The 54,921-nt window shown below is 40.3% G+C and overlaps 2 protein-coding genes across 3 annotated transcripts; both read left to right on the top strand.

Moving 5' to 3' along the window:
* The first annotated feature begins 7,398 nt into the window (after nt 1–7,398).
* Nucleotides 7,399–31,134, top strand: slc51a (solute carrier family 51 subunit alpha). 2 transcript variants are annotated; one of them, XM_037533880.1, is made up of 9 exons: nt 7,399–7,417; nt 7,595–7,740; nt 16,828–16,979; nt 17,090–17,163; nt 20,379–20,537; nt 24,268–24,379; nt 26,100–26,246; nt 26,354–26,459; nt 30,587–31,134. In XM_037533880.1, exons 2-9 carry the CDS (start codon nt 7,668–7,670, stop codon nt 30,736–30,738), a joined length of 975 nt encoding a protein of 324 aa, XP_037389777.1. In that variant the 5' UTR covers nt 7,399–7,417; nt 7,595–7,667; the 3' UTR covers nt 30,739–31,134. The 2 variants fall into 2 exon arrangements, with proteins under 2 accessions (XP_037389777.1, XP_017571844.1); XM_017716355.2 differs by lacking the exon at nt 7,399–7,417 and having other exon boundaries at nt 7,447–7,740.
* A 1,549-nt stretch (nt 31,135–32,683) lies between these two features.
* pdk3a (pyruvate dehydrogenase kinase, isozyme 3a) lies at nt 32,684–53,260 on the top strand. Its single transcript, XM_037534106.1, has 11 exons — nt 32,684–33,120; nt 37,930–38,071; nt 40,844–40,915; nt 41,865–42,049; nt 42,132–42,221; nt 42,316–42,393; nt 43,571–43,647; nt 45,139–45,240; nt 45,350–45,457; nt 45,571–45,684; nt 49,752–53,260. The coding sequence occupies exons 1-11, from the start codon at nt 33,018–33,020 to the stop codon at nt 49,893–49,895; spliced, it is 1,215 nt and encodes a 404-aa protein (XP_037390003.1). The 5' UTR covers nt 32,684–33,017; the 3' UTR covers nt 49,896–53,260.
* The last annotated feature ends 1,661 nt before the right edge of the window (nt 53,261–54,921 follow it).

Below are 54,921 nucleotides of genomic sequence, written 5' to 3'. Positions count from 1 at the left end.
GACGTCACTAACACTAACTTTACTGAAATTCCATACTTTGACAACAGACCATTTAAATGTAATTTCACTCGGAAAGTATTTCCTGTTTGGGGCTTTAAACGATCACATGAAAAAAAAAATCCCTTTTTATATGTCCTGAGCTGCTTATCTTTTTTTTTTTTTTTTTATCGTTTTTTTTTTTTTTTTTTTTTTTTTTTTAAACTTGTTTTTGTTTTTCTGTGTTTCTGTTCTTCATATTAACCTTAATATTAAATCAGTAGGCGACCTTGGTCACATAAGGCCGCTGTGCATTGCCAAATAAAGGGCTGAATATCAGAGCTCTTACTATGGAGTGTTTACAGTAAGTACGTAATACCTCTTTGCGCTCACAGTGTAGCCAGTGCCACCAAGGAAACCAAATGAAACTGCTTTCTGTGATGATTTTTTTTTTTTTAAGCTTTAGCCTATGAATTACAGTATCACAACTAGCCAGCAGGTGGCACTGTCTTCTTTTAGTGCTGCTGCTATGGTGCAGATGCTCAAAGGATTGGCTTTTTCAGTGCCAAGCTCCTCATGGACCTGGCTTGTAACTCACTAACATACAGCTGAAGATTCTCCACAAGGGGGCACTGTAAATAACTTCAGGTGCTTCATAAGAGTGATGCTCCACATCAAAGCAGTGTGTCCTTGTTTGTAAAGCAATGGTTTACTGAAAATCTATTTTTCCCCCTGACTGCAAACTGGGTCAGACAGTCAAGACAATCAGTGAAGTGAAGTGTTTTGCACTGGAGCTTCATGTCTTGGTTGATTGACTACGTCTATCCTTTAAAGGAAGGTATAAAAAGGTCCATTGAAAATCAAATTTACAGTTTTCCCACTTGCTCCATGTGTAGTTGATCAGTAAAGACGTGTTTGCTGTCTTAATATTGCTTATGAAATTTAGCACGGATGCTAACGAACACTAGAACTCACCTCTACAACTCTCTACCTGCTCAAACCACATCCAGGCCTTCTTTAAGATTTATTTATTCTTTGTGCTGACTTGTGAATTTGCTTTAGGACACTGTGATGCCCTGGACGGTGTAGGCTGAAGGAGTACAGAGGAGGTGGTGTCAGTGGGCATTTTGTTTGTTTCTGTGTCTTGAGCTTCAAGTTCAGCTCTCTCTGTCTGTCTCTCTCTCTGTCTCTCTCTGTCTGTCTCTCTCTCTCTCTCTCTCTCTCTCTCTCTCTCTCTCTCTCTCTCTCTCTCTCTCTCTCTCTCTCTCTCTCTCTCTCTCTCTCTCTCTCTCTCTGTCTGTCTGTCTGTCTGTCTGTCTGTCTGTCTGTCTGTCTGTCTGTCTGTCTGTCTCTCTCTCTCTCTCTCTCTCTCTCTCTCTCTCTCTCTCTCTCTCTCTCTCTCTCTCTCTCTCTCTCTCTCTCTCTCTCTCTCTCTCTCTCTCTCTCTCTCTCTCTCTCTTTCTCTCTCTCTCTTTCTCTCTCTCTCTCTCTCTCTCTGTCTGTCTGTCTGTCTGTCTGTCTGTCTGTCTGTCTGTCTGTCTGTCTCTCTCTCTCTCTCTCTCTCTCTCTCTCTCTCTCTCTCTCTCTCTCTCTCTCTCTCTCTGTCTGTCTGTCTGTCTGTCTGTCTGTCTGTCTCTCTCTCTGTCTGTCTGTCTGTCTGTCTGTCTGTCTCTCTCTCTGTCTGTCTGTCTCTCTTTCTGTCAGCCTCCCCCCAGCAGACAGCACTTCACCACAACCCCACTGCCACACACATGGTATAACTTCACTGTGAGCTGAATGCAGCAGGTCACTGTAAAAAAAAAAAAAAAAAATGCCAGTTCCTGATTCTGGAAGAATGTGACTCCACTTCACATCCCTGCGTGCGATGTAGGCATCTGGACTCTACATTGCTTTTGCTACTTCTGTTGTTTCTCTTTGTAAACAGGTGTCCAGATGCTGGCGTGACATGCACACACAAAGAATTTGGCACAGTACCCATTGCCTGTAATGGTTGTGTACAGCGTTCAGCTTCATAGTGAAGTTCTGTTTGGTCTTATAGTAAGTACAGTAAGTCATACTGTGTCTTAAACCACATTGACAAGTCTGGTTTGAGTGGGTTGAGAGAAGCTTTGGGATGCATTAATGAAATTTACTTCGTGTTTGTTAGCAGCGTTGGCCTTGTAGCTTCAGCGCTAAACTAAAGAAGCAAACTTTGGAGACCGGTCATCCTGGCTGATTGACTACAACAAAGTGGAAAATTGTTTGGATTTGTTTTTTTGTGCAACCAGACCTCAGAGGGGTTCTTTAAGGGTTCTTTAATGTATGGCAACAGTTATATGTAGGTTCTTTACAGTTGTAGAATATTCTTCATGATGGAGTACAATTTGTAGTTTTTTTTAAACATTTGTTCAGTATCGACTCAAAAAGGGAGCATATGAATAGGAATCAGAATTAATCACAGCATCTAAAATGTCTGAAGAGCTCCAAAAAGCTCCAGTTGCAAGTTAAATAACCTTTTTTGGCACTGTTGCTAAGAGTAGGCAAATTGGAGAAAATGATATTCATTTGACTTTTTTGTGAATCATTCCTTTAAAGCAGGAAAGTTTGTATTGGGGGGCCAAAGTGCAATGTTTGTGGTGGGCCAAAGGCCAAAAAAAACAAAACAATGTACAGATAAGGTTGGCAGATTTGAAAAAGTGTTGAAAAAGGTATTTTATATCATTACACTGTTTTGTTGCTGAAATACTTTGAAAATACGGTTTTTAAGAAAAATAAGAATATAATTTGTCATATATAGTATGGCATTTTATTTGTCCTCTCATTGGGTGAGAGGGTGGGGTTTCAACCTTCTGGTGGGCCTAATCAAATGCCACACTTTGGGCAGCCCTGCTTTAATGTCTGATGTATCTTTTTGAACGTGGCTCACCATCTGGTCAGGTTTTTTAACATATAAAGTGCTGTTGAGCAGATATTATCGGGTTTTTTGTTACCCAGAGTGCATTTTTTAAAAATACGTTTCAGAATGTTCAGTAGTATTTGTCTGTGCGCTATTGAAACGTGGTCGGTGCTGGTGAGGTATGGTGTGTACTGCTGTATGTGAAGAAGTGATTGGTGTACAGCTTTTATTTGTTCACATCAGTACGATATTCTCTCAGTTGTGAACCAACTTTTTGCACACATTACAGTGATTTTGAAGTGGCAGTTCAAACTAGGGATGCACTGATAGGGGAACTGTGGGCCGATATCCAGTATCTTTTATGTATCTGCGTATGCCAGTACATCAGCATTTATAAAATGGAGAAATTGGAAAGTGGTCTACCTGGATAAGCATTACAGTGAAATATAACGTTTATATTTTTAAGGCTACAAATGCGATAAAATGAATAAAATGCAGATATTTTAGTACAGAAGCCCAGAATCGCCTGTACATTCTGCTTTTGCAGAGATCAATACGTATCAGTTTAAAATATCGGTTAAATCTAAGCATCTGTCAGATGACGATATACACTATATATCCAAAGAATTGTGGACACCCCTTTTTATTAGTGAATTCACCCACTGCTGACATAAGAGTTCAAATGCACCCACAGCTAGTATAACCTCTATAGAAATGCATTGACAGTAGAATAGGATGCCCTGGAGTAGCCACACAAGAGTTTGTCACAGTGTGCCAAGTGGCTAGAGGGGTATGAAGCCACACAGCGTTGAGCTGTGGAGTAGTGGAACTGTGTTCTTTAGGGCAATGGAGCACCAACCAATGCCTTTGTGATCCAAAGCTAATCATCCAAAATCTTTGCCTGATTTCAATAGTGCTCCCACTACTGAATGCAATCAAATCCTTACAGCAGTGTTCCAGAGTTTAGTGTAAAGCTGTCTTTGAAGAGTAGAGAGTTACAAAAGCAATACACTTGATGTTGGAAGAAACATTGGATGAGAAGGTGTCCACAAACTTTTGGCCATATAGTTTTTTTTTGGTACTTACTTGGTTATTAATATGATTCAGATTATCACTGTGCATCCCCAGTTCAAACAAAGGCGTACATGGAGCTGCTGACTGATGGAAGTGTTCGTTCGGTTTCAAGACTTTGATGCATGTGCTCAGACTGCGTGGTGGTAATATGTGTGGAAGGTTCCACAGTGATGAAGCAAAGTGGTTCTCAGCTTGAGAAAATGCCTTGCTTTTATCCAGTGGTGGAATTGAGCCTTTTTGCTTTTCTTCCTCTTCCTATGCCATGAATGATATTGAGCTGGTAATCTGTGACTTTTACTGTATTAATCATTGTTTTTGTCTTTTTTTTTTTTTTAAAGTCATTGCCATAATTGACATTTTTCTGTTTAAATCATGTGGAATGTGCAACAAATGGGATTATTTCAGGTCGTCTCTACAGCCTTGCAGATTTGTGCATTATTACATTTTACATCCACCTGTAAGCTACTATCACCAATCATTTGCTATTTAAATGTAGCGTAAACCAACATTTTCTTCCAGCATTACCTTTCACAGTCTCTTACAAGCCATAAAGAATTGATCAATGATTATTTATCGCTTTTATTTTGAAGTTTGTTTTTAAAAGAGGAAAACAATCCGACTCAAGATTTTTCCTGCATGTACAGTAGCTTCTGTTTGTTCAAGCTGGAGATGGATTTTTATTTGTTGTCACAGTCATAATTTAAAATGCATACACAGAATACCGATGATGTTAAAAACGTGACCTCACATCTATTTTTCTTGTCCGATTAATTTTAATCTCGATATTTTGTGAATGAAGTACTTGCTTATTATGTGATGAAAAATAAATGTTCTTTTGTTAAAAAAAAAGTTTCCTCATTTTAAAGTTCACCCCTTTTAGTCAGTGAATTCAGCTCCTCTAAGGTGCACCTATTGCTGACGAGCATTGAGATGAGTCCAATATGCGGTCAGGCCGATTGGATATGCTAAAGTGCCACTAGGTGCAAGTTTGTATGACTCTGTCTGAGATGGACTGGCGACCTGTCCAGGGTGTTTCCTGCCTTCTGCCCATTGACTGCTAGGATAGGCTCCAGCTCCCCCTGTGACCCAGACCCATTCTGTTCAATTCAATCCTAAACAAAGTAACTCAATGTGGCTTGGTCTGAAATGGTTTGTCGTAAAGAAGCTCAGATTACAATAGGAGTGACAGGTAGAGTCTGAAATGACCAGTGAATCCTACATGTTGACGATGGTAAAAAGGGGTTTCATTCGGGCCTATTACGCCTTGCATGCCCTGTGCAAAACTTTTCAGGCCAATAACATTTCTATAAAATTCTTCTAAAATGATACATCAAACATCGGGCAGTGTTTTAGTGCTTCATAACCATGTCGTGTGGTGATGAGGTGTGAGGTAGCTTTTAAAGACAGACTATTCAGACGTCTGGTTCCTATCAGCAGCACTGTGAACAGTTCCGGCTCAGCAAGTTTCTTGAGAATGGCACACTTCACATAAACCACTCAGAATGACTGTACAGAGCCTCGCTGGAGACATCCTGTATAAACAAAAATGTGTGGCCTTGACTTAGTACAGCATGGGAACAAGTCCTCTCATTCCCACGCCTTACTAAGTGGTGGCCACACATTATTTTTATTTATCTGGAGCGTCACCAGCAGGGCTCCGAGTGCATCTGTCTGCATCTTAGTTGTTCTCACACACACACACACACACACACACACACACACATAGTCTAAGCCGCTTATCCTTCTGGGTCGTGAGTTAACCATTCGATTATGTAGAGATACTTAAAAATTGGTGGAGTTCCCCTTTAGTACCCCTGAAGCATTAGGTGTCTGCAACTGTAACACTGTAACTGATGTCTGGATGTGTGAAGAGAGGGACAGTGAACTATTTGTTACCGTGAACTTTGTCCAGTTCACTAACATGCAGGCCATTGAACTCCTACACATATCAGAAACGAGGAATGTCAAATAATGGCCTTATTGACATGCTGTCTAGATACTATCATAGTTTTTTAGATAGTTTTATTTTTTAACGGAAATTCCCCAAAATCCTGTTTTAATGCTATGTCCAATAGGAGTTTTTTAAACAGGAAATGTCTGCATCATCCAGCATCGTGATTCTTTATTGATTGCTTTCATTCAAGGTTAATACAGGAAGAATGAAAAGGACATGATCCGTAGAAATACAGCATGACGTCATATCAGGCGCAAAACCCTGAGCTTGAGGGCACCGATTCAGGCATGGGCATGATCAGACTGCCACTGTGGCTTGGCTGAAACACTCTGTTCTAAAGGGATGCACGAGTCAGTCACACATGTCTAACTAAGAAACCGTTTTTCACTGCAGTGATGTCAGAAACGTGAAACAAGCCCGGTCAGAGTTCTTTTGGATTTCTCAGAAGAGGTGTGAGGCGAAATTTGCACAGACATGCTCTGACTGACACCACCGTTCATTATCAGCATCGAGTGCAAATGTTTGGGCGCCCCGAGCAAACGACAAGCTTTGCTGATTCTCTAAGCGAAAATAAAGAAAAGAGCCCACTTCTGTTTGATAATGCGTCAATACTTGACATACAAAAACAGAAAATGAAGCCTGTGCAAAAGTTGTGGCACATTTTAGATTTTACATTTTATTCTTTCCCATATGGTAAACTTAAATAATGTATTTTTCTTTGGACAGAGGCGAAATACAATATCATGACGCTTAAGATGTTCCCACGATACATGATATGCATTGCAATATTTCGCTTTTCTCATATTTGCTAAGTTGGAACAGGCAGTCGTGCCACATTTTTAAAAAGTACTATCAAAACAATGAATACAATGATTTTGGCTGAATCTTTCACATATTGTGCAGCACTAAATCACTTAGCTGAGCTGAAATCCAGCCTTTGTCTGATTTCACAGTCAGATTTCTAGACCTCACTTTGATCTAAGAAATCTGAGTGTGCTGTTTACATGACCATTCGAATAATCAGATAACTGCAGAAATCTGATTATGATCTGATTCCTGAGTGCATGTCAACGCACTCACTGAGAGCAGCACTCTTTCTTTGAAACATAAGAAGAGCAAGCAAACGGTACAGTGTCCACAACTTAGTAAGGCATGGGAACGAGATCCTAATGTGTGGCCGTTACTTAGTAAGATGTGGGAATGGGATAACTAAGCCTTGACCACAGCTTAATAAGGCATGATCTCGCCCCCATGCCATATTAAGTCATGGCCACGACTTAATTATCTCGTTCCCACGAGATAATTTTTATTTATATAGGATGTCACCAGCGGGGCTCAGTAGAAAACAGAAGGATCAATAGGAAGAAAGTGGGAGTGAACAAACGTCCTCAGTTCACCCGCATGACTGCTTTGTCTGATTTGCTGAGCCGGGTTTCTCTGGAGGCTGATGGAGGCCATGTGATGAGGCTGAAGAGGCCCCAGGTTAGGAGCGGGGGCAATGCGAGGGGAGCACAGAGCCCCCCAGCGGCCAGTGGGAGGTGATGGAGTTTATCTGCTTGCAAGCAAGTGATTGCTGTGTGGTTTGTGTGGTCTCCTCAGTTCAGCAGGGTTTGACACTTCAGAGCAAACGGGGGGCGTCGCCATTGGAGTGAGCTCATAGCTCGGTTCTGAGGGGGCAAAACAGAGCTGGTGCGACTTCATGCGTCTATTTTCAGGGACGTCGTGCTGGCTGAAGGTGGTTTGGTCGGTGGGTTTCTGACTTTGGCTGAAGTTTAAGGACGACTGAAGATGGACGAGACCAACAGAACCTTCGACCCGCGCTGCAGACAGGACCCCCCTTTCGCCATCGACATCATTTTGCGTGAGTTCCGTCTGATCAGACCACGTAGAAGCTGATTTTCCCTTTGAAACGGTTCGAGTTTCCCCGGTCCACCTTAAACGGGGCAGCAGTTACATTCTGGTGCCTGGTGCATTTAACGGGACGGGAAAATTCGAACAAGAAGCTGGAAGCCAATTTAAACCCCGTATCATATTCGGTGTGTAGTCCATAATAATCATCCTAAAGGGGAACTCCACCATTTTTCCAAAATTCTGGGTAGTTTGATCACAAAGAGCGGCTGGAGGTGAAGTGCTCAGTTCTAGAGGATCGAGTGGGAATCGTTCACAGTGGTGGTGATGGGAACCAGACGTCTGAAGAGCTTGATGTCTGTAAAAGCCCCCTCAGATAAGCTTATTATTGATGGGAAAAAAACAACTGCTTGATGATTTACAACCATTGGTGATAAGATTTTAGGCTGAAATGTATAATGGTTTAAAAACCATTCAGGGTATTCATGGTGGAGGGGTACATGCAGGGTGTTCTGGGGCAAAATAACCATACTTTTCCACATTTACTGCTTTTTTTTTTTTTTTTTTTACCATTTATAAACATTGCATATAAAAACTCAGAAGTCACATGTAGGTTCACTGGTGGTTTTGGATAGTAAATAAATTGGCTGTATTTGTGTTGTAGACATTGTGACCCCTGGTTCCCATCACCACCACTGTAAAGAATCAGAGTCGAGCCATTTCACATCAAACCGCTCTGAGTGACTTTCACATCTCTACCACTGAATTATGCAACAATTAAAAAAATCAGTAGAATTCCGCTTTAACACAAAGCTTTGTAAAGAGACATCCTCCTTCTCACGCTACAGTCACAGCACTGGAACTCAGTCAAAGCCTTCTTTTATTACACCCTCATAAACGGGACAGACGGTACGTTTGTTTCTGATTATGGGTCTGAGAGCTCTGATCCTTGTGTGTGTTTCTGTGTTCAGTGTTTTTATCAAGCCTTCTTGTTGAAGACTTTCTAGTTTGTCTTTGTCTTATAAAGAGTTCTGAAGTCTTTCAAAGGCCGAGACCATTTTTATAATTTATTGTTCGGCCTTTTTGAAAATCTCTTGATTTGTTGATAAAACATAAAAGATTAATACTCAGTTGGGACCACAAGTGAAAAAGCACCAGGGCTGCTATGAAATGTGTGATACTGTGGTACAAGTCTTATGTTGGAGTGAAGAAGGCTGTCTACATGCATTACCCCAGAGCCCAATTGCGGGAGAAAAATTCTGCAGATTCTGCAATGCATGCTTTCGTCAGTGATGACGTATATACACCCCTCCTAATCACTGTAATCATGGGTTTCAGCCAGACCCATTGCTAACAGGTGTATATAATCAAGCCCATAGCCGTGCAATCTCCATAGAAAGCCACTGGTAGTAGTTTGAACTACTTTACAATATATTGAACTGCTATACATATACTTCAGTCATTAATATGTAAACAAAGTCATTCAGAGTGGTTTCATGTGAAATGCTCAGTTCCAGAAAAACTGAGTCAGAATTGTCCACAGTGGTGGTGATAAGAACCAGACTGAAATATTTAATGCCCCCTCAAAGAATTTTATCATTGAAAAACAAAAAAAAAAAAACATTTTTGAAATAAGACTTTGACGTGAAGTCTTATTTCAAAAATGTTTTTTTTTTTTTTTTTTGAAATAAGACTTTGGCTCACCACCTTATCGTGGTGGAGAGGTTTGTGTGCTTGAATGATCCTAGGAGCTATGTTGTCTGGAGCAAAAGCTCCTGGTAGGGTCTCCCATGGCAAACTGGTCCTAGGTGACAGGCCAGACAAAGTGTGATCCATAATCACCCCTATGAAAACAAGAAAGCAGGACTTGTGTATCCTGCCCGGATCAGGGTTACCGGGGCCCTCCCTGGAGCCAGGCCTGGGGGAGGGGCTCGCCAGCGAGCGTCTGGTGGCCGGGCATTCACTCAGGGTGCCCTGCTGGGCCCAGCTCGAAGGAGCTACATGAGTCCCCCCTCCCATCGACCCACCACCGATGGGAGGGGCAGTAGTAGGGGTTCGGTGCATTGTGGATCGGGCAGTGTTCGAAGGTGTGGGCCTTGGCGTTCTGATCCTCGGTTGCTGAAACTGGCTTTTGGAACTTGGAACGTTACCTCACTGGCGGGGAAGGAGCCTGAGTTGGTGCGCGAGGTTGAGAGATACCGGCTAGATATAGTCGGGCTCACCTCAACACACAGCTTGGGCTCTGGGTCCAATCTCCTTGAGAGGGGCTGGACTTTATTCTTTTCTGGAGTTGCCCATGGTGAGAGGCGGCGGGCAGGTGTGGGCTTTCTCATAGCCCCTCGACTCGGTGCCTGTATGTTGGGGTTTTCCCCGGTGGACAAGAGGGTAGCTTCCCTACGCCTTCGGGTTGGGGAACGGGTCCTGACTGTTGTCTGTGCTTATGCACCGAACAGCAGTTCAGAGTACCCAGCCTTCCTAGAGTCCTTGGGAGGGGTGCTTGAAAGTGCTCCTCCTGGAGACTCGATTGTCCTACTGGGGGACTTCAACGCTTACGTGGGCAACGACAGTAAGACCTGGAGGGGTGTGATTGGGAGGAATGGCCTCTCTGATCTGAACCCGAGTGGTGTTCAGTTTTTGGACTGCTGTGCAAACCACAGTTTGTCCATCACGAACACCATGTTCAAACACAAGGATGTCCATAAGTGCACATGGCACCAGGACACCCTAGGCTGCAGTTCAATGATTGACTTTGTAGTCGTGTCATCGGATTTGCGGCCATGTGTTTTGGACACTTGGGTAAAGAGAGGAGCTGAGCTGTCAACTGATCACCACCTGGTGGTGAGTTGGATCAGGTGGTGGGGGAAGATGCCGGTCAGACCAGGCAAACCCAAACGTATAGTGAGGGTTTGCTGGGAACGTCTGGCAGAAGAACCTGTCAGATTGATCTTCAACTCACACCTCTGTCAGAACTTTGACCAGATATCGGGGGAGGTGAGGGACATTGACTCAGAATGGGCCATGTTCCGCTCCTCCATTGTTGAAGCGGCTGACTGTAGCTGTGGTCGCAAGGTAGTTGGTGCCTGTCAGGGCGGGATTCCTCGAACCCGGTGGTGGACACCCCAGGTGAGAGATGCCGTCAAACTGAAGAAGGAGTCCTACCGGGCATGGTTGGCCTGTAGGACACCAGAGGCAGCTGGCAGGTATCGACAGGCCAAGCGATCTGCGGCTTCAGTCGTTGACCTTCTCAATCCCACCAACACGTTCTCCAGTGAGGAGGCAGAGTCTGGGGACATGGGAATAGGCTTGTCAACTACTGAGGCAGAAGTCGCTAAGGTAGTTAAAAAGCTCGTTGGCGGCAGGGGTGGATGAGATCCGTCCCGAGTTCCTCGAGGCTCTGGATGTTGTCTTGGCTGACACGCTTTTTCAACATTGCGTGGACTTCGGGGGCGGTGCCACTGGATTGGCAGACTGGGGTGGTGGTGCCTCTTTTTAAAAAGGGGGACCGGAGGGTGTGTTCCAACTACAGGGGAATCACACTCCTCAGCCTCCCTGGTAAGGTCTATGCAGGGGTACTGGAGAAGAGAGTCCGGCTTATAGTCGAACCTCGGATTCAGGAGGAGCAGTGCGGGTTCCGCCCTGGTCGTGTAACACTTGACCAACTCTTTACTCTCTCCAGGATTCTGCAGGGTTCATGGGAGTTTGCCCAACATGTCCACATGTGCTTTGTGGATTTGGAGAAGGCATTCGACTGTGTTCCCCGGGGTATTCTGTGGGAGGTGCTTCGGGAGTACGGGGTACATGGCTCTTTGCTACGAGCCATTCAGGCCCTGTACAAACAAAGCAGGAGTTTGGTTCGCATGGCTGAAAGAATGAGATCGCGAATACAAGTGGCCGAAATTAGTTTCCTCCGCAGGGTGTCTGGACTCTCCCTTAGAGATAGGGTGATAAGTTCGGTCATCCGCGAGGGACTCGGAGTAGAGCCGCTGCTTCTCTACGTCGAGAGGAGCCAGTTGAGGTGGTTCGGGCATCTTGTTAGGATGCCTCCTGGACGCCTCCCTTGGGAGGTGTCACAGGCAAGTCCACCCGGGAGGAGACCCCGGGGAAGACCCAGGACACGCTGGCGTGACTATATCACCCAGCTGGCCTGGGAGCGCCTCGGAATCCCCCCCAGGGAGCTAGTGGAAGTGGCTGGGGAAAGGGAGGTCTGGGCCTCATTGCTTAGGATGCTGCCCCCGCGACCTGAACCACAGAGAAGCGGAAGATGATGGATGGATGGATGGATGGACTTTGGCCTGAAATGTGTCTTTTAAAAGCCATTCATACTTAAAATTGTTTTTAAAAAATGAAATACATGTTTAATCTAAAAGTAACTATTTGTTCTGTCACTGGGTGAGGGGGTGGGATTAAATTTTAGAGGGGCCACAAAAGTGTAATATCACAGTATATCTGGACATTTTCACACTTTTCACATCATATATGTATACACACACACACACACACACACACACATATATATGTGTGTGTATATACTAACTGTCAAACATTTGTTTGGTTTTAAAAACAAAAACTTTCCCCATTTTCCCAACCTCTTTACATCCCATAGAATAAAACAGGCTTTCTGTTACTGTGCATTTTTAAGACTGATGTATGTAAATGTCTTAAATTTCTGGTCTGGTTGGCTGCTCTATAGTGTGCCTCTGGGTGTGTGATGCTCTATAGTGTGCCTCTGGGTGTGTGCTGCTCTATAGTGTGCCTCTGGGTGTGTGCTGCTCTATAGTGTGCCTCATTATGAACGGGCAGAGCTAAACTTTAATAGGTCAAATAGGGGGATGTTTGCAAATGTGTGGGTTTCTGATCATCGCAAAACACTGACTTCAAAGCAGGCTGTTCTCGCAGCAGGTTTTCTGAGTGTAGACAGTGTGGATTGAGGAGTGGGAGGTTTGTTTCGAAATAGAACCTTGTTTACATATTATATATCAAGCTTTATTTAAAAAAGCCAGGATAATGATATTTTTTATGATATGGTCCCTTTAATGATTTTTAAAAACTAGATTAGTTTAGTAGGTTAACCCTGACAGCACTAAAAAATCTAAATGGTAGAACAAACTTTCCCTTTATGAACACTTGACTGAGGTGCCTTCACATTTCCTGAGGAAGGGCACACAGAGGGTGGATTGTGGATTGTGGATTTGTCCTGGCATGTATGACTGGGCTTTGAACTTGTTTGATCTGTGCTTCCCTGATTTCTATTGTGAACATAGCACCGTTATCTTCTCGTTGATATCTACACACATGGGTAGATGTTGCCAAATGGCCACCTGCTTTGGGGAATTTACCGCGTTTTCCTTTTGACAAACCTGACAGACATGGCGGTTATCAGATAAGTCAAATTTTGTCAGTGCGTTATCTTGAACTTTGCGGTGGGATAACCATGGTGGTGCCTCTGTCAAGCTGGTCCGCCTGGTCTTATAGATGTTGATCTGTTGGCCAAAGTTTGTTATGAAATCTATGAAATAAGGCCTTATGGAGGCATTTATTCTATTTTTTCTTGTTTTCTTTTTCTTGTTTTTTGTGCTTGTTGTTGTATCACTTAGAATTAAACAGGCCTTTTTGTTAATGTGCCTTTAAGACTCATATATATATATATATATATATATATATATATATATATATATAAATGAGCTGTGCTCTGATTCGCTGTCCTGTATTGTACCTCATTCAAAACGCTGTCTGGACTGAAACAACACCCCATATAACTTCAATATGAATGAACCGCTTAAACTGTTGTAGACTGGGTAAGTGGATGTGTGTAAATGTGTTGGTTCTCATGACATCACAGTAACACTGAATTCATTACAGCCTGTTATTTCAGCATTGTTTTCATGTATGGAGTGTATGTGCTGGGTAGTGAATGCAGTGCTTTGAAGCTTCAACATTGCTTCAAACTCCTATATCGGAAGAAAGTGAGATAAATGACAGAACAGGTGTATAAAGTCAAGCACATAGCCGTGCAAACTCAATAGAAAGATACTGGTAGTACTTTGAACTACTTTACTCTATATTTTGTTATTAAAGTGCTTTAAAAACATTGTTCAAATATTGCTTTAAACTTCTTGATTGCAAAAAAGTGAGATAAATGACATGATATGGGCTCTTTAAAAAGAATAAGGTAAAATAAGTCCTCAGGTGTTCCAGCTGTACCCATTGCTGACAGGAGTATGAAATCCAGCACATAGCCACACCTAAAGGCTATCACTGCAATAGCTCAACTGTATATGTAAAATAACCTTGATCAGATGATCTTTTGGCGGAACACCTTGGCTGGGCGGGCCAGCACGTTCCTAACAGCAATGTTCTTGCTAATTTAAATAAATACAAAGCTACACTGGCCTGTTTTTGGTACTGCATGCTAGTTAATTGTGAATAGAATTCATACTCTTATGCCAAAGTTTGCACGCCTTGGGTAAAATGTCGTGTTTAGTTGATTTTCTAAGTGAAAATAAGTTAACATGTTCTCTACAGAGGCCACAGTTCAAATTTTAATGCAAAATTACTGTTTATTTGCTGAATTTAACATATTAGAGGAACATTTTCCCCAGTTCAATATTTTTACTGGGGGAAAAATTCCCCCAATTCAAAATTTTGTCGCAGTGTGTTATGTTGCAGTGTGGTAACTGTGGTGGAGCCCCTGCCAAGCTGGTCTGCTTAGTCTTATAGATGAAGTTCTATTGGCCAAAGTTTGCTACGAATTGTATTACATAAGGCCTTATGGGGTATATTTATTCAAATTTTTTTCTTGTCAACTATTCCACTATTACTATTATAATGTGACATAATAGACCACAAATATGGCCTGTCGTGGCACATTTTGTATTTTATGTTTTTCACCCTGTGGAGGAGGTGTTAAATTATTTTCACTTGATATGAATAGGGGGGTTTAAATAAGAGTATATAGAATGTTTCTATAATTCTGCCTGCAAATTCTTTATTTCGGCCACAAGATTTATTGGTTGGCCTCCAGTGGTCAGGGCGATTTTGTCTACCCATAAGCAGTGTAGTGAAAGACTGTAGTGAACTGTCAGCACTGAAGACCCTGCGCACAGTGGCTGGTGAGAGTGTAAGCAGTGGTCTTGTTTTGTATATACCTTTGAGTAACACAAGCATTTATGGGCTGGCTCTGTTGCTGCTACAAATGGTTTTAATTGGAGACTGTGGGAGTGATTTCCTAAGAAAATTCCTCTGAATTTCCCAGCTCTGTGGTTTGCCAGTATTAAGGGATTTTGTTTCACTTTGTACAGACATTGAATAGCACAGTGATGATATAAGACATTATTAAAATTGTCTACCTCTGATTGGTTATGATACAAGTATAGATGTTTTTTTTTGGATGCGTGAACTGAAAGCTGACTAAACTGTCCTATAATCAATTAGCATAGTATTAAAAAAGTGTCACTTTGTTTATACGTACATAAATATTGCATATTGCACTGCAACTTGTTTATATACTTATGCATATGCAACTATTTACATATGTTTTTGTGTAGTCACTCGACATACCACTGCACTTCCAACTGCATAATATTCATGCCATTTTACTTGCTTATTTTTGTGCTGCACATTATATTTTATGGTTGTTTTAGTATATTTTATTATATATTGTTACGTGACTGGCCTGGAAAAGGTGGGCTTTTCTGTCAGTCATCATTAGAGGACGCGTACCACACTGGTTCGTCCTGCAAACATCACATTGAAACCCTATGTCACTGGCCCCTTTTCCCCTAGGCTTACCCGTAGGGTCGTAACAATATCATTACTTCTTCTATTTATCCATCTGTGTAATAGCATACCACAATACTTTTGCTCGTTTTGCTCTCTACTGCACTGCCTGCTGTAATGGATTGCTTTCCAGAACTGAAATACCAACAGCTACAAACATCAGAACTGCAGGCACATTTTTAGTACACTGAAAAGCTGAGACGTCAGCATTATCTCGATTGCTTTTTGGATAAAAGCCACAAAACAATTAAATAGATATTTAAGCCTAATGGTTAAGTCACTTGTCCCATCCAAAGGAGAGTAGTGTTCACGTCCAGCACAGGAAAGCGCTCATTGGGCTTCTAACGGTTTTTGCCAGATATTTAATGATGTCTGTCTGGTGCTGCATGTATGAATGATGTTGGTGTGTTCTATCATTGCAGCTCTCAACGATGTGTTCATTGTGGAAACTATATGTGGAATATGAGTATAATGATAAAAACATGACTACTCTCAGTAGACAGATGTTTAACTTTTGCTGTTTCAGTATCTTACACTTTCAGTATTTAGATGTACAGAACTTCCAACTGTTTGGATGGATGGATGGATGGATGGATGGATGGATGGATGGATGGATGGATGGATGGATGGATGCATGGATGGATGGATGCATGGATGGATGGATGGATGGATACACACTTTATTGATTAGTTGAAGAGCCTGGTGGCTCTCGGGACAAAGGGGACCTCCTGAATCTGTCGGTTGAGCAGCTCTGTGACAGCAACCTGCCAATAAACATGCTCCTCCTGTCCATGATGATGGTCTGCAGTGGGTGGCCAACATCCTCCATAACGGAGAGCAGTTTGTGTAATGTCCTTGTCTCGGCCACCTTGACCACCAAGGTTTAGTGAGGAATTAGCATTTTAATTAGTAACACTTCATTTGGATAGTCCACTTTAGATGCTTTGAAGATACTTAATTTACTTTCAAGTTACATTCAACTAAATATCTACGAAATTGACCATAATTTTCTCTAAGCCTGGCTCTAATTCTAACCCTGACCTTCATCTCAACTCAAAACTTAAACTCAACCCTCACCCTGGTGCAAATCCTAATGCTAACCCCACTGTTTAGAACGAATGATCTGTAAGGGGACTATAGTGGACTATCCAAATAAAGTGAGACCTTTTTATTTTGGTTCATGAGACTAATTTGGTACTTGCACAAAATCAGAACTAAGGTTGTATATCATAGTTTTTTTTTCCCTATTCTGTTTTTCCACATTTCAGTCAAAATTGTTCTTCCTTATTTAAAGGAGATTAAATGATTTGTTTCTCTGTTTCAGAGCTGGACATATTCGGGATCGTCCTATACTCTGTCCTGACCTTCATGGCCACGGTTTCCATGCTGATTTACCTTGAGGAGTGTGTCTACATCTACAAGAAAGTAGCCTCCAACAAGAAGAGCGCCATCATCTGGGTTAATGGAGCGGCACCGGTGAGGTTCCTTTGATCTGAAATGAAGCATTGCTGGGATAAGACAGACCTCACAGAGCGACTAATAGGCTGACTGATGATTGAGAAAGATTCTGTTTGTTTTTTTTCCAGGTTATTGGTGCAATGTCCTGTTTGGGTATGTGGATACCTAAGGCCACCATGTTCACAGATATGACCTCAGCTACGTGAGTTAAATGTGAAGGTCCTTTATAAGTATGGATAAAAAAAGACTTTGGAAGAAAAAGAAGAAAAAAAAACATGATTTATTAAAATAGATGTGCATGCTTCATCCACACTATGGCTTCTTTAACTTTCTTATTCAGTGAAAGAAGATAGCCAGAGCTGTCATGACTAATCTTTTGAAAAGAGCAATTGTACTGTCTTGATGATTCAGCATTGATGAGTTGCGTGACGGTAAAGCATAATTATTCCTACCCATTCATAGTATAAACATTCTTTGTCACGTAGCGGTTCTTACACTAAAATGAGTAAAAGTCAGAGACCACCCTTCATTTATTTTGCCTTCCAGTGAAAACAGCAGTTATTCATCTTCAGTTATACATCTTTAAAGTTCAGTCTTGGAAGTTGGTTGCATTTCCAAGTAATGCCATGCACTTTCAGCGCTAATGAGGTCTGGTCAGTCCATTGTTCTGAGACCACCAGAAGCTTCTTTGTTTGATTTATCTACTTCCTTGAGATGAAATCTTGCAGGGCTGTTTATTTGATGGGAACAGTATTGGCGGGCTACCAGGTTTTGCAGATGGTTGCTAGGAATCTCCTTTTCTGAACTCCTCTTGTTTTTCATGTAGTTTCCTTTTACCTTTCCTTCTTTATGCAAGTGGACTGTTTAATGTCTTATCTTCTCAGAAATGTTTCCTGAATTATGAGTAACTTTTCCTTAATGGTATTTAGACTGGAAATGCCTGTTTTCTGACTGTTGCTGATGACTGGGTTTTCCGAAAGCGCTGTATCACAGAGATGTTTCTTAACTGGTGGAACGAGCACCATTTAAAACACTCTCTCTAAAAGTGAAAGTCATCTAAACACAAACATGCTTTATGGGAAACTGCCTGTTTTTATCTTTCAGCAGTGAAGATGCTTTGTTTAGTAGCTTTGGAAAGTCTAAGCATGGCTTATTATTAATAATACATCTTTATATTATTAAGTCTATGCATGGCTTATTATGAATAATGAGTCTTTATATTAATGAGGCTCCAGCAACCCAGAAGGAGAAGCGGCTTAGAAGATGCACGTGTGTGTGTGTGTGTGTGTGTGTGTGTGTGTGTATTAATGAGTGTATGCATGGCTTATTATTGCTTACTTATGTTTATTTTTATTGTTTGCTTGATCAAATGTCAAAATAATCACTGAATTAATGGATTACTAATGTAACTGATAGCCAAAGCTGTGTCCTATACCTGAAAAGCAAAGTTTATTTATATGGCGCTTTTTACAACAGGTGTTGTCACAAAGCAGCTTTACAGAACAATCAGTATTACAGAGAGAAGAGAAAAGAAAAGAAAAGAAAATCCGGGTCCGAGCCCCCATGAGCAAGCCAGCGGCGACGGTGGCAAGGAAAAACTCTCTAAAAGAGGAAGAAACCTTGAGAGGAACCAAGACTCAGAAGGGGAACCCATCCTCCTGTGGTCGACACCGGATAGCAAACATTATTAGTATGAAGTATTATAGTAAAGTGGGAAAAGAAAGATCTGAGGGTGAGGACTGCACAGCGCTGTAAAGCAAGAAGCTCAGTGGTGGTCAGACCGGTCCAGAAGGCTGGTGAGCAGCGGCACCAATCAAGGCAGAAGAGGCAACAGCATCAGATGCACAGGATGGGCAGCTGATCAGCTCGGCAGAGAAAGGAAAGAGAAACCACACAGAGTCAGTTCTGTAAAGAGTGGCTGACCACAGATTACAGTAAAACAGAGCAGCAGAGACTCCAGCAGGTCTAGACCTGACAGGGAAGACTAATCACCAAATGCTTGACTGTACAAGTTAGTTTTTAGCCTAGACTTAAAGACTGAGGCTGTGTCTGATTCCCGAACATTAACAGGAAGATTATTCCAGAGCTGGGGGGCTTTGTATGAGAAGCTCTCCCCCCTGATGTAACTTTATTAATTCTAGGTACCAGTAGTAAACCAGCGCCTTGTGATCTAAGTAGGCGCGATGGTTCATAGTGGGAGAGAAGCTCACTCAGGTGCTGAGGGGCGAGTCCGTTTAGAGCTTTATAGGTCAGTAATAGAATTTTATAATCAATGTGAAATTTAACTGGTAACCAGTGCAGGGCTGATAAAACTGGGCTAGTATGGTCAAACTTTCTCTGGCTGCAGCGTTCTGGACCAGCTGAAGCTTGTTAAGGCTTTTGCTGCAGACAGCAGGGCATTACAATAATCTAGCCTTGAAGTAATAAATGCATGAACTAGCTTTTCTGCATCCTGTAGAGATAACGAATTTCTTAATTTTGCGATATTGCGGAGATGCAGGAAGGCTGTTCTAGTGATATTAGTTATATGTGCATTGAAGGACAGACCAGCGTCTATCACAACACCAAGATTTTTAACAGATAAGCTTGATGCAACTGAGAGATTGTTAAGTATTAAGTTAGACAGTTTCTAGCTAATTTTGAACCAAGAAGCAGGACCTCTGTTTTAGTTAAGTAGCAGAAAATTTCTTGACGTCCAATCTTTTATGTCTTTTACACGGTCCTCAATCTTGCCATGTTTAATTGTATCATCCCACCTTTCTGCCCACCTTTCTATTTTCATTGAACTTCTACTAGACCCTATGTGTCAACCACAAAGCTCACAAGGCAATCCAATCCGGCCCACAAAAGTATTTTAGTTTTCTGTTACTATGAGCCCGTTTCACAATGCGCTACACTACAGTCCCCAGCATGCACTGCAGCGTAGTGTGTGCTCTGACTCTCCTACCATCAACAATGATTTATGGGACAGCAGTTACACCTCAGTTCAACACTGTACACTGTATGCAATTCCACACCAGTAATATCACCAAACACACTAGCTGCATTTCAGCTGCTCTACCAAAATAAACACTTAACGTCAGCATAGCAGCTCAGAGCCCACGTATTAATGAACTTGCAACAAAGAAAGGATTCCAGGTATTTAGTTCAGAGACGCAGTTTTAAAAGACTGAGCTCCTATAGGAATCTTTACATTTTGAATATTTCAAGTATAAGTGTCATATTTCAAGGCTTATTATAAGTGCCTGTATTTTACTGTTGAAGTGTTTGTAGCAAAAAATGGTCAGTTCGGGTTACAGCTCAACGTCAATTCAAAATGAAATAAAAACGTGACTTGGTTGGGGGAAAAAAGCACTGAAAGTGCATGTCTTGGAATCAGGAGCTCTGTAAAGAACATTGTGTTGACTCAATTTTCAGGTACTTTGCGATTGTAGTGTTCAAATTCCTCATCCTGATGATTGAAGAGTGTGGCGGAGACGAAGCCTTTCTGAAGCGGTCAGCGAAGAAAACCTTCAAGATCAGCACTGGACCCTGCTGCTGCTGCTGTCCCTGTCTGCCCGTAGTGCCGGTCACCAGGTAACTAACATACTCACGGCAGGGCAGGGGACAAGAACGATGCCTCATAGTGACTGCAGTGTTCTGCATAGATACACAGAAGTCTGGACAAGTGTCCCCTGGTCAAGTGGCATTCCGTTGATGTTCTAAGTGAAAATGAGTTAACATCATCTACAGAGAACACACTTCTGCGTATGTTAATGTATAAGTATTGTTTATTTGTTGGGTTTAACATACTGGGGGGGGGGGGGTGGGATAACAAAATGTACCCTGTGCAAAAGTTATATGTTTTATGATGAATTTTTGGGACATTTATGGAACACTATTTTTTTTCCAGTAAAAATGGATAGAAATTGCAGATAAAGGCCATATGTAAAGGTGAATTCCACTAATTTTTCAACATGTGGATATTTAAGTGGTTGAGATGTAAACGAAGTCATTCAAAGTGATTGGATGTGAAATGCTAGAAATTTATAGTGAAAAGTATAGTTCACAGTGGTGAAGACAGGAACCAGAGTCCTGAAAAGTCAAATGTCTCGCGATCCCCGTCGCTTAAAATTGAGAAAGTTTGGCCTAAAAAATATACACATACACACATTTTCTAAGCCGCTTCTCCCTCAGGGTCGCGGGGTGTGCTGGAGCCTATCCTAGCTGTAGTTGGGCGGAAGGCAGGATATACCCTGGACAGGTCGCCAGTCCATCGCAGGGCTATCTTAAAATTGAAAAAGTTTAAAAAGTTTGGCTATTATTTTAAAAACTGTAATTCCCCTTTGAGTTTGTTCTCTGTTGTAGCTGTTCCCTGTTGAGGATCTGTTTACTTGTCCCCTCTTAGAAAATCAATGAAATACCATTTGACCGGGCATGTTCAGACTTTTGCACATGACTGTACACATGGATGAATTCTCAGAATTGAACCTGGCTATGCATCCTGAATTGCTCCACTGAACTACTGGCGTTCTGCCTAGTGAGGCAGGATTCCCGGTGATTGCTTATGTAATATGGACGTGTTTGTTAAAGGTAGTACTTTAAGTTATTCTGTCTGCTCTGTCTGCCACATCTATAGCATGTGGTTGAGTACCACTGACAGTGGCTTCAGCAGCTGCCCACTGGTTGCAATTGTAATTGTGTTTTGAGCCGACAGGTTCTGTGTCCTTTTCTAAGCGTGTCAACGTTATTGACTATGATCAATGATAGTCAGATATGCACATATGCCAGAGACACGGTCAAAATACACTGGAGCGTTCCTTTAAATAACTTCTTGTCACGTTACTGACCGTTGGTTCAAATATTGCCCATATCTGCTTTTGGACTTGGTGGATGTTCTCCTGGCCATTCAACTCTAGGGCCTCTTTTAAGTCTTATTGGAGAGGTCAACCAGGATGGCAACGTGGGTTCATTGTACCTTCAAAAGATTCAGGCAGAGATTTTTCTGACCTAATTTTTTGAGAGGTGGTCATTGTGCTCAGCAGTGTTTACTTTGTTTGAACTAATTGGGGTTGTGCTTTAACCATCTAAAAGCTCTTTCTATTGTGCTTCTAGTCTCCAGTGTTGAGCAAAATAGAAGGCTTTCTTCCTTTATGTGTGTGTGTGCCCGTGAGTGTGAAATCAAAAGTTAAAAATATATATATATTTTTTTTTATTCACCCCATGTTTAAATGTCTTATTTTCTTTTGAATATTTGTTAATAGTTGTTAATAAATAACAGTTAGATTACACGCAAAGAAACACAAAGAAATTACTCAGAAGAATTGGCCGAAGTATGGGTTATGTATCTCATTCACACCAGTCTGTCTTTGCGCAGTGGTGTCATCATGTACAGTAAAAACATAGAATAGTCCGTTATAGCCATGACCACGATGTGGGGCAGCACTGAAATTACTGAAAATATTTGATAGAATCGCAAATATCAGCCAATCTTTAAAATGTGTGTGTCTTAAATTATTAGTAAAGTGTTTATTTTTACATAAATGACTGCAACTGTAACAACTGCAATTTCCCCCTGGGATCAATAAAGGAATCTGAATTTTCACCTGGAAAAACTTATTAAAGGTGCACAATTAGACCTTAAAACCACTGTTGTACCTTTGAAGTACATTTACATTATTTGTACCTTGTAACATGTATCTGCACAGAACCTATTTCTAGCAGTGTAGCTGACAGCCCCTGGACTCTGGCAACATGAGAGAAAGTGTGGCAGTTGGTATATTGTCCTTGTTATGCTAAGGCTGACTCTAAAAGACTGGCCATTCCTTTATGTCCACTGCCTCGAATATAAAAGTGGACTAATTTAGATGCAGTAGTCTTGATAGCCGAGACTTTTTGGAACATCCCTGGCTTAGTGATTCAGCTAAATGGCTAACAGTAGTCACTTTTGAGGCATACCAGTGTACCTTTTGACAAAACTTACACTAAAGGATGAATTTCGGCCATGGACCGTATATAAACTGGACCCAGTCATCCCGCTGTTTCCGTTGGACCCAGTCATCCCGCTGCTTCCTGTTTGACTTCTCATGCAGCAGATAGTGGAATGCCGGAGACTCAGCAAGCGCCTTGACACAAATCTAGTGTGCAGTGCAGTAACCAAACATAAACCATCACTACCTCTCAGAACGTGCTTTTTTCATATAATAAAAACAAAACTAATGTAATTATGCATAACAGTAATAACTGCACCTGCTTTATGCCTTATTTCATTGAGCAGCTTTCACTTCAGATATTACAGTGCAGCCTGTCAAGTTGTTGCTTCATCACATCATTTTCTGTTCTGTCGTGTATAACAGTTTATTTGTGTCTCCATAAAGTGATTGACAGGTCTGTGCATCAAATGACAAATAGTCCAGTCTCTAAAGAGCGCAGGGCCATGAGGTGATGTAAATGGCTCAGGTGTGGGTTTATCTTTGGACTGAAGACAGCCTAAGGTGAAAGGAGAACTTCTACCAAGTGGTCCTCTTCTGCCTAAACAGCTCACTCCTGGGGACATGCTTTGGAAGGCAAAAGCTGGGGGTCTGATTTAAATGAGTATACCCCATGAACCGATATGTTGCCCAACACTTCTTGCATTTCTGGACAACTGCTTTGGGCCACTGTTGTTAATAGAGCTATAGACTATAAGTGAAATAAATTGAATTGAATTTGGTTGCTGTCCTTTAAAATGTGACCCCGCTATGAACATCATGCAATTCCTTGAAGTGTCCTGCTGAGTGTTGTCCAGCAGATGGTGCTGCAGTTCTTTCAAGTTTATTGGTCATGTGTGCAACATGTCAGGACATTTATGTGTATTTACTACAGAAAGTAAATAAGTAAAAATAAAATTAAGAAAGACAAAATGAAATAAATTAAATATACACAAAATATCCACAAAAAATAGAGACTATACATTTTATTTTGCAGAGGTTCTACAGGCAAAGCATTTATAGCTGTGCTCTTAAGTTGTATGCAAGGTTTTATTTTTCTCCAGTGTGTTAAACACAGCAAATAAACAGTCATTGTGTATTAAAATGTGCAGAGGTGTGTTCCCTTTAGAGGATGTGTGCTTGATTTCACTTAGAAAAACAACAAATCATGTCATTTGTAAATGCTTTTTGTTCCTACAGACATATTGCAGTGCACCTTTCCCTTTGCTCGCTGACTAATGGCCAATAATTATAACTTTGATATACTTCGCGTCTGTTGCAAGAGCATATTAAACCAATAGCAGGTGCCTCTACACATGTAGTAATTGCATTTTTGCGTATGCTGTGCTTTTTCTTAGGCGGTGTCTGTTCTTACTGAAACTTGGCTCCTTCCAGTTTGCTGTTTTGAAGGTGGTCTTGACGATCCTGTCCATCGTCCTGTGGACCAATGAAAACTATGATGCCACTAGTGTATGTAAAGACCATTTTTAGGACCTCCTATCAATGTCTGTGTATATGGATAGAATAAGCAAGCAGAATTTCTTTCCCTCACCCTTTTAATGTGCACGTGATGGCATGGACAGAAGTCAAGTTTGTTTACATGCAGCCAAATAATGAGACTTAAAAAATGAGAGAATAATCCAAAGCAAGAGTTAGTATGCACTCACAGGAAGTATGATCAGCATTTGAAGTTGAATTGAATTGAAGAATCTGATCACTTTCACAATCAGAACCTCTGTATCATGACAGTTAGTCCAGTGAGGAAGCAATGTTTTTTTTTTTCTTCAAGCTTTAAAGGACAAAATACTGTTTGATAAGTACACAATGATTAAAGCTCAGGTTCCTGGACAGAGTTTAAGCTTAGTGCTGGACTATGTTTTCCTTTCAATGGATAATTTCCATTCAGAATGCTGTACAGTCCAACTGTCATATTTAATATTTACTGTCGTATTTAATGTCAAGCTGACATTAAATTCTGAGGGTTTTTTTTTTTCAAAATTGCTGCATAATTCAATGTTTAAGATGTAAACAAGTCATTCAGAGTGGTCTGATGTGAAATGTCATTTTAGAGAAATTTACCCACTAAGATTTCATTACAGTGGTCAAAGGAACCAGGGGTCGCCATGACTACAACAGAAATATAGCCATTTTATTTACTAATCAAAACCGCCAGTGATATCTCCATTTGGATTTTGTTTTTTTAGTTTTTGACAGAATTCGAAAATACCTGTTACCCTTTACGTTGTGCGTAAAATTCATGATGAATGGACTGAAAGAAATGACCTAAAGCTACTTGGGAAAAAGTCTGGTTCCATTGACTTACATTAAAAGTAAAGTAGGTTTAAAGTGTAAAAACACACACACATATTTGTGTGTCTATAAAACCTCATATTTCTAAAATTGGAACTTTACAATAGGAAAAAAATAACATTTATAACTTGTAATACAAATTAATGTAACAATATTTGGTTCCAAGTCATTTTGGACTATTTCTAGTCCATTCATCCTGAAATTCTACCTCAGTGCAAAGAATAACTTGTGGTTAAAACTTGTAAAAATGGCTAAAAATTGGGTTTTGTGTGTTACAGTGACAATGTGTAACAGTTTTCTTTGAGGCTATTTTGTGTTACATTGTCCTGCATGTACCTCTCCAATATGAAATGATTTGTAAAAAACGCGTTTTAGTCCAAAATTTTGTGGTAAGCCTATCATAAAACAACGTCTCAGACATCAGTCAGTGTATTCACAGCCATGGCTTAAAAACGTTTCTGTGAGGGAAGCAGGAAAACCTCAGACATCTGGTTCCTATCAGTACCACTGTGAACAGATCTGGCTCGGGAGGTTTCTCTAGAACAAAGCACTTCACACCAAACCAGTCTGAGTAAACATGTTTACATCTTAACAAATGGATGATGCAGACTTTTGAAAAATGGTGAGATTTCCACTTCGAGAGACATTAAAACCAAAAGACAGCTCTAAAAATGAATCTCTTTGTTATTGTAACAGTTCACACAAAATGCTACGTAGGGTTTGTTTAAATTACAAGTTACATATATTACCAACAGATGTCAGAGTTTAAGGTACTGATAATCAGCTGGCACAGAGTCTGCAGTCAGAATTTCTTCTGTATGATTGGTGAAATTCTCTGCTTGTAAGCATGACCTGTGACAAGCCTGTCGCTCTGCTCTAGGCTGAAATCAATGATGCTGCCATCTGGATAAATTGTGGAATGGGGGTCTTCACCACGATCGCTCTCTGGCCTGTTGGCATTATGTTCTTACATACACGCGAAACGTTGCGCAGAGTGAAGATTGTTCCTAAGTTTGCTATGGTTCAAGTAAGTATCAAGTATGTATCATAAAGCTTTATGTCTTTTGAACCAATTTAATGAAAGTCCATAAAATGTTTTTGTTTGCACTTTACCCATGATGCCCACCCCACCAGTTGGTGCTGATTCTCAGTCAGCTGCAGACTGCCATCATTAATACGCTGGCCATGAATGGAACCATCGCCTGTTCCCCACCGTACTCCTCCAGGGCCCGAGGTTTCTGTGAGTGACCATTACGTTGCTTCACAACACTAGAAACACTTGAGTCTCACCCACTTTATACTGTTACAGGGTACCTATCAGGCTGACAGGGGTTCCCCTCTCATGCAAACTGAACATTAAAGGAACGGAACTGCATTTTTCAGCTTAATCTCAATGTTACATCTGTGCCGTGCTGTTGATAACCATGTGCAATAATTTCAGTGCTTTCTCTGCGCATAGAAAACTCTGAATACTGTTGACTTGAAACTCTCACATAGTAGCAGCCACTGAGCAGCTGAGGTGCAAAATTCTCTTATATTCTCTTTTAGTCTATCAACACAGGCTTTAGGATGAAACATGAAAAATGTTCTTACAGTTCTTAGCATTTTTATCCAATTTTCAAACATTGAAGCAACACAGATAGAGTATCACTCACTTTCATTTTCCTTCTCAACTCCATGAGACCACCAGTGGTTTCAAAACGCACTTCGTCATATTCTTCATAACTTTCATATTTCATAAGCTCCATTCAGAAGCTGGGCGTCGTATGAGGCTGTAACGTCTTCTTTTCAGTCAAATAGTTGGTGTCATTTTAAACCCTTATAATAAAATAGCTGAACTCACAGTTTTTTTCTACTGAAAGTCGACCCATTTTTCCACAAATCTGGGCGATAAACTATAAACAGACGGCGTCTCTTCAGTGATCTGCTCTGTAAAAGTAATTTTTATAAAATAACAAAGATTTTTGGCTTTCAGCAGTAAATTGTAAGCATATAGCAACATATGTTAATTTGAGGGGAACTTTCATAATAAATAAATAAATAAAAATTGACATTTATTTCATGCAGTTACTGTATAATTTGCCTTATGATTTGGTCACGTAAATTCAGATGGAAAAAACTAAATATCCCCTGGTCAATAAGAGGTTAAAGGGGAATTCCACCAAATTGTCAGAAAAAAAAAAATGACATAAATCATTAAAATGTAATAAAGCCTTTCAGAGTGGTTTGATGTGAAATGCTCTGTTTTAGAGAAACTTCCAAATTGTTCAGAGTGGTGGTGATAGGAACCAGACGTCTCAAGCAAACAATGCCTCTAAAAGCTACTTCCACATACAGTTATTACATGAAATGGTTAGGAACACTTTGCCAGATAATTGGGGCATAATTGTTTTACAGTGTATTTGAAATAAGATTTAGGCCTAGGAGGTATTTGAATGCATTCATAGCTCCTGTCACCATTACTGTAGTTTACAGTATTTCTTCTCAAACCACTCTCAGTGTTTACATCCCAATGATTGAATTATGAAGACATTTTGAAAATGTGTTGGAATACATGTTTGTGAGTTATTTACTACTATATTGATGTGCATTACGATACATTCTGTAGGAAAACTAGAACCAACTCTGAAAGAATGAATCATATAGATTTAGAGCTTAATTTATAGCTTAATTTACAAAACCTCTTGGCTAAAGACTGCATGGAAGTTTGTCAGGAGATCGCAGGTTTGGTCCCAGATGATGCGCAGATGATGCCACAACTATCCATGGCCAGGAATCCAAGAGAGTGTAACTGGCCTCTGGTTGGATAGGATGGCCCTTCAGTCATCACTTGCTAGGCAACATGGGTGTCTGTTAGCTAACATAGCAGAATTGTCCATTACTCTTCTCCTTCAAGCAGAAGTTTGTAGGTTGAAAAGATGTGTTGGACATCTCAGAGGAAGCATGTGCTAGCCGTCACCCTCCCAGCTTGGAAGGTTAGTTTGATGGGGGAAAAATATCTGGCAGGTGGAATTGTATTTGCCCTTTTTGTCAGGAGATCCATCCCTGATGATGCTGCAGTCGTCTGTGGATGAGAGTCCTAGAGAACTGGTCTCACTTTTTCTGGGTGGGTATTGTGGTCCCCCTTTCGTTCAGCACAATGCTAACCTATGTGGTCTTCTTTTACAACCCCAATTCCAATGAAGTTGGGACGTTGTGTAAAACATAAAAACAGAATACGATGATTTGCAAATCCTTTACAACCCATATTCAACTGAATACACTACAAAAACAACTGGGACAGTTGCCCCTGTCCCAACTTCTTTGGAACGTGTTGCAGACATCAAATTCAAAAGAAGTGAATATTTGCAAAATACAATAAAGTTTATCTGGTTGAAGATGAAAGATCTTGTCTTTGTAGTGTATTCAGTTGAATATAGTTTGAAAAGGATTTGCAAATCATCGTATCGTGTTTTTATTTATGTTTTACACAACGTCCCAACTTCATTGGAATTGGGGTTGTAGTTGATGTAACAGAATTGACAGCGTTATCCTGTGTGTTAATCCTGTATGTTAACCTAAGTATGTTGAGCGGTTCGGTAATGTTTGAAAAGATGTACAAGTGCGTCATGTGGCTCAGAGGAAGCTCGTGTTAACCTTCACCCTCCCAGCTTGGTAGCATTGTGTGACCGGGGAGACGTACATTCAGGTCCGTAAGTGTTTGGACAGAAACACAATTTTTGTAATTTTGCCACAGTGGATTGGAAATGAAGCAATCAAGATGTGATTGAAGTATAGACTTTCAGCTGTAATTCTGAGGTTTGGCAAAAAAATTGCATTAACCAAATTACAAAATTACTGTTAGTGACATATAGGAGAAACCTGTGGCCAAATCCAGGTACACTCTTTAAAAAAGTAAATAAAAATGTATTTTTTAAAAGAATGCACCTGTGAGCTTAGCAACACCAAAAGGCCTGGAAGACCACAAAAGACAACTAAAGTGCATGATTGCAGAATTCTTTCCATGTTAAAGAAAACCCCTTCACAATGTCTAGTCAATTCAAGGACGTTCTAGAGGAGGTTGGCTTATCAAGTTCAAAATCAAGAGAAGCCTTCATGAGTGTAAATACAGAGGATTTACCTCAAGATGCAAACAAATGATAATTCTCAAAAACAGGCTAGATTAGACAACATCTAAAAAAGCCTGCTGAGGTCTAGAACAACATTCTTTGGACATATGGAACCAAGATTACCTTGTACTACAATGTTGGGGAAAAGAAGAGTATGGAGAAGGAAAGGAAGGGCTTGTGATCTAAGGCATACCACATAATCTGTGAAACATGGCGGAGGTAGTGTTATGGCATGGGTATGTATGGCTGTGAAGTTTTACTGCTGATAGAAGTAGCTGGATAAATTCTGAAATGTATAGAGCTACACTTTCTGCTCAGATTCAGTCAATTCAGACAGTACTTCACAGTGTAGATGGATAATGACCTAAAATATACAGCGAAAACAAACCAAGAGCTTCTTAAGGCAAAGAAATGTTCTTTAAATGTTTGAGCCGTTCACTTGACCTCAACCCAATTGAGCGTGCTTTTCACTTACTGATGACAAAACTGAAGGCTAAAAAACCCACAAACATCAGCAGCTGAAGGCGGCTACGGTAATGGCCTGGCAGGTCTCAAGGGAGGGAACTCAGCATTTGGTGATGTCCATGGGTTCCAGACTTCAGGCAGTCAGGATTTGTATCTAATAATTAAAAATAATACTTGTATTTGCACTTATGTTAGTTTGTCACATTACTTTTGAGCCTGTGAAAATGGAGGGACTATGTAAAAAATGGCTGTTGCAGTATTTTTGTTAAACCTTTTGATTTACAGCTGAAGTCTACAGTTAAGGCGGTGGATGGTAATGACAAACTGGGGAAGCACATTTTGTGTGTGTGTGTTCTGTGTGAACTCCTACCAACAAAATTCAGCAACTGCCAGTTTGGCTTTTAGAAAAAGTGTATTTTTGAGTCAGTGTGTTTTCTTTCCCTGTCTAAGTACAGGGAAGCGCCTCACAATTACCTGACCATATTCATTAAATGGTCATACACTACAGATGTGGCAGAGAGAGTGACTGGGCTGAAAAATGCTGTGGTGTTCTTATACTGAAGGCCTAGATGATGACTAGCTCAAACTGTGCGATGCAACAGATGGGTTAAAGTCTCTAACTGCACACTAGGAATGTGGATGTACAAGGGACAGGTTTCTAAGAGAGTGGGCAGTCAGTGTAGACTTTATGTGCAGGTGCCAGTCAGTGGTGTATATGTAAACGATATACAACACAGACCAACTTGAAGTGGCCCAGCAGTCTCTCAGAATTTCCCCTCTCCCTTTTTTATAGTGATGAGTCAGCAGCTTCTGATCTTGGAGATGTTCATCATCACGCTCGTGACTCGGATGTTATACCGACGTGAATATGAGCCCATACCAGACGTGGACAGTGATGAGGAGAAGAAGATGATTTGCTCTGAGAGTTCATCAAACCCAGTATGAAAAGAAGCAGCTGTTGTTGTGAATGTATACAGGTGAAAAGCTTTCATGGCCAAGTCCCAGCACAAAGAACAAAAACGGTCACCAAGTGGATGCATCTGTTCTGTGCTTTTACACTGTTTTCATGTATTTATCCATGAGATTCTCTAGCATCGGTGATGCAGAGTCTTTGAATTTTATCATCTCTGTTGTGGAGTAAGTCGATTTTGATCACTTTGATAGCATGAGTATTCCTTAGTTATGCATAGTACCATGTTCAGACCATTTGTACACATTGCATAGTATTTCAAACTATTCTGAAGAAGTTTTGCTTATGCTGCAGTGTTTGATGTGTGTTATTAATTTGCATTCCGTATAAATATAATAAATCCATCCCTAATTTATAATGGGTTTATATTACTTTTGAGTGTGTTTTCTCTCTGGAGGCATGTATTCTGCAGAAAGAGTAAACTCGTTTTCTCGTAAAAAGACTGTCTTTAATATAATTTAGTTGAAATGATCATGCTTTAAATGCTACTATTTGATTCATTTGATTCATATTAATCTTTATACAGTGAGCCATGAAAAAAAATCAAACATAAGCCTATTTCTCTGATCTCGTTTAGGTAAGACAGTAAAGGGCATTAAGCAACGTTTTAAAACGTGCTGAAATACAGGTACAGGTGGCTTGGAGCATCTTCCAGGCTGCACAGTAGCGCTCTACAGAAGTCATGAACGAATCGGTTCCTTTGAAACGGTTCTTTTCAATAAACCAGTCGAACCGATTCACAAGTACAAGTTTTGTAGCATTTCCAGAATAATTACGTTTGTGTTACATTATAGGCTGAAAATATCTACCAAAACGCGAACATAAATGTTCAAAGTGTCTAACGAATTGGTTTAAGCTGCAGTAAGGATTATGTTATGTTTAAATCAAAGGCAATAACAGATTAATAAATTAATTAATACATTAAGTAATAACTTAAATATATGCAAAATCATCATTTATAGGGTATTCTATATTCCCAAACCCTAGCTCCTAAAATTACACTTGAGGAAGTAATACTTGGAAGTATTTTTGTACTTTTGTCAGATATTTCCTCTTTTTAATTTATTTTAAAGATGAAAGAGATTCATAATGAATATAATTTTTAAAAAAATATATATGAAACTTCTTTATTAAGATAAGATAGACTTTTATTATCCCACTGGGGGAAATTTACATTGTTACAGCAGAATACACAGTAAGCAGATAAAGAGCAGTAAGCAGACAAAGATGTGCATCATACAAAATACAAAATATAAGATATACTATAGAAACAAATAAATAAACAAGGCGTCTGTTAGCAGAACAATATAAAAAAAATAAAAATAGAATTGAGAAACTATACAAATTTACAGTTTACACATGCATTTGTATGGATATTGCACATATCTGAGCAGGTAATGACTGGATATGTCACAGTAATAATTACAGATATTGCACAGAACTTGCATATGTACTGCACTTGTACCAATCTATCAGCAGCAGATATTGCACATTAATTAGAGATTGGATAAGCTATAGGTTTATGTGGTGTGTTCGTGACAGAGTGATGTGTGAAGCCATAGTGTGTTTATGACGGAGAGTGTCTGAGTATTATAAGAAACAATTATATGGTGTCTAATTTGCCTCATGTCTAAAAAAAAAACTACATCATTTATCATTTCTGACGATGCTTCTCTTCCCAGTAAAGTATTGCACATTGATCCAAAGTAGTTTTGTGCAAATTGTGAAATACAGCGGTAAGACAACGCGATAATAATGATTATATATGTATATCGAACATAATTGAATCAGACGTTTGACTCCTTGAACGAGACCGTTCGAACGAATCGGTTCGTCTTATGGCGATTAAGAAATTCAACCGAACTTGACGGCCAACGAAAATATCGGTGAATGGTACTGAAGTGTGCCTTCGACCAATGGCTGTGCAGAGATGACGATTTGCACTCGCCAGCAGCCAATCAGGATTGAGCGCAGCTCGGTCGCGAAGAGCGGTTGTGAGGACGGCTGTGTACGTGATGTTTGAAGAACCTCTAACGTTCCTCTGTTTTCAGGTTCTCTCCCGTTTTCAGTGCTCGGAGTCAGAGTCGTGAGGAGGACGGCCAGAAGATGTCTCTCATTACATAGACTGTTATCGCGTTATTATTTATTTTAGCGAAGGCGCCGCACTTGGCCTTGTTCTGGTTTCATTTGCTGTCGCCTTTCAGAACCAAACGGAGCGGCTGGCCTCGAGTTGCAGCCTCCACTTCACTGCACGATGAGGTTGTCGGTGTTTCTGCTGAAGAACGCGTCTCCGAAGATCGAGTACTACTCCCGGTTTTCACCGTCGCCTCTGTCGATTAAGCAGTTTCTTGAATTCGGTAAGTGCTGTGCGCTGCTGCGGTGGAGGAATGATGCGAATGCTGCCAGCGTCTTGTTCGAACTTTCCCGTTCCACCTTAAATGATACATTCTGCAGCAGATACATTCTGGCGCATGACGCGCAGGGACGTACCTGCTGCACCGCTTAAGGTGGAACGGGGAAATTCGAACGTGAGGCTGACCTCAGTGTCGCTTTGAGCTGTGAGGCAGAGCTTGAGCGATGGTCCTCTAGCCGGTCTCCTGTTCTGAGCGGGGCGCCTCTCTCTCGGGCTTATCTCACTACAGCGTTGCTGCTTTCTTGGTAAATGTCTCGCTACCCCCGGTCTCTACGGAAGGTGAGAAGATGCAGCAAACCCCAGATAAAAACGAGCTGAAAACACAGCAGACGGAGGTGTTTCCGGAGGACACAAAAAGAGGATGAACCATTTTTTTTCAAACCTATGCAGCGACGTTCACCGGTCAGACGGCAGACTGGCCGGTCGGGTTAACCGTGAACTGGGATGTGGGGTCTTATTTACTTCTGTGAGTGCGGAGCTCCGCTGGTGACATCAACTAATCCGTGGCCACGACTTAGTGAGGTGCGGGAATGAGATGATTTAATTCGTGGCCACAATTTAGTAAAGGGAGGGAACGAGATCCCCAATGCCACAGCTTAATCATCTCGTTCCCACGCATTGATAAGGCGTGGCCACGCATTATTTTTATGTACAGAGCATGTCATCATCAGGGCTCCGTGTGTTAGTGATTTTCCATCATAGATATTCCGCCCCCTTTGAGTCTTCCAGGAACCTTTCCGCTTTTGCAGTGTTTCTGGAATTGCTTGTGTTTTCTGTCACTGCGTTTGTGAAATGCAGCTCCGATGTCCTGCTGATGAGTGTTTTCTGCCTCAGCAGCACGTTTACACACAACTCTGGACAGGACTGAGATAATTTTCTGGATTTTTATCTTGAGGTAACTAGTTAACAGTCTTGTGATCTCAAGATAATGCGCTTGTTATCTTATGATTTCAAGATAACGAATGAACTGTCCTGTGATCTCGAGATGACGAGTAAATAATCTTGAGATAACAAGTTAACTTTTGAGATGACGAGTTCATTATCTTGGGATCTTAAGATAACAAAGTTGTCTCGACAGACAAATTTATCCTGAGATAATGCGTTAACTGTCTTGTAATCTCAAGATATTGAGCTTGTTATCTTGTGATCTCGCGATATCTTGGGATCATCAATCTGAAGATAAAGTTATGTTGAGATAATAACTAAACTATCTTGTGATCTAAAGATTATAAAAGTTATCTTGAGATAATGAGTTATCTTGTGATCTCAAGAAAACAAAGTTGCTATCTTGAGATCACAAGATAACAATCCAGAAAATTATCTCAAGATAGCAATCTATAGCAAACTATAGCCACGACTTTGGTACGTTTGAGTTACGTAACGTGTTTTTAGTGCTGTGACTGGGGTCTTGTTGACCACAGTACCTGATCCCAGTCTGACGGCGAAATCTTGCTAGTGTCCGATACAGAGTGGCGTGATGTCAGTGTTATTGGGAGTTCCAGCACTTTATCAGTATGCGTGCAGAATTTAGTGGTCAAGATGTAAACGACGTCATTCAGAGGTCATCCCTATGAAATGCAATGTTCTAGGAAAAAAAACAAGTCAGAGTTGTTCACCATTGTTGATGATGGGAGCCAGACATCTGAAGGGTTCGAAGGGGAACTCCACCAATAATCCAATTCTACACGATTAATAGATGAACAGTCATTCAGAGTGATTTGGTGTGAAGTGCTCTGTTCTAGAGAAACGTAGAGTCAGAGCTGTTCACCGTGCTGGTGATGGGAACCAGACGTCCATCTCTAAAAGCTCCCTCACAGAGAGTTCCTACATGAAGTGATATTTGCTGCCTGATGTTTTGCGATAGTTGTGTGTTGGAGTTTTGGCCTAAAACGTATTTTAATCCATTCATTTTAATCTGTTCATGGTGCGCAGATACATTAAGGCCAAAAACTTGCTTTTTTCCTATTGACCATTTTTGTACCTTCATAAACATTGCATAAAAACTCCGAACACAGCTGTAGGTTCACTCGTGGGTTTGGATTATAAGTAAAATAGCTGTATTTGCATTGTAGACACCGGGACCCCCGGTTCCATTCACCACCACTGTAAAGAGATCTGAGTAAGTAAGTTTCTCTCCAAACACACCTTCTCACATCAATCCCCTCTGAATTACTGCATTTACATCTCAACCTTTGAGTTAAGTAGACGTTTGGAAAATCAGTGGAAGTCTTCGTTAGTATGAACATTACATTACATTAACGGCATTTGGCTGACGCTCTTATCCAGAGCGACTTACAATTTGATCACCCCACACAATTGGCCTGACTGCATGTCTTTTGGACTGTGGGAGGAAACCGGAGAACCCGGAGGAAACCCACGCAGACATGGGGAGAACATGCAAACTCCACACAGAGAGGACCCCGGTCACCCGGCCGGGGAATCGAACCCAGGCCCTCCTTGCTGTGAGGCGACAGCGCTACCCACCGGGAGAGAGGGAGAGAGGGAGAAAGGGAGAATTGTTTGACCCTACTTCAGTCTCTAGGTTTACAGAACTTGGGTCCACAAACTTGATCATTCTTCAGGGAACTGCTTGCTCACAGGCGTCTCACTGTGACAAGTCTTTTCTGGTGATTTTCCATGCAGAACGTGCTTCTTAACAATATTGTCCATCTTATAAGCTAATAAGCTTTTCCTTATAGGGATTTTCTCATCCAGACCTGAAGAGCGTAAACAGATAGGGAACATGGGGTGTCTTTTTCAGTTCATTGAGTAAACCTATTAATGAGAACATTCTCTGTTGGCTGAATCAGCTCCTGCTCCTGAGTGTGTTGCAAAAAATGGCTCTTTGACCTTTTGAGGACAAAATAAGAGTTTTATATTTTAAGTTTAGATATATTGGGATCACTTTGTCTTCCTGTGGCCTTCTAGGGAGCATGTTTGTTGCTGTGAGAGATTCAGCCCTTGCTTTACCTTGCATTGCCCTTCAGGGTGCAGTGAACAAAGCGCTGATAGTGGATCTGTTTATAATAAGGAAAAGCACAACACGGGGCTTCAGTTTTACCCATTTCAACCCAAGAGTTCTTAGGCTGATGCTTATGAAAATGTTTTGGCCCTCTCCTTCTCTCAGATCTGTCATATGACGATAACAATACGAGAATCGGCGCTGCACTGTCTAAGATATTTTCATTAAAGCTGCAAGAAATAGTATTTGCGACTCTAGAATAAATTATTTTTATTGTTATCATGATGTTTCCTCGTTAACCAGCTGCTCTTAAGAAGAATTTTCTTTGTAAAACCAATTACACGGTTTTTACAAGGATTCTGTCGTTGACCAGTGTTTTCAGGGCTGGTTTGATGTTTAAATCTCAAATGCAGAATCACAGTGTTGATGACGATATCCTGACAATAGTAGATAATCCACGCACATCCTCAGAAGACTCGTCCTTCACCAAGTGTTGACCAAGTTCTCTTTGAATTCTCTTTAACGTGCTCACAAACATCAGATTCTGCTGTTTGGGAAAGGAGGACAAACAACCCATGCTACAAGATGCATGCAGTTACACATTCCCGCCAGAGAGGTCTCCAAATCCCCAGAATTTACATAGTGCAGCTTTATCAGAGCAGACTAGTAGAAGTAAGGATGCACAATGATATTCAAATCATACCAATATCAGCAAATATATTTGCTTAAAAATTATCAGTTGATCAGATTTGATTGATATGTCTGCATGATTTTTGATAACATGTTAGTAGTGGTGAATGTTTAGGGGACGCTGGACCACTGAGCTAAATTATCTGCATTTTATTCATTTTGCTGTGTTTGTACCTCTACAAACAAGGTATATTTCTTGCTGTTGCTTATACCACTAGGTCTGTTCCTACTTCATACGTGTTCTAAATGTATATGTTTCAGCATTGGCACATATGTACATGACAAATATTGCATGCTGGCATCAGATCAGAATTCCCATTTCAGTAGAACGTATAGAATGGATGCTTATTATTTGATTCTGAGGTCAAGATTTGAATTGATTTTTGGTATTTTATGTGGTAAAAATGTCTTGGCAGAGCTCTAATTAAATACCACACAGATTGAAACTTGGTTTCCAAAACAAAAGTTGCATATTTTTAGTAGCATGTCAATTGAGGATGCAATAAGATGGCTAGTTTTGATTACAGAGGCTTATCACTGGTACAATTTTAACAATGTATATCACGTTCTGAACATGATTTTTTCCTGATTGATTTAATATGCTATATAAATCGTTACACTTTTAGTGTATAATCTACTTAACGTGCTGCACTGTTGGATTACATCACTCTTTTAGTGAGGACACTATTGGATTAAAATTCATATCCCTGGTTAGGCCTTTACAACAAAGTCCAGTGAGCAGTTTTATGTGTTTTAGATTAGGAGATTATTTAGTTTCAGGGTTAGGTCTGCTCTGTTTCTCTGACTGATGCATAATTGAGATGGCTGCTACGTGTTGCTCGCCATGTCCATAAGTTGTTTCAATAAAGATGTAATTGGGCTGCGCTCACGTGCGCTTAATCACACATTTAGTTTCCCCTGTGGAGGTGTTGGCATGGATCCAGATGACGCATTCCTCAGTTAAACCCCAAAGCGATGAGTCAGCAATGAGGGTGCTATGGGCAAACAAGATATCCTTCGTTCCTTTTCCTTTATCAGTCTGCAGCCCCTGCCTTTCACTGTTCCTGTCTTACGTGCATCGTGTGTGTTTGTGTGTTCCAGGCAGAGACAATGCGTGCGAGAAGACGTCTTACATGTTCCTGCGGAAGGAGCTGCCTGTGCGGCTGGCCAACACCATGCGGGAGGTCAACCTGCTGCCTGACCGGCTGCTGAGCCAGCCCTCAGTCAAACTGGTGCAGAAATGGTGAGTGGTTTAGGTGAAGAGATCGCACAATCTCATGTGCATTACTGCTGTAAATGGCAGTAGAATGGCAAGAAACGCCCCCCAGTAGCAGCTAAACACATTAGAAGAATCCTGAAAATGTACTTTTATCCATCTTTATAGATGGCTGTAAACCACAGAGTCAGAAACAATATGAACAGGTCTGTTTGAGATCTTTAAACCACGTGACACAGTTTGTGGCATGGGATGATTTTAGGCATGCTCTTCGCATAATGCTAACTGGTGATGTATAAAATAGGGCTGCACAATAAATCAAATTGTTCATTGTTATCGTGATACGAGTTTCCGCGATGAACACATTGTTAGAGCACTCGTGACCGAACAGATCTAATTACCTCATACATGCAGCGCCAGAGAGACAGGGAGACGAGAGGCTTAACCATTCGACCAGCCTACTACAAAACGCACACTCAGAGACCATAAAATGTAGCCCAATAACTAGGACTTAATCGAAGTTCAACTCAAAAAAGCTGCTCAGGCTCTACGGTTAGGCAGCTGGGCTACTGAAGCTTGCTTCCTTACTCCCTGTCCCACCCCCCACCCCCCCAGTTCTGGACCAACTGTGCAGTGTCTAACTACACTCAACCAAATGCTCATTTTTAAACTAAATGCAACCTAACATGTCTGGCGCCAAAAAAAATTAAATGAAACAAGAATATATATATATATATATATATATATATATATATATATATATATATACACACACACACACACACACACGATATGTGTATGTTAGCCTTTATAGAGAAAGCTGTTGAAATAATACTGACTATTTCTCAGTCCTTCAGTGCACAAAAATGTGTTTGCAGTGCTGATGTAAGTAGTTGTATTTAATTTCTTTTTATTTTGCAGAATAGTCAATGATACTTTTGTAATTTTTAAATATTTTGTTATTTGTTTACAGAGGGGCTTAAAGAGAGGTTAGTTAGATTTAGTCAGACAAAAATAATGTCTGCACTTGCAAAACATCCAGCCAGACACATTATATTAATAGTAATTTATTGCTTCTCTTATCGTGATCATGATATCCAACATCTTTATCGAACATCATGTTTTATGTCAGAATTGTGCAGCCCTGTATAAACTTCAATTAGATCTCACCTACATTGTCTCTGTAACTGCAAAACTGAATGTGGTTTTTACATATAGGTCCAAAGAAATGAACCAAACTTGGGCCTATTAAAGTGTAGCTGAAAGGCAACCAGCTGCAGATGACCTCATCATTGGTTTTAAAGAAGGCTCAGTTCTCTTTCTGGTCCTCTTAAGCATTGATTAGAATTAAGACCTCTGTTGTTCACACCACAGCTCTTTTAGAACTCAGATGGGTAACTTAGTATTAGATGGTTAGCTTATTGATTGTGTTGTTCATCACATTCGTCAAGTACATCTTATAACAGTTTTAGAATGAATTAGAATTAAGAGACCCTTATTAATCCCACAACGGGGAAATTTCACCTCCGCATTTAACCCATCCATGAAGTAAAACACCACATACACTCTACTGAGCACACACACTCACACTAGGGGGCAGTGAGCACACTTACCCGGAGCGGTGGTCAGCCCAATCCGCAGCGCCCGGGGAGCAGTTGGGGGTTAGGTGTCTTGCTCAAGGACACCTCAGTCATGTGCTGTCAGCTCTGGGGATCAAACTGGCGACCTTCCACTCACAAGGCTGGTTCCCTAACCTCCAGCCCATGACTGCCCCATTGGTTGAGTCAGAATGCTGCAATAGTGCCAAGCTATTAAAAGCTAGGAACGCAAAACCGGAACAGATTTTTGCTCAAAACACAAAATTGGTAACAGCCACAGGTCATGGAATAATAATACTTGACTGATTGTGCTAAATATATAAAATAACCTCTTACTTAAGAGCTAAAAGTAAGAGTAAAGCTTTACTTGTTTTATGTTGTTTACAACTAAACCAAGAAAGAGTAAATAGCAAATAGTTTATATTGAAAATTTGGCTAACAGGACTATAAATGTGCTAGTGTGTTTTATGGGTTAATTTACCCCACATGGTGTGAGCTTCAGATTAAAGAAAAAGGCTCATAAAAATTGGCCAAAAAATCAGCCTTTGGACATTTTGGCTGTGGAGAAACTGGAATTGAAAGTGCTCATAAAATTATGATCGGTGCTTATTATTTTTTTTTCCCAAAAATTAGACTGTTTTTCATTGTTTTGTAAATTCAGCCAGTCACTTGAGGCTGTGTGTCGCAGTGATTGGTCACTATGATTAGGTGCTCTAACTCCGCTGTGTTGGCGTAGAAGGATAAAAACAGGTTAAAATCTCTAACATGTGGCCTTTACAGCCTGTTGCTTTACCATGCTGTCTCATCATGAGAGCGCACAAACCCACAGGCAGCCATTCATCTGAGAAGTTTGTTTTTTACCTGCTAAGCACTGAAAGACTGGCGGTGCAGGTATGCAGCATCTCAGGGTTCTTTAACCAGAGAGCAAAACAGGGTGGTTTTGTTTTCACGATGCAGAGATTAATCAGAACACAAAACGGATGCAGTGAGATCCGTTTAGAGGAGTCGAAGTTCATTTAGTATGTTCACATATGCAAAAACATCATGACTCGGCCGTCTGACACCACTTCAGAAGTGTGAAAATGCTATAAAGGAACTACTTGTCTGACTTGTTGTGGCTGTTCAACTGCATTTGCAGTAAAAAAAAAAAAAAGTTTCACCAAATTATTCCTTTAACATAACTTTTTTTTTGCACCTTTAGGTATATGCAGAGCTTTTTAGAGTTGCTTGAGTATGAAACCAGGAGCCCAGATGACCCACATGCCCTGAATGAGTGAGTGCCGTCGTTTTTTTCCCCTCTTTCAGTACATTTTCTTGGACTCCTCGATTGTCAGTGTTCATTACAGTGCGCTGCATTTGCTTTGTGCAGTGAGTACTTGGCTGTATTTGTATTGAGTTACGAGAGGTTGAATTCAGGACAGAGTGGGGCAGGAAAAGGGAAGTGTAGGAGAAGCATAGCGATGCTGACAGTAGTCTGGATAGAACAACCGTATATAATAAAGCAGCAAACAAATAATATGGAAGGCCGTTTAGCTCTGACCCAAACATTGTTTACTCAAAACTTTACTCAGGGTTACCTGACTGAAAAAGAACAAGAGAGGATTTAGACTGCTGTTCACATAGCTGGTCAGCTCTCCCCAGAGAGTTTATTATGAACACGAACTTGGAACATTGTATATTTATGCTTTATTAATACCTTACAAAGGTATGCATGCTTATTCCTGGCACTTAAAATAAAAAATCTAGTTCATAATTATTATTTTTCTTAAGTGAATTGCCCCACTATAATGGTATGCCATGATTTTTTTGATACAAAGATATATTGAGATATTATTGCGCATCTTATATTATTGTATAAAATATATTTTATTTAATATGTATTTAAAAACCTAAAGCATCTCAAAATAGTAAGATAATATCTCAAAATAGTAATGGCAAAGTAATTGCATAGCATTTCACTTAATAATGACTTAATGAGAAGAATAATAAATAGGTGCCGAATGTTTGGGAATGACTTTTCACACAACAGAACTTTTTGTATTTTTTTTATATCTGTATTTTATAAGTGATATTGGTGACAAAATGATGGTCAGCATTTGTCTTGTTCTACTTCTGTTATTCTGGCTTTTACTTTGGTTAGACATGAACGAAATGCATTTAATTAAAATATAGCATTAATATCGTTAATATAACCTTAAAATCAACACTTTCTTATATTGCAGCTTCTTGGAGGCACTTATTGAGATCAGAAACAGACACAATGACGTGGTCCCCACCATGGCCCAGGGACTGATCGAGTATAAGGAGAAGTTTGGTTTTGACCCATTTGTCAGCTCCAACATTCAGTATTTCCTGGACCGCTTTTATACCAACCGCATCTCTTTCCGCATGCTCATCAACCAGCACAGTAGGTCACTGGAAAAATACATGAACATGAATGTCAAAAAACATGGCAAATCCCTGAAATTTTAAAAACAACTTCATTACAGCACTCCTGTTTGGCAATGACACAAACCCGGCACACCCCAAACACATTGGCAGCATTGATCCTGCGTGCAGCGTGGCAGATGTGGTGACGGGTGAGATGAATCTTTGTCTTTCACTCTGCACTTTGACTCCTTCTTGGTGTTTATGAGTTTTGTTTTACTAGGTAAAACCTATTTTCGGTTTCAGATGCATATGAGACAGCCAAGATGCTGTGTGAGCAGTACTACCCTGCTGCCCCGGAGCTGAAGATCGCAGAGTTTAACGGTACATATTAGGGCTGCACAGAACTAACAAATAACCGTAATGTGATTATACTGTGATTGTGAAATTCTTTACAGTGAATTAAAATGCACACTGGTGATGTTTGGCTGACATGGTTAAAGATTGGCATTTAATTAGTATTACGGTGTTCCTACAGATCCTTAAAAAGTTATTATTATTTAAATAATAAACTTGCTTATTTTTTACTATCAGAAGTATTAAATGTAGAGATGTCCAGCAGTAGCAGATTTTAATGGGTCTGTGGCCAGATTTACAAGAGTGTCTTAAGACACTTTTTTTCTTAACTTTTCTCACTTAAGAAAAAAATAATCGAGAAATAATCTCCAGAAAACTTAATTTCTTTCTTAACTTTTCTTTTAAAACAGTTGTTTTTAAAGTTGTTTATTTCTAGCCAGGTGCACCTAAACATTAAAAACATTTAAACATTTAAAACATTAGTGCATTCAAAGGTGAAAAGCTGATGTGGTGTATTAAACTAATAACCAAACTGAAGTTTATTTATGACCCCATAAAATGTTTATTTTGCAGAAGCACTCCAATAAAACTAAAGCTATCAGTTCAGGATTTATACCACTATTTACATATCAAACCTGAAGTAATTTCACTACAGAATATTAGTTACTGGCAGCTGGATATCAGATCAATCAATCAAATTTGATCATAAGCCAATTCACACTGTAAACACATGCTAAAATGTTCATTTTGATAAAGTAGGCTACAAAAACAAACATATTATTCCACATTTGTTTGTTATAGATTTGTTGTATTAATGGCAAAACTCAGTTGGCCAACTGGCATAATCTTAATTAAATTGTGCATCTTTGTGGATTCGGAACAAGCAAAAAATGGGGTCATCCCTAATTATACTTTAGTTTATGAAATCAAATGAATCCACAGACTCATGATAACTCACCTGGAACGGCTGAGATGCTCTTAATACACAGGAAAAGAATTTTTGATTTGTTAGAGGCTCATTTGTATATCGCACAGTTCATGCAACAGTTCATATAAACATTGGACATTGGCTAAACTTGCTTCTTAAAGATCTGATAAGGGAGCCAAAAACATTTATGGTTTCACTTGATATGTACACAGAACAAATGCACACAATATGGAAATTCTATGTATAATTTAGTAATTTAGAACTTCTTCTTTGTAGCAAAGGCACCTAGCAAGCCTATCCAAGCTGTCTATGTTCCCTCTCATCTGTTCCACATGCTGTTTGAACTTTTCAAGGTAAGAATTTTGAACCTGCCTCGATGCTGTTTATGACACCAATGTCTCAACAGACCAACAGACAAATACAGTAGATATCAGTCATCTTAACTGCGTTATCTGTGTTATCGGATGTTTGCTGTGTTTATCATTTGTCCTGCAAGTCATGCGGAAATATTGTCTTTGCTCATAATAGTTCATTCCCTGCTGATAAATGTAGTAAGTTATTATTTAACCACTTATGAGATGATGCAATTCAAAAGCAATTGGCCATAAAGAAGAGGTGGCCTCATTTGTGACTAAGATCTTCAAGTGCTTCAAGAAATGCAGAATCACAATAAGCAAAATTACAGTATGTGGGAAATGATGTGTACAGGCCTGTGTGACTGTAGATAAGTACAGTTGTATGCAAAAGTTTGAAAAGCCCTAGTGAAATTGCATTTTTAAGGATTTTCTAAGTGAAAATATGCTGCCACATCATCTACAGGGAACAAAGTTAAACATTTTATTGTGCAGTTTTTATTTATTTATTATTTTTTCAGTACATCAAGCTCCTCAAACATTAATTGTGTATTAAAATGTTCTCTGTAGAGGACGTGTACTTGTCATTTGACCAAGGGTGCCCAAACATTTACACACAGATGGACTCTCCTAGGGATAGATGACGATATGATCTCATGTTCCAAGTATAACACAGATGTTTGTCGATACTTCTAGAAACTTCATGGCATGTTTTATGGAAAAGAGGTTTGGAAGAGTTACCTGAGTGGCTGTGATCTTTTATCTTATCTTAAGATTTGACAGGTCAAGACAGCATTCTTCACAAATTCATGTTACAGAAGTAAATCTTAATTTAGGAATCTTGTCTTACAAGTTAGGAAATCTTAAGTTACTTGATTGAAGTCAACAATCAACCGTCACATCTGTTAGCAACCGACCATACGTGCACAGCTGAAACGCATACATGTAATGGAAATAATCAAGTTCGTTAGCAGTACAGCTACCGCCACTGATATAAAAAGGTCAAACAAAACTAAAGCGCGATAAACTTGAAGTTAAGAGATTTAAGATTTGAGTTTTGTCATATGCACAGCAGAACAGGCAGTTACTCTGTACAATGAAATTCTTACTTTGCTGTTCCTCCATTCACCAAATATAATCTTACTATAAATACTTAATACTGAAAAAATAGACAATATAAGAGTAACACTGAAAACAATAGTAAAAGTGCTTTATGCTGTTTATTAGAGCGTCGTCACTCAGTTTCAGTCTGGAGTGAATGGATGAGATTATGGACGTGAGAACTTTGTTTTGTAATAGCTTCTGTCCTAAATTTAGATGTCCTTATGACTAAAAAGATAAGATAAGCCTACAAACTTGAGGTTTCTGTAATACGGCCTGACACACATTCAAGGAATGATGTCCCAACCTCACAGAACCCACATGAGCAGTCTGATCTCTAGAGCTAATTAAATGTGTAAGTCCTTATCTCTTTTGTCTCTGTTTGTTTAGAATGCAATGCGAGCTACAGTGGAGCACCATGAAGAGGATAAGGATGACCTTCCACCTATTAAAGCTAAAGTCACGCTAGGGAAGGAGGACCTCTCTATAAAGGTCAGTCACATCCTAATCGAGTTCACTTACTAACTCATGCTTACTTAGGCCAGACCACAGCAAATGAGCTTGTCATGACGTTCATGCATATTCCTATTTACTGCTGTAGATCAGTGACAAGGGTGGGGGCGTGGCTCTGAGGAAGATTGACAGGCTCTTCAATTACACCTACTCCACTGCACCAACCCCCAGTCTGGACTCTAAACGAGTACCACTGGTAAAGGAAAACAAACTTTACAGCTTCCAAAATTTACATAATCCTCAAATCGTCATTTCTTTTGCAAATAAAACTAAAGAATTTTTTTATTCCTCCTCTGTGGATTTCTTTAGGCTGGATTTGGCCACGGCCTTCCCATCTCCAGACTGTATGCGCGTTACTTTCAGGGAGACCTGAAGCTATATTCGATGGAAGGGGTGGGGACAGATGCTGTCATCTACCTGAAGGTGAGTTTACCTTAGGGGTGGATGATATAATGATAACAGTATTTTGATAAATTACATACATCATGCATACATATTTGCTTTTAATTTAATTCAATGTGTTTAGTGCTCAATATTACACTAAATATTGACAGCAAAGCACCAAATACTCAAACCGTTGTTGGACAAAAATCGCAGGACTTGTTCTGCTTCCATGCAAACTCTGCTTGAGTTCTTAACTGGTGTGAATGCATTTTTAATATGATGTGCACCAATCGAGGAATTTCAACATCAGAGCTGCACATCAGAGCTGCACATCAGCGCGGTACAGTCCGCATAATCTGCCTGACTCTTGACAGATGCTTTTATTGTTATTGCAGAGGAGTGATAAAATGCCTTGATTTAGGCACCTGGATCACAGAACATATTTTTGCATCAGCAACCTGATTAGTTCAATTCACAAATGGTCATAAAGAACCAGATATCAAGTAAGATTTATTATTATTATTGCTTTAATTGTGATACGCCTAGATGTACAATATCACAAATACCCAAACTCTGGTTTGGACTTCAAACAAACCAGCCAAAGATATTGTTACAGGAATGTGAAAAGCTGTTTTGTGAGTGACGGTTTCATTTTTACATATTCAAAAAGTTTCGAACAGTGAGTGAAAAAAGATTGTTAGAAATCAAGATTCACTTTTGATTTCCTCTAAAATTTATGTGGAAATCATTGATTTCTATGGATTGTTGTGACTGCAGTGAGAGCTAACAACCATTTACAGTGCATCCGGAAAGTATTCACAGCGCTTCACTTTTTCCACATTTTGTTTTGTTACAGCCTTATTCCAAATTTAATTATATTAATCTTTTTCCTCAAAATTCTACACAAAATACCCCATTGTGACCATGTGAAAAAAGTTTTCTCGAGAGTTTTGAAAATGTATTAAAATTAAAAAACAAAGAAATCATATTTACATAAGTATTCACAGCCTTTGCCATGAAGCTCAAAATTGAGCTCAGGTGCATCCTGTTTCCACTGATCATCCTTGAGATGTTTCTACAGCTTAAATGGAGTCCACCTGTGGTTGATTGGACATGATTTGGAAAGGCACACACCTGTCTATATAAGGTCCCACAGTTGACTGCATGTCAGAGCGCAAACACCAAGCATGAAGTCAAAGGAATTGTCTGTAGACCTCCGAGACAAAATTGTCTCGAGGCACAAATCTGGGGAAGGATACAGAAAAATTACTGCTGCGTTGAAGGTCCCAATGAGCACAGTGGCCTCCATCATTCGTAAATGGAAGAAGTTCGGAACCACCAGGACTCTTCCTAGAGCTGGCCGGCCGTCTAAATTGAGCGATCGGGGGAGAAGGGCCTTGGTCAGGGAGGTGACCAAGAACCCAATGATCACTCTGTCAGAGCTCCAGCGTTCCTCCGTGGAGAGAGGAGAACCTTGCAGAAGGACAACCATCTCTGCAGCAATCCACCAATCAGGCCTGTATGGCAGAGTGGCCAGGCGAAAGCCACTCCTTAGTAAAAGGCACAAGGCAGCCCGTCTGGAATTTGCAAAAAGGCACCTGAAGGACTCTCAGACCATGAGAAACAAAATTCTCTGGTCTGATGAGACAAAGATTGAACTCTTTGGTGTGAATGCCAGGCGTCATGTTTGGAGGAAACCAGGCACTGCTCATCACGAGGCCAATACCATCCCTACAGTCAAGCATGGTGGTGGCAGCATCATGCTATGGGGATGTTTCTCAGCAGCAGGAACTGGCAGACTAGTCAGGATAGAGGGAAAGATGAATGCCGCAATGTACAGAGACATCCTGGATAAAAACCTGCTCCAGAGCGCTCTTGACCTCAGACTGGGGCGACGGTTCATTTTTCAGCAGGACAACGATCCGAAGCACACAGCCAAGATCTCAAAGCAGTGGCTTCAGGACCACTCTGTGAATGTCCTGGAGTGGCCCAGCCAGAGCCCAGACTTGAATCCGATTGAACATCTCTGGAGAGATCTGAAAATGGCTGTGCACAGACGTCTCCCATCCAACCTGATGGAGCTTCAGAGGTACTGCAAAGAAGAATGGGCAAAACTGCCTAAAGATAGGTGTGCCAAGCTTGTGGCATCATATTCAAAAAGACTTGAGGCTGTAGTTGCTGCCAAAGGTGGTTCTACAAAGTATTAAGCAAAGGCTGTGAATACTTATGTAAATATGATTTCTTTGTTTTTTAATTTTAATAAATTTTCAAAACTCTCGAGAAAACGTTTTTCACATGGTCACAATGGGGTATTTTGTGTAGAATTTAGAGGAAAAAGATTAATTTAATTCAATTTGGAATAAGGCTGTAACAAAACAAAATGTGGAAAAAGTGAAGCGCTGTGAATACTTTCCGGATGCACTGTACATTACATTGCATGTGGCGATCATCAGGGTCCATAATCATTGGGGCCAATTGAACACAATGATGTGCAAAGTTTTTAGAAAAGCCTTCATTTTTAATAGATGTGGTGTCTCAAAAAGAGGTGTCTGCCAAGCTTTATACACACTGACATTTTAAGCTTACTATGATAAGCAGTATATTTATAACAAACATATCAAAATACTTGGAGTACACTATTTGGATGGTACTTAAATTTGCATAGTTGTTGACCTTAATGAACTCAACTAATAATTCCACATACCTCTGTGTTTTAGTGCACAAAGTTTTCTTTGTGACCATTTTCACTACTCATGTGTTGTCATGTCTAGAATTATCAGTCCATAGTTTCCTAAGTATACTGGGGATGATATCAGTATTTATAGATATTGAAACACTGAACAGCAGCATGTATAACTCCTGAAGGAAACGCAGAATGGTTGCACAGCTTAAATGGTTTCCACTTCCCACTAGGGTGTTGCTAGGTGGTTACTAGGGTATCCCAGTTGGTTGCTAATGTGTTGCTAGGCAGTTGCTGTGGTATCCCATGCAGTTGCTAAATTTCTGCTAGGCAGTTGCCATGGTGTATGGGGTGCTTTATTAATTTGTTTGTAGGGAGTTTCCAATTGTTGGCTACGTGTTATTGAAAATGAGTGGGAGTCTATGTAAGAAATGAGGGATGAAAAAACGACACTTCGAGGAGTGCAGGTCAGTGTGGCTGTGGATTTGAGCTTGGGGATCTGCCCTGAGTTAGTACATGCAATATGCTGTCTGTTCAGCAGAGGAAAAAAGGGCTGGGGTTTGGGATAAAATGAATGTGACTCAGTTGGAGGAATAGGAGAAAAAACGTCACACAGAGGAGTTCGGGTCAGTGTGGCTGTGCGGTATAGTTTGAGGTCCTATGTTTAGTGAGTAAATGTAGTTTGGTGGTTGTCAGGCAACAAAGTAATAGGGTTTGTGTTTGGACTGAAAATGAATGGGTGTGTAAGGGAGAAACAAGGGATGGAGTAAATTGACAAACAGATGAGTGCAGGTCAGAACAACATTGAATTCATGCTTGGGGCCTACCCTGGGATAATATATGTGAAACGGTGTCTTTTGGTTGAGCAGAAGTACAGTCGTGCAATTTTTCACTCCATTAATTTCTATGGGGAAAAATTTCAGCAAAATCCCATTGCTACACGGAAACCATGCATCTGATCAAAAAACTGTATACAAGCCTGAATCAGCAGCCATAATTAAAAGGGCATTGCAGTAACTGCATAAACTACATAGTGACAAACAGCTGATTGGATGTCAACCTGTGATGCCATTATTTTAGTTTATTAATTATTAACTGATGATTTATTATATCATAAATAGTACAAACATTTCTCTTAGCCTTTTCCTAAAGCTGATTGTTTTGCTGGTGTGTTTTTTTTTTTTTTTTTTTTTTTTTTTTTTATTTAACATTCCAAATATGTTCAGGAGAACGAAATATCATGATGTGTTGTCAGAATGTCTTCAATTATCATATATACATGTATTCATTATGCACTGGGAGCTCTTTTATGACTCTCTCTCTCTCTCTCTCTCTCTCTCTCTCTCTCTCTCTCTCTTTCTCTCTCTCTCTCTCTCTCTCTCTCTCTCTCTCTCTCTCTCTCTCTCTCTCTCTCTCTCATATGCAGGCTCTCTCCAGTGAGTCATTTGAGCGCTTGCCAGTCTTTAACAAGTCTGCCTGGCGACACTATCAAGGAGCCCCCGAGGCGGACGACTGGAGCAACCCCAGCAAAGAGCCGCGGGACGCTTCAAAGTACAAGGCGAAAAGATAAACGTCCCTCATCCACCACTGCCTGGCACCCGAACCACTGCACTTACATTCCTCTCCCTCTCCGTATAGTCTAGCTTCTCTTGCTGTGACCACACCACATCAATGGCAAGTGTTCTGTGCTTGTCAGCATTCCTTGAGTAGAGCCTTTGAAAGTCTTTGAGTCTTTAAAAAACCCAAGTCTCTGCTCTTTTCTCCTCTGTCCAGCATGAAACATTGGTCACAGTGCCCCCTTGTGGTGTGCCCCAGAATAGTAGAATGGCTAGGAGAGATGGGTGACATCCAGTGTGTCTCGGGTGAAAGTATAATGCCACATAATAGGGCCCCTGTTTGACTCCCCTGAGGAGCTCGGGGAAAAAGCGTTGTCGTTTCAGACGATCGAGACAAAAGGCGTCTCAGTTTCTGCTGCACAGGCAGGGGAAAAGGTTAGTGAGCTGTTCTCCTTAAAGGAATAGTCCACTGCTTTTCCAACCCAGTCTGTGCCAGTGACTTACATTGTAAGTGGGAGTCTAACTAAGAAAAGGGAAATGCATCCAAATTATTGTCCCTGGTAATGAACTGTGTGGGTCAGAGCTGTGGTTGAACAGCCGGACTATTCCTTTAACCGACACTGTAACCATTCCATAAACCATGGGTTATCATGGTTGAAATAGGGAGATTTTTTTATTTCTAAGGGACATAAGTACCTTTTCGGCAGCATATTTAGCAAATATGCCTCACCTAAGTTATTTAGGGGACTAAATGTTACCTAGAGGATTTATAAAACATTATGCATTGTTTAGAATATGAGCTATTTATTTCAAAAGCACTGTAATGTTAAAAGATGTGCAAATAAGTACAGTTGTGACTGCCAATTTAGAAAATAGTATAGGAAATGCAAGGGCATTAGAAATGTTAATGAGCCTGAGCTTCCTGTCACTGTAGAGCTGATAACCCGTGACTCTCATAAAAGGACCAGCAGAACAAAGCTTACACGATGACAGCCTTCCATTTCATTAGCATACCTGTAAACCTTTTTTCTGATTTGTGGATGACCTTATCCAGTAAACGTTCTGTTATCTATTAGATTAAAACTGTTTTAGTGTAGTTCTGTCACAAATCGAAGGAATATGTGTTTACAGACCCTTATATCCAGCATGAATGTCGCCTTTTTGTTGTCTTATGCATCAGGAGCCGGTGAAGTATGACAGTGTCTCTCTTTTCCAGTAACTTTATCTTACAAGCATGCCAATATGAACAATGCAGCACTGTAAGAAGGAGGCCTTTTCTTAATTCTACCTGTTTTTATTTAGATTAGTGAAGAATTCATAAATGGTTTGTTCTGTATGCAGGAATTTCTTTAATGTTTTTTTTCTATTTTATGGCTTATTTTCCCTTTATTTCACAAATGGATTGTTGGCTCACTCTTTCTTTTACTATTTATGCTCTACGGCTGTGTGCACATTTTAGTTTCATGATAGCATTATTTTAGATGTACAGGACTTTCTACTCTTATACCAAACTGATATCATTTCAAAGTGGCAGATACTGAAAATTAATGGAAGCACAGGTTTATGCACTTATGCACACTGGCTACTTTACTATGTACAACTACCTTGTATCTATGCTCATTGTTTATTATTCTCTGCATAATTTGTTAGCCCTTTTTTACCTTCCTTATCAACTTTATTAGCTTATGGAAGGGGTGTTCAGAGGGGCGAGGGACTGAGTGAACAGCAGGGACTTCGGCAACAAAAATCATCGCAAGCTGACACATTTTCCACTTCAAACCTGAAAATAATGCCAGAAACAGCTGTTTACAAGCCATTGCGTCCTCTCAAAGTCAAGGTTTTCATAACCAGCTCACGAGGCTAGTCTAGTCGAGATGAGTGTGCTCAAATTGGATAACCACTTGTGCTGAAGTTGGTGAGGACGTGTTAGAAAAGGTTTTGGATAGACTGTACCGTACTGTCCACTCTGTCAGACATTGGCTACTTTGTTGGTCTACCCTGTAGGTTTTAAAGTCAGAGATGATCTGTGACTGCATGGTTTTGTGCAAGTCGTCAGTGGTCACTTTCTGACCGTAGGACACTGTTAGCTGGACAATTTTAGTTGATGGACTATTCTCAGTCCAGCTGTTTAAAACCTCATTACACTGCTGGTCTACTGTATGAGCACAACACTCACTAACTTCACTACCATGTCAGTGTCACTGTCCACCACCGAATACCTGCACTGTGGGAGCCCTGACCATCGATGAAGGGGGTAACGGAGGGCTACCAAATAATGCAGAGGAACAGATGGACTATTGTGTAGTTGTAAACTAAGTGTACCTTACCGAAAGGTGGACCTGATAAAATAGGCAAAGATGTGGATACAGGGTGGGTTTATGTTATAGAGTGACCCGTGCTTGTATGTTTGTGGTAGCTCTTATTTATCACAGCTTAGTGTTTTTGAATATTCAAATCGGTTTCTCAGTATAATTATTATTATTGTTATTATTTTCATCTCACTTCATTAGATGTACCACTCGAGTACTCACCTTGCCCAATGATTTAGTTGTCAATAAAGAAATTTAATTCTTTTTGCCTTCTTGCAAAAGAAACATCAGGATGGACCTTATAATGGTTCATATGGACCTTTATGTTCCTCTAAAGTTAAAATATAGGTTACAGGGTTTGTTGAAGAAAAAAATCTTAGAAATCATTTTTCAGATTTAGTGTCTCTGGAGAAAATGAACTCTGAGATGACATGAAGCCAGCATGTATCTATAGAACCAACTTAATGTGTAGAGTCCATAAAGAAGCTCATTCTGCTGTTGGCTAATTTTCCCAGCATGAATTTCTCTCCACAAAGGCTTTTCATCAGAGCAATTGTAATCATTTGTTCTGTTCAGTGAAGAACCGGGTCTGATCTCCTTACACAGACACGGCTGCCTGTGGACGATGGCCGCTTTAAGAAATACTCCAGTGTTTTTCACCCTTCTCTCTGTCAGCAGTATGTATAGCACTCAGATAGCAGTTTGCCTGAACTTGGAAAAGAACAGAAAACTCCAAACATACTTCAGTATCTGTACAGGGAATGTTGAAATGGTCTGTGGTGGCTGACCATACAGTTACTGCAGACAGAGTATTCCTTAAAGCGTGGACATGACTAATATATCCAGTATACCTATGTTGTGTTCTGTATCTGTTCTATCGTTGCACAGTACATAAGCTGGTTTGTTGTTGTTTTTTAGTAATTGCAGAGATGCACTGTCCTGACTTGATGGTTCTGAAGTCATTCTTCATATGTGAACATGCACACACTCCATTCATGTATTGCAGTAGGTCTGCTGATCTGTTGACCCCTACAACACAAACTCTACAATAAACCAGAATCTGAACCATATCGCCAAGTGCCTATTCTTATTGTTGGGCCACCCAGTGGGCAAGCAAACAAGAGTCACTGAGTGACTGATCTGTGAAGCAAGCATGGTGCTGTACACCATTTAAAGCTGCCCTCATACTTTTACAGCACTATCAATATAACAAGTAAACAATGGAAGAAAGCAGAAGCATTCATTGATTCATATCATTAAGTAACAGAGCGGTTAGTATTTGTGTTTGAGCTGTTGAGTTGTCCGATTTCAGCTGGAATTTTTTCCTTCATCTTTTTCTACAGTCACTAAGCAACATTGCATAGTAGCTCACCACGATGTCATTGCTATCTTTAGAATTATTGTTTTGTAAAGGGTTTGACAGTGTAACGTTTGTTAGCTCGGAAACCGTAATGCTGGTGCGAACTAGTGGCACTCAGAAGAAAAAATACTGAGAAAACTTTACTGAAACATAAGAGTCACACTGTTTAAATAATGAAGCTTGATGTATTTGAACAGTTGCTATCTAATATGACTATGGCTAATAGTAGTCATAATAAAGTAGTAATTAAATCAGTAGTAAAGAAATAGTAATTATTGTTGTTGTTATTATTATTATTATTATTATTATTATTATTAGTAGTAGTAGTAGTAGTAGTAGTAGTAGTAGTAGTAGTAGTAGTAGTAGTAGTAGTAGTAGTAAAAAAAAGAAAAATGATGTAGTCAAAAGGCTGTGTTAAAATTTCAGCTTCCAGCAGACACTACATACACTATATTGCCACACACACGAACTTGAGTGACATCCCATTATTAATCCATAGGGTGTAATATGATGTCGGCCCACCATTTGCAGCTGTAACAGCTTCAACTCTTCTGGGAAGGCTTTTCTACAAGGGTTAGGGGTGTGTTTATGGGAATTTTTGACCGTTCTTCCAGAAGCGCATTTGTGAGGTCAGGCAATGATGTGGGATGAGAAGGCCTGGCTCACAGTCTCCACTCTAATTCATCCCAAAGGTGTTCTAACGGGTTGAGGTCAGGACTCTGTGCAGGCCAGTCAAGTTCTACCACACCAAACTGGCTCATCCGTGTCTTTATGGACCTGCTTTGTGCACTGGTGCGCAGTCATGTTGGAACAGGAAGGGGCCGTCCCCAAACTGTTCCCACAAAGTTGGGAGCATGAAATTGTCCAAAATCTCTTGGTGCTGAAGCTTTAAGAGTTCCTTTCACTGGAACAAAGGGGCCGAGCCCAACTCCTGAAAAACAACCCCACACCATGATCCCCCCTCCACCAAACTTTACACCTGGCACAATGCAGTCAGACAAGTACCGTCTCCTGGCAACCGCCAAACATGTAGAATGTCTGTAGAAGCAGTCTGCAGGCCTAGGTGCTTGGTTTTATATACCTGTGGCCACTGAAGTGATTGGAACACCTGAATTCAATAATTTGGATTACTAAATACTTTTTGAAATATAGTGTGTGTGTGTGTGTCCAGCAGTATCCATAGGGCCTTCACAATTAGTGCATTCAGCTACTTCAGAGTGACCCATTGTTGACACAGGGGTTAAACTGAGCATGCACAATTTTTATCTTTATTTAAAAGCATTAATAAAATGAAAGGTCCAAAGACAAGCATTGGTTAGAGTCGTATGAAGCACCTGAGCATTGGGCTGTGAAGCAGTGGAACTACGTTCT

The sequence above is a fragment of the Pygocentrus nattereri genome, chromosome 24, assembly GCF_015220715.1.
Source record: "Pygocentrus nattereri isolate fPygNat1 chromosome 24, fPygNat1.pri, whole genome shotgun sequence".
Taxonomy (NCBI): Eukaryota; Metazoa; Chordata; class Actinopteri; order Characiformes; family Serrasalmidae; genus Pygocentrus; species Pygocentrus nattereri.
Note: the sequence above shows the minus strand (reverse complement) of the source record. Positions and strands in the feature narration are given on the sequence as shown.

Excerpts from the sequence above, each read along its gene's own strand:
- slc51a (XM_037533880.1), top strand. The coding sequence starts at position 7,668 with ATGGACGAGACCAACAGAACCTTCGACCCGCGCTGCAGACAGGACCCC. Across the intron at positions 16,980-17,089 it reads GGGTTAATGGAGCGGCACCG|GTTATTGGTGCAATGTCCTG; the intron begins GTGAGGTTCCTT and ends TTTTTTTTCCAG. Across the intron at positions 26,460-30,586 it reads CTCCAGGGCCCGAGGTTTCT|TGATGAGTCAGCAGCTTCTG; the intron begins GTGAGTGACCAT and ends CCTTTTTTATAG.
- pdk3a (XM_037534106.1), top strand. The coding sequence starts at position 33,018 with ATGAGGTTGTCGGTGTTTCTGCTGAAGAACGCGTCTCCGAAGATCGAG. Across the intron at positions 42,050-42,131 it reads CATGCTCATCAACCAGCACA|CACTCCTGTTTGGCAATGAC; the intron begins GTAGGTCACTGG and ends ACTTCATTACAG. Across the intron at positions 43,648-45,138 it reads TGCTGTTTGAACTTTTCAAG|AATGCAATGCGAGCTACAGT; the intron begins GTAAGAATTTTG and ends CTGTTTGTTTAG.